The sequence below is a fragment of the Neospora caninum genome, chromosome VI (assembly GCF_000208865.1).
Source record: "Neospora caninum Liverpool complete genome, chromosome VI".
In the NCBI taxonomy this organism is placed as follows: Eukaryota; Apicomplexa; class Conoidasida; order Eucoccidiorida; family Sarcocystidae; genus Neospora; species Neospora caninum.
Genome location: NC_018392.1, coordinates 905,297 through 974,711, shown reverse-complemented (window position 1 = coordinate 974,711; position 69,415 = coordinate 905,297). Strand labels below are relative to the sequence as shown.

General features: G+C 54.8%; 6 protein-coding genes across 6 annotated transcripts; 1 reads left to right on the top strand and 5 right to left on the bottom strand.

Moving 5' to 3' along the window:
• Window positions 1-11,791: 11,791 nt before the first annotated feature.
• NCLIV_016540 (conserved hypothetical protein) lies at window positions 11,792-17,630 on the top strand (the record flags this gene model as incomplete). Its single annotated transcript, XM_003881846.1, has 11 exons — window positions 11,792-11,902; window positions 12,574-12,664; window positions 13,006-13,061; window positions 13,637-13,705; window positions 14,214-14,298; window positions 14,943-15,010; window positions 15,431-15,626; window positions 15,844-15,965; window positions 16,337-16,561; window positions 17,017-17,074; window positions 17,377-17,630. 11 exons carry the CDS (start codon window positions 11,792-11,794, stop codon window positions 17,628-17,630), a joined length of 1,335 nt encoding a protein of 444 aa, XP_003881895.1.
• A 2,591-nt stretch (window positions 17,631-20,221) lies between these two features.
• Window positions 20,222-21,065, bottom strand: NCLIV_016530 (conserved hypothetical protein; the record flags this gene model as incomplete). The annotated part of the gene is made up of 2 exons (XM_003881845.1): window positions 20,222-20,273; window positions 20,851-21,065. The coding sequence occupies 2 exons, from the start codon at window positions 21,063-21,065 to the stop codon at window positions 20,222-20,224; spliced, it is 267 nt and encodes an 88-aa protein (XP_003881894.1).
• Window positions 21,066-28,491: 7,426 nt separating this feature from the next.
• NCLIV_016520 (hypothetical protein) lies at window positions 28,492-32,470 on the bottom strand (the record flags this gene model as incomplete). The annotated part of the gene is made up of 6 exons (XM_003881844.1): window positions 28,492-30,258; window positions 30,553-30,663; window positions 31,167-31,244; window positions 31,570-31,694; window positions 32,028-32,203; window positions 32,388-32,470. The coding sequence occupies 6 exons, from the start codon at window positions 32,468-32,470 to the stop codon at window positions 28,492-28,494; spliced, it is 2,340 nt and encodes a 779-aa protein (XP_003881893.1).
• A 9,377-nt stretch (window positions 32,471-41,847) lies between these two features.
• NCLIV_016510 (putative subtilase family serine protease) lies at window positions 41,848-48,188 on the bottom strand (the record flags this gene model as incomplete). The annotated part of the gene is made up of 7 exons (XM_003881843.1): window positions 41,848-42,158; window positions 42,824-43,140; window positions 43,694-43,857; window positions 45,083-45,219; window positions 45,621-45,689; window positions 46,245-46,749; window positions 47,109-48,188. The coding sequence occupies 7 exons, from the start codon at window positions 48,186-48,188 to the stop codon at window positions 41,848-41,850; spliced, it is 2,583 nt and encodes an 860-aa protein (XP_003881892.1).
• A 3,750-nt stretch (window positions 48,189-51,938) lies between these two features.
• On the bottom strand, window positions 51,939-54,315 carry NCLIV_016500 (conserved hypothetical protein; the record flags this gene model as incomplete). Its single annotated transcript, XM_003881842.1, has 6 exons — window positions 51,939-52,058; window positions 52,317-52,373; window positions 52,768-52,858; window positions 53,000-53,142; window positions 53,810-53,950; window positions 54,262-54,315. 6 exons carry the CDS (start codon window positions 54,313-54,315, stop codon window positions 51,939-51,941), a joined length of 606 nt encoding a protein of 201 aa, XP_003881891.1.
• Window positions 54,316-58,876: 4,561 nt separating this feature from the next.
• On the bottom strand, window positions 58,877-67,277 carry NCLIV_016490 (conserved hypothetical protein; the record flags this gene model as incomplete). The annotated part of the gene is made up of 10 exons (XM_003881841.1): window positions 58,877-60,655; window positions 61,523-61,675; window positions 62,269-62,343; window positions 62,967-63,162; window positions 63,585-63,731; window positions 63,892-63,953; window positions 64,312-64,408; window positions 64,771-64,878; window positions 65,013-65,158; window positions 65,397-67,277. 10 exons carry the CDS (start codon window positions 67,275-67,277, stop codon window positions 58,877-58,879), a joined length of 4,644 nt encoding a protein of 1,547 aa, XP_003881890.1.
• Between the last annotated feature and the right edge of the window lie 2,138 nt (window positions 67,278-69,415).

The window sequence follows — 69,415 nt, the reverse complement described above, 5'->3', positions numbered from 1 at the left end:
GGTTTTCTCCTCAGACTGAAGCTCCCTGACAAGGCTCTGTATGTGTGTACATCTACCACGGCGTAGCCTAATTATAAAATACGCGTTTCTAAACATATCTGCGTACATAGTTGTGTGCAAATGCAGCTGTATGTATGGGCCTGGCAACCGGTGGTTCACACAACTTGCTATGTCACTCTAGATGGATCCATCATCAGAGCAGCCGCCTAGCCGCCCAGCAACTACACGGTGCGGATGCCCAAGCTCGGCGCTCTGCGTTTTTGGTATCGGTGCCCAGCATGACTTTCGATGTTTGATTTTCTTCGCTGCGATCGGAAACTCTGGGGTCTGCTTATCCGGAGAGGGGCCCCTGACCCGCAGCTAGTCAGAGAGAAGGCGCCCTCCAATATCGGAGCGCAAGGCTGTTCTAGGGTCAAACGAGCCGTCACCGAACTCTCCGGCGCCTCGGCAAAGTGCATGCGCAAACGCCTCAGACCTTGCCTCTAGTGTAGGCGCGCAGTGCGAAGTGTCTCGAGGGTAAAGGGATCGGACCAACAATTCAGATCTGCATTCATGGTTTCTCTCTTTTTTTAGCGTCGGGTGAGTCCACACGCCCATTTACCAGGAGTGCATGACTTCGTAGGTTTTTCCCAAAGCCATGGACGGCGGTGCTGTTCTCTCGCGTTCGGGTCTCCGTGAACCAGTCTTCACTCCGATCTGTTGCGTGCTGTTTTCTGTTTCTGCCGTCTCTCATACGACTGATGCAAGTATTTGGAGACGAAGAACTCTTCCATTTTGCAGAGGAGGTGTCTCCGTTAGTCGACGTTCTCGTATGGAAAACCCTCGACGAGGTTCAGAGCGAACTGGGACACGAAGCAGAACTCGAGGCAATGGTAGCGTACCGAACGGCGTGCGTGGAGCGGTGTAGGGCGCGACTCGAGCAGGAAGCGCAGGCAGAGCGCCTTGAACGACTTCGTGCAGAGAATACGCGGATGCTCATCGAATTCAATGAAAGAAAGTGAACAAGCTCCAACATCGGTGGTGGTATCTGTTATAGCTACTCCCTCGCGGGATTTCGTCCATCGCCTACATTATCTGGATCTATATATGCATGAAGATGTGTACCGAAGCATATTTTGTAGGAGAGATGTATAAGGCCTAAATCTGCATTTGCGGATTAATGTGGCTTCCTCGCTCTCCATACATTTAACCATAGATGTACCTGCGCATCGGGCGACCTCTTGCAGATGCTCACACTATACCGTTTCAGCTGCTACAAGAAGACCCTTAGCAACAAATGTATAGCCACTCTCCTACCATCTGGATATCTACATGTACATATATATATATATATATATATATATTCATTTGGGGGTTAAGAGCATTGGCATGCTGGTGCTGATACTTTTTTGCAGGATTGAGCAAGAGGTACTCGTGGTCAGAAAGCTGTTGGCAGTGGAGGCCGCGGAGCTCACGCCTTTCTATCCCCTCGTCGCTTGCTGTCTGGATGGATTGCGAGCAGTGAGAAAAAACACAAGTATCTGCTCCTACCCGAAGAAGCTATGTAGAAAACGAAAGATATTCACCTGAAAGATGCGCATGTGTCTCTGAAACTGCCGATGACCCCGATGACCCATGTGCACATGTCTGAATAGTCGCGGGTATGCATCCTCCTGATCCGCTGGTGTCAATATAAGTAGAAATCTAAGTGTGGACATCTGCATACTCAAACGAGTATACATATATATATATATATATATATATATATATGCATATACAAATGCAGATTAGGTCGACCCTTTGAGTTAACACGTCAGACATGTTTGCGTTCATGTGCCAATACATATTCGTATACGTCGAGATACGTACACGTATAAACATACACCGGAAGAGTTTTTGTCTACCTGAAAACCGTACACACACCGATATTCATCTGCTGCGGTAATTTTTCCGACGCATCCGTTTTGCATTCCACGAAGGGCGAAGACAGTGCCTGCTCGTAGCATCGGAGATACAAGCACACATGCATTTCCCTACTCCGATTTACAAGAGTATAGTCTACGTAGGTATTTTAGGTATGGACGAATACATATATATATATATATATATATATTCAAACCTATAATAGCTTGTATACATACGGCCTCACCACTGGCCATTTTCGAATTGAAGTCGTGTCCTGTCCGGAGATTTTTGGATGCTTTGTAGTTTCTACTCTCTCTCTCTCGCCGGTGTCTCTCGGTGTGTTGGCAGCAAGGCGCCTTCATTGAAGACGCCACTGTCGCCGTCCAAACCCGCACGATGGTGCAACTGCACCAGAACATCGAGACTGCACTCGCGCAGCTCGTGGTGAGACTTCTTGCAGCCGGTACTTCACAGAAAAACAGAGCCGCATATCACCGGGACGGAGAGTGAACGAGAAACTTGGTTAGCACAATCAATAACGGGAGGCAACGGACAACCCGCCTGCCGGAGAGGGAATCGGTGCGGTTCGGTGGACCTTCAGTCGGCTAGAATGTGCGTTGAATCCGTAGCCAGTACGTTTGATCACACGTTTTCTTTCCGCTTGCCGAGGGTCCCATCTCCCTTGCACCGTGACGTAACGTTGTTCACGAAACACACTTAGCCGTCGACTGTCGGTTGAACCACTAGCGGTAGAGACATCGTAAGAGGTTAGGCGGACAATGATAGTCGAACGTGGAGTGCGCTTCATCTTCCCGCAACGTAATGAGACGCAGCCATGAACACCGCCTGAAAAGGGGTAGAACGCGGATTCCAAACTGCAGGTGCCGGCTTCGTAGTGGCGCTTTGGCAAGTTCGCACTCCCCGTGAAAAGCTCTCACACCCATTTGGGCGTCGGAACAAATAAGGTTCCTGTATTTCTGGCTATCCGCATGAAGCACTCGAACGCCCAGGCTAAACTGTCCTCGTCGGTAGCGCACTTGTCTTCTCGTTCCTAGTTCCTCAAAGCACCAGAAGTCGTGTGGCCGCCGTTAGCGCAGTCGGGGATTAAGATGAAGCTGCGAAAAGGAATCTGGCATGACAGCGCTATGGTGAAGGCAAACGACCAATCAACCCTGAGAATCTTAGGTTTCCCGAGAAATCTGAAGCTTCATGGGGCCAGTGTAAATGTGTAATATGTCACGGTCAGTAGCAGTTGCAGTGCAGCGGAGGCGAGCGTTATCCAAACATACCGGAGGCAGACTGCACGCAATCAAGCGAAACAGAAACCGGGTCCACACAACTCCGAGGTGTAGCTTCAGGACTCACCCACGTCAGGAAGGTGACGGTGACTGTTGTGACAGCTGCGTATACAAATGGCGTCTTCTCAAAGGGACTAGGATATGTCTGCACTTGGACCCCGCATGGCCCAAAAGCGATATATGTGTGTATACATGCCAGCAAGTATGTCTATCGTCCAAAGCATGCATATACATGCATATATGGATACACACAAACTGTCTACTCGGTGCTTCGGGGTTTAGCAAGGACGAGCCAACGGGTGAGGAGTAGCTGGGGTTGCGGCGCGTCCAAATCAGAAATGCTCCAGCAAAATTCAGACACGCATGAGCACATTCGTATGTATCTACATATAGATATATGCAGATTTGTATTTCCGTGTGCTTGTATTGGGTATGCGTACTCTGTCTGTCGAATGTAGCTTCTCGAAGATGCAACAAAGGAAATTCTAAGGGCAGAGATTTCCTGCCATGCCTCGTCGTCTGAACGTTTTCAACGTGAATATGATGACCACGAGCGCGTGCGGCGTATCAGAGACCGCAGGGTGATGGACATTCGACGAGGCCGCCTGCATTTCACACTTAGAGTAGAAGGCAAGTGTTCGGGAGGGTTTTCTACAAAAATCGTTTGTTGTGTGTCTACCACGGCCACGTAGAGTTACATGAGAATTCGTGTATACTCGTATATGCACATTCACATGGCAATCAACGAGCTGCCGAGGTGTTTGCCGTATCTTGCACACGACGTGTGGGCTTTACAGAGGCCTCAGCTACAACTGCCGTCTGCCCTGCCGTCCACGTTTGCAGATAGAACGCGGTGAACAGTGCCAGTAACTCACAGATAAATACCTCCTTCGGTTCTCGACAGGAATCGGACGTCTGAGCTGGTCAACCAGTGCCGGGGTGCTCCTCGTGCGTGGGGGCGGCAAGGTCACGGGCTTTAGGCCTCTCTCGTAGCGTCTGAGCAATGGAACTGAACACAGGCACAGTCTCCTGGACCCGTATTGACGCGTAGATAGACGCCCATAGGGCACCCTCTCGTTTCCTCGCTGTTGTACGCGCGAAACGAGACAGTTCTGCACACGCACCGGAGACACGTCGGAGAGGGGGCCGGACACTTGTCGAACTAGGCAGTTGTTTCCGCTTCCATGCGATTCATCTTTGCGTCCTGACAGATATCCCTCCACTTCGTCCACTCTCGCCCGCCGCGGAGAGCTCGTTCGTACGTTCCGAAGAAGGGGAGGAAGGCGAAATAAAGCGAAAGGAGGCAGACGGCCGCAGCGAGGGAGACGAAGGAGATGACTCCTCTCCATCTTCCGCTTCCTCCGCATTCGATAGTGGAGCAGGCGCCCCTAAAGGGAGACAGTTTGTCCCTCATCTGCCCGGTGCAGGCGGAAGGAGAGGGACTCAACCTCGGCAGCATCCTGATCGAACGAGTGGCGCAGAGGAGACAACTTTCCGAGGCGAACCGGAAGAAGCTGCGCCAATGAAGCAAGCAGAAGAAAAGTCCAGACGACCTTCAAACGACTCGGAGAGACACAGGGAGAGTTTCGACGACGCCGGGGCTGTGAAGGCATATCGTGCGTTGTCTACGGTGCCCCACCAGACGAGAAGGAAAGAGCGACAAACCCAAGGAGGGCCGAGCCGAGTGATCGATACATCCGTGTCCAGCGTTTTAGGGTCGGATACCTTGAACGGCACGGACGCCTCTTCAGAAACCGAGACAGAGAGTCACGAGAATGCGTGCAGCCAGAGTCCAGAGGGACAAGGCGACCGGGAAGATGCCGACCTCGTATTCAGCGTAGATATTGTTGTGGGACCTCTGACAGTCGTGAAGTGCAGCGAAACCAGGGAATGCTTCGCTATGGAAGAAGTTAGAGAAGCTATTTCGACGTGGATCAGTGAGCATGTGCCAGACCTGGAGGCGAGGGCCCGCGCTGGCTTTGATGTTGTATGGAAGAACGCAGTTCAAACGGTGAGAATGGTAACTCGAGACAGACCCTCCTAGTCACAGGGAACAAACTCATCGATATGTATAGACATACAGAGATATAGAGGTATACCAAAGTATAGCGGCATACATGTATGCTTCCAGCGATCTCGCTACCTACCTCTTTGCGTCTGTCGGCGCGAACACGCACACCCACGGGTATATGTTTATATGTTCATGCCTACTAGTTAGGGCCGTTCTGGTGGGTCGTAGTAACATTTCATTCTACGTAAGCTCAAAGGCAGAATCACTCCATCTACAGAGGAACAGTCAAGACTATAATCCGCCGTTTTGCGTGAGGTGTTCAACGTTTCCGCGACCGACAGGGGTGGCTTTGTCCCCACTTCGTCGCCTTAGGACATCACATTCGGATGCTTGCTTCGGTTCCTTCGATATCCATGTGTTAGGCGACCTTTGCTAATTCGATTCGTTGAATGCCTGTATTTCAGAGCGTTGAGTCGCTGCTCCAGTCTTTACCCGGAGAACTCTACCTGAAACCGAGACCGGAAAACTCCACTCCACAAAAACGTGAACAAAAACAGGAAGCCGCGGAGTAATGATTTCGGAGTGCACGGCAAGAGGCGAAGGCGAAACGTTTATTCTCGTGATCATTTTTCTCTAGGTGTGCAAATTCATATCATGCCTAAAACAGCGCCCATATCATTATATGTAGTTGGGTTTAGCCACAGCGATTTAGCTACGTTGTGTAAATTTGGGGTGATCGTATCGGTTTACATTGCTCTCTGAGCATAACTCTGCGCCGCTTGTTCCAGAGTCCGTTCTTTGACCTCTGGGTTGTCTTTCCAGATTTCACACTGATGGATTTTGCGTGCTAACGACAGTGGGATTTCCTTCGATGAGCATGAAGAGCACTCAGCACACATGGGTCTAGAAATTTCCCTGGCAGCGGTCTTGCCTTATGACGCCGTGACTACGAAGGCGTCGGTGGCTCAAGAACTTTGCTCCCCTAAAGAAAGGCCAACACGGACCAGGGTGCGTGGGAGGGCTGTGGACTTTGGGGAGTAGGGCTGAGGGGACTGGGTGCAACGGAGATGGACGGTATTCAGCTGGAGCATGTCGCAGCTCGAAGGCTCCTGAAGTAAGACAGTTAGTCGGATCATGTGCTGCGTGGACGCGTGCATGCAAAATGCACACGCTTCTGGGTTCTAGCTACACCAAGAAGCAAGCACGTCCACCGAGTATACGAAAACCACCAGACATCGAAAGCAAGTGGTGATGCACATTCAAAAGCATTCGAGAGCAAACCAGGTCTGCAGAGATAAAGGCACCACTGCGTTAGGTGCGTGTATCCGCTTGACTGTACCATCAACCATTGAATCCTAGAGACTACAATGTTTTCAGGCACATCCATCGACGGAGAGCAACATCCTACAAGCTGTCCGCAGCACTGAAACCGACGACACTCCACATGCATGACAAGCTTTAATGCGTGAAAGAACAGGCTCAACGTGTCGTGCCGAGTGAGACACCCATTTTCAGACTCCATTCGCATTTCCAAAACAGGCTCTTTTCACACTGTGTTGGCAAATGGAACATCGGTGTACACTCCTTGATTTCCAGGCCCCCCTACCGGGATGCCCCGCGTGTCAAAGCAGATGCATTCATACGCCTTCGCTGAAGTACGTGTGAGTATTCCAGGTTTTAGCACCCAAAAAGATCATTCGGCTGTAGAAAAGACGAACAGGAAACAAGGGTTCAAGAGTGCGGGTGCCAGTGCTACACTTGATCACCGGACAAGGATGGTGTCCGCACATTTCGGTTATCAACAATTACGTCTTCTCGCTGTTTTCGGTTCTTCTCTATTGCCGCGACACCTGGTTACCCACGCTTTGCTTAGTAGTTCACGTACAGCGGGGCAGCCTGGGAAGCGACCGATGCAGAACACACAGCTGCTGAGGAACAACGTGGCCCCTCCCTCCCCGCCCTCGTGTTACGCGATCCTTCTCTTTCTGTCTATTCCTTGAGAGGCTCCGTCTCGCCTTCTGACCTGCTGGCACAAGGCATGCCAAGGAGGTGAGGGTCCTCCATCCGCAAGGAGGGAACAATAGAACGACAAAAAACTATGCAGCAGGTGGTGATATAGGCACGCAAACAGAGCAGAAGTGTACCCCGGAAGACGAGCAAACACATGCGTCGGCGCGAACGTATGAGAGGGTATACACAAGAATCGACCAGTATCAAAACAGACAGATGGACAGGCGGGCGTGAACGTATTCTTATTCAGATATATGTAGACATATATATTCACAAAGAGATCCACGTATATCAACCAAATAATAACAATTATGTAGTCCACGAGTACGTGGTCGAATGTAGAACAAGTTGACGGCGTTATACACGGACTCCTAATGGACATACACGAAAAAGGTTTCTGCAGTTTTCCCTCCAGAAAGCCTATCTTGGGACTCAGTTGCCGCTGGGAGCTGAACTCGAGGCCCCATTAGGATCGTCGGAAAGACGCTCGCATCCCTCTCCGACGACCCGTTCTTAGAGCTGAAGTTGTACCGCTCCAACACAAAGTTCAATATCATGAGAATGTTGTTGACCTACTTCGGTCGATTGTTTTCCGTTAGTCGGTGCATATCATTGCGATGCTGCGTCTTGTTCGCGGCGGTTTGTCTAAGGCCCCGGATGCACACCGCACCTGTTGTGCCAGGCGTTTCAGTGCCGGACAAGAGTACTAGATCATTTTGTGTCTTCACGCTCGATTCCTCCGCACCCGGGTTTTCGGCAACAGCAAGCTTCTTTTAGCCTGCGCGCCAACTGACAAGGCCAGGAGGACGGCGATTCCCACCCTGAAAAAGTTGAGGCTGCCGGCCGGCGAAGTCGGGATTCAAGGCCCCTGAATTCGAGCAAGGGGGGGTTTGGGGGCTGTAGCACCGCAGACTGGGTCAACGGATTTTTTGCCCAGCTCCCGAACGAGCGAACGACTCTCTGTGTGAGGCCCGCGTCAGCGGGGAGACGTCTCCAAAGTTTTCCTCTCTGGTTCCTTCCGTTGACATAGCTACGAGTCACACAAACGACTTTCGTTTCTTCCCGCCTGTTCCCGTCTGCCAGCGCAAGGGAGCGCCGTGCTTTCTACGCAGGAAGAGAGTCGTGCGCACTCAACTCCCCTCGTGCCATGTGAGACAAAACCGCCACCCTGCTAGTTCCGTCAGCCACATTCTCCTTTGATGGCTCGGCTGCGCTTGGGGTCCTTCCTCGTCGTTAGGCCCTACAGTCGAAGCGATTCATCCTGCCGCTTTCCATCGCCACAAAGCCGCGGCAGTTCCATGTGTACTTTCTTTCGGGCTTTCCCCCATGCAACTATAGACATGAAAACCCGTATCTGCCTAACTTTACCTGAAAAAACCATCTGGCTTGCACTTCAGAAGCTATGTGTTGGCTTCTTCGCCTGCGTACGCGGCAACCCATGCGAATGGCATAATTGTTCCCAAATAAGCGGCGGAGCTGCGCCCACACCTGTTCTGACTGCACACACATCAGCTGTTTTGGGCTGGTGACTGTCCCTCAATAACTAGATGAACGCTTGTGCGGTAAGTAGATCAATGCACTACCAATGAAGGTGTGTACCATTTCCTTAAGTAGGTAGTCAGGAGAAAACACTCTGCTGCTACCACGTCTGTAGCTCCTAAAAGCCAGGCCTTTCGGCGGCCACGTGCCTTGAGGGCACGGTGGAGCTGAAACGGTCCTGGGTTTTTGCACAGATTCTTCGTAGCTGAAAAGGTCAACAGGTGATCCTTGTTCCATCACGACGTGACCCCGCTTTTCTAGTAGCATGCTGATAGCAAAGAGGGCATCAAACAATCGACTTGGCCGCCTTTTTCTCGACATAGAAGTACGATCGCACAGACACCTCTTGCCGCAACGTAGCAGACTCGTTGTTGACTTGGGGTCCTCTGAGTCGTCGGTGGCACGGGACCCGAACACTCGGTTCCTTCAAACTCGGAGTAACAAAGTGAACTTGCTTTCTAGAAACCAGCAGGAATTAGAGATCTTCTGCCCCAGAAGTGTGCGACATATCGGTCCCAAGCGAGGAAAACGCACACAGATCCGGATAAAACGGCTAACCGACGGTCCTGTACGGTAACGGGATTCCTGCTGTCCATCGGCAATACATGAACGTGAGGTATTTCCTCAAAGCGTTGTATCGACATACCAGGAGACCCATTCGGAATAGAAAACAACGCCGATTGGGGGCTCGAATCTTTCTCCACTCTACCCCGCGTCAGGATCTCACAAACGCGCAGCAGGGGCCCACGCGAGAGGCCGGCCGTTTCGTTGGCAATGGAACGCGGTCTGCAGGCTGCCCAGTGTGCATCAGGGGCGGTATCGGTTGACAGTGGAAAGCCATGGAGTCGAACAGGTCGAGAACGAAACTGTCGTAAAACGCGCCGATATAAAGCGGCCTGCATCCGCGTAAGTTTACCGTGCCCGAAAATCCCTTTTTGGTACCGAGACAAACACAGTGTGGAAAAAGGGGGGGGGGAAGGGGGGGGGGGAGGGGGGCGTCGGCGGCCGAGGCGTCGCCGCAGCGGGTGACAAGCGAGACAGGCTTGGAGTCCCCCTTCTGTTTTGTCTTTTCTTGTTCTCCTCCCCTGCACGTCTTGGGCAAAAGCTTCTGACCCTCTAGCATCCCTTCGTGTTTGCCTCCCGCTTCGAGGTGAGAAGTCCAAAGAACGCCTCTCTGTGTTGACGCATTTCTTCGTTGCAGCCAAAAGCATCGCCTCTACGGCTCAGCGTTCCTTCCGGCAAAAAGGCTGTACTGTGTCGCATGTGTATTCGGTACCTCTTCTGGACAAAACCTCGCAATATACTATTTTTCTTCCTTACGCGTGGAAACCGTCGACTCTCTGTTCATCGATTCGACGTAGCAGGCGCTTCGTCAACTTTGTCTCTACCGCTTGTGTGTCGCTTTCCTGGTTTTCTTCTTTTCACCCCCCCTGTTCTGCGCGGAAAACAAGCTGTTCCTTCATAACGCCGCCCGCCGCACGTGCCAAAACTCGCGTCTGTCCCCAGCGCAAAGAATATTCCAGGAAATCGGGAAAAGAGAGGATTCCTATACCCGGGACACGCGAGTTTTTCCAGAGTCGTCCCGCGACACAACACACAGCTCCGACGCTGGACCAGCGCGCGTTCGCCGAAGTGCCGCAAGACATCGAACGGCTCAAGACCCGTTTTCCTCCGTTTTGATCCACGTTGCACTGTTTTCCTCCTGTCCCCTCCCGCGAGTTGGTTGTCTTCTCCGGTGTGTCCGTGTCGCCGAGGAGCCGCCGCACTAGTCAGCAGTTTACCGCGAGATTCCCTCCGGCTTCTCCCGACCCTTTACTTCAAACCGGCAGCGAGGATTTCCCTCCGTTTTCCCGCGTCTCCTTCCTACAGCGGCCCACAGAGAGACGACCCGCGGTTCCGTGGCTTTCCCCAGAACACCAGATGTCTACAGAGCCCATAGTCCCACCTACGACGCTGTCGCTGCTGTCGAGATCTCTGCCGGAGTCGAAAAGGCTGCTGACCAGGCGTTTCGTTTTTGTCCCAGTACGAACGCCACGGTGCCGCGCTTCAGGTGTCTCCACAGATTTTCAGTCAGTGCCTTGACACTAGTCTCCCGTTTTTTCACCGCTGAGCTTTTCCGTCACCATCCTTTCGGTTTCCGCTTGGAAGTATCTCTCGGCACACTGTCGGAGTCACCTGCATCGTCCATTCTTGTTCTCCGCCCACACAAAGGGTCGCGTTCGCTCTCCTGTCCGCGGAACTGCCTTGCGTCGTGTGGACCCGACAGACGGAGGCTGGCCTTAAGTACACGCCTCCGTTCACGTCTTCTTTTCCGTGCTGTGTCCTCTCCCCGCCCTGCACGCGTGCGTCGATGAGAATTTATCTGTCGATTCGGAGGTGTTTTGACAACGCAGCCGTATTCCCCCTGTAGCCACATCGGATGGAAGCGCGTTTCGGGCGCTCGAGCGAGATCGCCCATCCGGTGCTCCCCTCGTGGTTCGTCTCTTGAACGCTTTTCCCAACGTCTCGCTGAGCCTTCTGTTTCAATCGTCTTACAAGGCCTTCCGCCTGGCCTTTTCCTCTCAAGTTTTCGCTTGCCACCAAACAACACACTGCGCAACAACAGTCTCCAGGCGCTTTCTGTGTCGCCTCGCTCTCCGACTTTCCACTGTCTGGGGTTTCTGTGCATGAACTGGAAATTCTGTCGGTTCTGCATGCACCCTTCGCTGTTGCTCGGAAAGTCGACGTTGCTTTGGGAGCAGGAGCGGGCGCCGACCTCTCCAGCCTCTTCGTCGCTTCGGCTCTTCGTTTTCCTCTTCGGGTCTGTCCCCCGCGTTTCCTCTCAAGCATCTGCCCCTCTCCCTCTTCTCGTGAGGTGTCTCTTTGCTGTGTCTTCCCGGATCTCTTCCCAGCGCGGGTAGGGCCTTGTCCTTGGGTTCGCCTTTTTTCAGCCGAGGTCCCCTCGGGTCTTTCAGACGCGGCTTTGTCTCTCCAGGCGGAGCTCTGACGCGGCAGTTTCGGTCGCCTGTCGCCTCTCTCCTCTCCAGTCGCTTGCTGAAAAACGGCAAAGATGAAGGGGATTCGCGGCACAGCGGCGGGCCTCGCGGCCCCCATCCTCTGTCTCCTCTTAGGCTCCTCTGTTTTCGAAGCGGATGCCTTCAAAGTGCGCGCGCACGAAGCTGTAAGTGAAAAGCCTATCCAATCCTCCCCAGGCTCTGCAAGAAAAGGATGGAGAAAAAGAAAGGAGGCCCAGAAAATAGCCACGTCTCAGGCTACGCTGGAACAACAGAGCTGCCTCTCTGCCTACGCATCATTTATACTTCAAAAAAACATTCATACTTTCTGCAGGGCGCCAGAGACATACCTACATATGCATATATGTAGGTATATATATATATATATATATATATATATATATGTACGCGCATTTAAACGTGTATGCATAACAGTCGATGTACATGTGCTTGGGCCTAGGCACCAGAAGAGTGTCGTTTGTAGCCGATGTGAGCGGACGTCGCATGTGTTCAAGAGTGTATCGCTCCCGCCTGAGCCTGCTAGTTGCGTGAGTTGTAACCAACCGACGCGTTAGTTGTCTCTCTCGGGACGCAGACTTGCATGAGCAGTGCAGCACAGAACGCAGTGGAGAGTGTCCTGTGTTTTGCAACTTCGCGTCCCGCGGCTTACACCTGTTGCGGCACATGAACTGGGGGCTGAGCATCCCAACAAGCTGCGTTCTTGGGTCTTGGTTAGTGCCAGGTGTGAGACGCTGAAAAGCCGAGGACAGGAGAAACTCGCGTCTTCGCATGCTCACTTTTGTGTTCGATCAGAACCTCCCTTTATCGGTTTTCCCAGGTATCCATGACGACGCTTAGTGGTCTCAGCACTCCCGCCAACCAAGCTCTGAAGCGACTGCTGAACGGCAAAGACCTCGCCGACGTCGCAGGTTAGACAGCATGCACTTTGCAGCAGGATTCTGGGGTTCTGTCTCTAGACGTTTGGTGAGCGTCTCGACAGGTGTACCTCTTGCTCCACTTCTGTCTGCGCTATTGTGTCTCGATTTGTCATGCTGTCTTCGGAGGGATATACGCGCCTCCAGGTGAGGTACTCGCGCGCATGTAGGTGTGGACAGTGCGGAACCCCCCGGAAATGGTTCACCTGTTTCCCCGCGTTTTTGCATGTGTGCACACTTCTCTGCGGCTGCAAACGTTTCTGGACAGCGCGGCCACGCTTCTCCACGGGATGTAAAAAAACACATGCGATGTGTGCTGGCTTCTGCGCATCCAGGCTGGGCACACCGCGTGTCAGACAAATACCCTGACACGGCGCGTCTTCATTTTATGGTAAGAAGCGCGGCTCCTATTCCTGTTCCTTCCGTTGCCATCTCCCGTCTCAACCTTTGTCTTTTCCTCTCCACGTACTCCGCTCTCTTTGTCTTCTTTTCCCGTGTTCTGTGTCTCGCTGCTGACTCGCTTGATTTCTCTCATGGACCGACGGAGTCACCGTGAGGAGCGGGTTCCCGCCAGAATATAGACTTTGAGGAAATGCTGACACACCGTATGGAACCTATTGCTCTCGAAACCACACACACGTTTAGTTCTCCTTTTTGTCGAAGCAGGGCGGCGAGGTCAATTCAATACATAGCTGCGTTCATCGAATCCACAGACCGTTAACCCGCTGCGTAGTGCCTGTCGAGTCGGCCAAGGACGAGTCGCTCCCGTTTATGACTTCAGGGATGTTAATGCGGGGGTTCGAGCAAACATGAGAGCCGGCAGGATAGTGAAATCCAACACACGTAGGTGTCTTAAGAAAGCGGGGTAGTAAAAATAGCGGCACGGAAAAGAGGGATATGGTTGGGGTACCTTTACAGTGGATACGACGCCTTCTTTTTCGTCCTCTCTCTGTGCGTTTCTCGCAGCACCAGCCCGCGTGCCCGTCCAAGCCGCTCCGCACTGACGACATCGTCCTCGATAAATCCTTTTGCAGGGTGTGTGCCCAGATGAAATGCACTGGAACGGCCAACTGCCGCTGATATACACATACATACGTATCCGTGCATCTCTGTGTATATAAACAGAGAGATATACATGTATACAGCGAATGACGCGTCTGTAGATGTATCGGTTCTCGTGTTCTTTTTGTATATACTTTTATACCCCCTTTGTCTATTGGTTGCTGTCTCGCTTTGCCCCCCTCGCTTGACAGCTGTGCACACACGGAACAAATGTGGTTCTCAGGGATGTGAGGACACCTCTCCTCGCATCTATTTATCCACCAATTGTTCTGCGCGTGCATGTATATATATATATATATATATATATATATATATATATATAAAGCCATATGAATATAGTTGTATGAACGGAGCTGACAAGGGGCAGAGGGGGGAGAGTCTCACATACAGAGGCATGTTTTGTGCCGGAAATTCCATTTCTTTCCTTTATTCGCTTGCGCCCTTGCCTGGCCCTCAATCTGTTCACTGTGTGTCTCTTCAGATGAAAGGAAACTGCCTGTTGGAGGCTCTCACCTACTTCTTCTTCCACCTGGTGGATCCAGACCAGAACAAAGTGGAGCAAAAAGGTGCGAAACTGCTCACAGGGGAAGGACTCAAAAGGGAGAAAACGGGGTTATCGAATCGTCGTGCACTGCATTCCATCCTTCACAAAGTGAACCCGCAGTTCCGCACACTCACGCAAACGCATTATACACAGTTCATCTCTCTATGCACATGCAGGTAAACGAAGGTAGGCCGCCGACGGTGCGTCACGTTGCGTGGACGAATGCTGCAATGCGGTCTTTCGACAAACGGTATACATGTATATATTCATGTAGATATGCATGTATATATTTGATGGAAAGAGCGGTTTTCTCCAGACCATCGTACACCGTCGCTACACGTATAAATGCATATACGCATCTGAATCGATGGAGCAGTGTATGCGTTGTTCCTTCGGGGACGTTTTTGAGTGCCTATTTGATGTCGCTTTGCAGACGAACAGCAGCTGCCTCTCTGCTTGCCAATGTCCACAGATTCCATCTTCGCAGAGTGATGACTTCGAACGTGGCGTTTCTCCACGTGCAGTGATCTGTATATTTGTGCATACATGTATTTTGTTGAAAGGCCACGCTTGATGCGTGAGGTTGAGTAGGGCCTTGTTGAATCACGCAACCGCGTCTCTGATTCGGTTGCCATCCGAATGCGGTTTTGTTGTCATTCCGCGCAGATCCAGCCGTCATGACGACGACGAACTTTGTGTTTCCTCACGGCATTAAAACGACGGATGCAGACGCGGTGCGGCTCTTTCTCTTGCGGACGGCATATGCGCGTTTTCGACGATCTGGTTCCTGGCCCTTTTTATGCGAGACACCACTCACGCTGCGCTGTTTTCCTTCACAGTTTGTTTCTCGTGCACAGAGAGGCGCACGCCGGCGGTCTCGCGAGTCTCTCGCTTCACCCATTGCCGCTTCGATGCCTGGTCGCAACGACCTGCTGGACATCGCGGGAGTCGGCCCGTTCGCCTCGTGCATGCATCTCCCTCAGCGACCCGTAGATTGGTTTTAGCTCGCCTCCCCCGACACACAGGGATTCTCTCTCGGCGCAGCGGGCGTAATCAAGGGCGGACACGACACACACACACACTCAGCGAAAGCCTCGCGCGTCCGCGATCCCTGATGTGCCCGCCCCCCCCTCGTTTGCATGTGTGCCGTTTAGGTCAAATACATCATCAACCTCATCGGCGACATGCACGAACCTTTACATCTGGGAAGCACGGATGACGACTACGGCAGGAGAGTTGTTGTCCAGTACAACGACGGCGAACAGACGCGCCTGACGTCTCTGTACAACTATCTGGAAGCTGCGCTGATTGACAAAACAGTCAAGCAAAGACAGTACTTTTGGTTTTCAGGTCAGACCCCCTCCCCCCCCCCCCCCCCCGGAGAACCGGAGATCTGGACACGGGAAGGGAGCGGAGCGGGGACGCGCGCGGGTCTGGGAGAGACTTGCTCACGGGGCGGCCCACCAGAGCGAAAATCCTTTTTTAAGAGGCGATGCATGCAGGCCGGTGCCGAGGGGATTAGTGGAGACGCGAACGGTCGTCTTGCTTTTTGCTGTCCCTGTGTTAGGCTGGACACACGTAAACTCGGTCAAGGGAGCGTACGACTCCGAGAAGGCGTTGTTCGCCAAGAACAAAGAGAAGATGTTTTCGGAGTGGGCCAAGGAGAACCGCGCGGTTCTGTGCAACGAGGTGAGAACGCCAGACAGCAAGGGGGTCGGGACACGTAATTCGTCCTCGGACGCCAGCTCCCGGGCGGAGCTGTCCCCCCCCGCGTCTTCCCGTGCTCACCCTCTCTCGCGATATCCGTGTCGACGGATTCTCTCTCAGTCGCCGAGAGACACGTGCGCGCCGAGCCGTCGTCCTCGTCTCACGCTCTCGACTCCCTCGTTTGCATGGTCTCCCGCCATGCGGCCTCGTAATATGCCGCGTAGAGCGCATCTGTTCCACGCACAAGCGCATCTGGACCGTGACTTGCGCCTGCTTAGCTGGGGGCCGCAGGCCTTTGCGTGCAGTCGCAGACGCGACACGGCTCCTGGCGCGTGCCGTGGTGTGCTCTTCAGGTGTACCCTCATGTTAAAAAGGCGAAAAAAGACGCGCGGGCTGCCGCCAGCGCCTTGGGCGAGGCCGCCGTCGACGAGTACGCAAGGGCGGCGCTCGACGCCGCGAAAGATGTGCCGCTCTTCGAGGTCGACTCAGCGGCCGAGTTTGCCTTGTTCCAGGTTCTGAAGAAGCGGATTTTGCTGGCTGGTGCGCGCGTCGCCATCGTCATGAACCACATTTTGCAGGTGAGGACCGAACCCCAACAGGGCGGGAAGAGAAGCAAGAACGGAGAGGCGGCAGAGCCGAGGCGAGAGCCGGGAAGCGCACCGCGCGGGGGACTCAGGGAGAGAGGGGAGAAGGTGCGTTCCAAACCGAAGCGCTCCGAGAGCACACAGCGACTCTCTCGCTTCTCGGTTTTACACCTGGGAATCGTGGCGTGGCCTTCGGGAGTTTCGAGCAGCGAGACGGGGGGGCCCGACCCTCCTGCGGTGGCGTGTGGGAGGCGACCTGCGTGAGTGTCGCGCGCACGCGTTGCGTCTTTTTTCCGGCAGGCGGAGTCAAGATAAAAGCGTTGAAATCGTGGATTCTCACTTTGCTCTCGTGAGAGAGCGAGAGGCAGAAGACAAGACGGCACAAAGCGTGGGTCAGTGCTGAGACTACTCCATCGCGAGATTTCTCTGTGTCGGTGACGGCCCCGCAGGTTCGCGAAAGCAAGGACCTCGGCAAACTCCGACAAGGAAGCGGCGTGGCGGATGTGGGTGAGTCTCGTTTGTGTGACAGAAACCGAGGGCTGCAGCGTCCTCTCGTGTCGAATGCAAGCCGTCCGAAACCGTGTGTCACGTCACTCTAGCCAGATGCGCGGAGGCCGTCGCAACAGCGTCGATGCGCAGCTGCCCAGTGGAGACGGAAACCGGAGTACGGCGTATCGTTTAACGCATGCATGTGCACACACACAGTGTGCCCACAAATAGACGTGTGCTCATCTGTAAGTAGATGTGTGCGTGGGGGAGCGTTGGAGGTGCCTGTCTCCCGGCTTCTCGCGTCTGCATGCGTTCCTCAGTTGACTCGATCGATCCTCCGCTCGCCGTGGAGAACATGTCGATGGTCTACCTGAAGAATTTCCTCACAAACTTTGCAATCTTTCTGGTCATTCTGCTCTTCTTCGTCTACATTTCGCGTTTCTACTCGTCGCCGCCTGCGCACTCGCCCCAGAGAGGAGGCGCAAGTGGAAGCGCGATGACCAAGATGGCCCATGTCGGCGGAACGCCTGCGGGGGGAAAACGCATGGAAATGGAGTGCATGAAGGACAGTTGAATGGGAGAAGAAGAAGAATGCCCCGGCGCCAGTTAGGTACAAAGAGAAGGGGAACCATAGGGATGAATCAGTGCGAGGGGACACCGGCGAAGAGAGTTCCAAAATGCGGTGCCTATCGCCGCCGGGGAGGGACTGAGGAAGCAGGAACGAGGGCGGGGCAGGCAGAACTCGTGGCAGGAAGCCAAGGCGGGGACTGGAGGCGGAATTTGGGAAGGGTGAAGAGAAACTGGCGAGACGTCTTTTTCGCAAAGACAAAAAGTTTTCCTTACACGCGTGCAGTCTCTCGACTTGCGATATTGCACGGATCTACCTATACCTCCCGTTACTTCTGTCTGTGCACATGCATCAATATACTTGCACCCATTTTGTATATTGATGCATATGACTGTTGAGTATGTGGACCCGTAGACGGTGCGGCTGAAAATGCAGGAGTCTATGCAATTGCGTCCAGTCGCAGAAAGCGTCGAAGATGCCGACGCGCGCAAAAACGCAGTGGACCTGAAAATGTTCGTTTGCTTTTCTGGCCGCTCAGGGACGCGGCTGCATGCGCGCCCGAAACCCCCGCGAAGACCCCGAGCGCAACACACGCTCAATCTACAGTTGACTCTCGGGAGCGTTTGTTTTATTTTTATTTACCTGTGTGGCCTGCGCCACTTCTTCGATCTGGGACCGACACGGCGTGTGCTCAAATTAAAAACCTTACCGTAATTTTTAACTCAGGGAACACAGATAGATGCTCACCCAATTTCTCCGGGGCGCTGGGCACCCAGCGCGTTGGTGTGATGCTTAGCGTGTCCTGCGTTGTATTTAGATCCACGAAAGCACAGTATAGGCGAACTTGTAATCAACCTTTTCAGCACACATGTACAAATAAATGTGCTTGTGGTCTCGTTCTCACGCAGTTTGGAGCCCCCAACAGACTCGGCTAAGTTTTCTGGCGTCGCTCGCCAGTTTCGGCTTTTTCGGTGTGCGGCGGTGTGCTTGGGCACGTCGTTTCTGTTTGGAGCCTTTTGTTTCCGCCTTTTCGCTCGTTTTGCGGCAGCCGGCGCCTTCCCTCGAGCGAGGACAAACCGATGAGGCGAGAGAAAACGTGTATCGACACTCAGAGAGGCGTGCGAGGGGTCAGGCGGCGCTTCTTTCTCAGGCGCTGCGCTAAAAAAACCAGTTTCGCGATCGCGTTTGGCTGCTTGACGAGGGGATGCGAACGCGCCGTGCATGCGTACACACAGCCGACGCTTGTCACCCAACCTGTCTAGTTCGGAAAACATGAAGCAAGAAGTCTTTGGATGTAACGTACCCGGTTTCATCGGAAGATGTGTTTCGCTACAGAGTCTGCCTCTCCATCCGCTACCCAGACGGGGCAAGACGCACGAAACTGGAAACAAGTGCCTTGTGTGTGCACCTTCTCCGTGTTGTAAAAAAAACCAGACACGTGCTCGAGGTTTTCAGCCCAATGCTCTCCGAAGGAAAGCCGTTGTTTGCGTCGCTACGCATTTGTCGACTCCCTGTCTTGTTAAAGAGGGGCACTGCGCGGTGTCGGTTGGAATTCAGAATCTGCGTTCGCAACCCCATCGTGTCTCAAAATGAGAGACGCGCTAGGTCAGGTGAAACTCTCCGGGTGGCATTTGAGGTGCAATTGTGTGTCTACATGAAAAAGGCTGCAGAGAAACCGCATCAACCCTGAAAAGACTTCGGTATCTGGAGCTGCAAACGCCTCTGGAACACACAGGTCTGACAAGAGGAGGACACGCAATAGTGTCTGTACACATATACGTATATATGCGCAGGTGCGTACACGTATACGCACATGTAGACGCAGGGCGAGCGGAGCCGAGAAACAGAGACGCACAGAGAGAGACAGATGGATACCTAAGACATATCCGATTCATGCAGAAGGGTAGATCCGCAGAGACCAGGAGCGAGAGGGAGCACGGAAGTTCGGAGGGAGTAACCGAGCGAACGAGAGGAGACAGAGGCACCGGAAAAGACCCGGAAGGACGGAGAAAGAACATGCTTAAAAAACGTCTGTCGTCGAAAATTCAGAAAAAGGTCTCCCCCCACCCCCTTGGCAAGTCAAGAAAAGGAAAAGGGACAAAAGCCATAAATGGTGCGAACGCGCTCCCGAGACACACAGACAAAAACATGCACCCTTATATATATATATATATATGTTAATCTGTATACGCGTACACAGGTGAAGCACACCAATCGTCGATGCACGGTCTCGACTGAGAGTCGTAGATTTTTCCATATTCACGAAAAACATGCGTTTATATACATCTATATACATACAAATTCGTATGTATGTACCGGCGTCTACCTATGTGTGTGTGTACCGGCGTCTACGCCACGCGATGGGCTCCATATCTATTGAAAAAGAAAAATGCAAGTGTATGTCCAAAGCGGCCGATTTGCCTGCGGTTAGATTTGGGCTGACGCATGCGTGATCAATTTAGAGAAGGTTATCCCGCCAGGCTGCATGACTTGGAGAAAACGCCTCCTGTAGGCAAACCGAAATGTGTTTGCGCTGTGAATGGAGGAGAGAATCTTAAATGACGAGGCCGGAGCAGGCGGTCGAAAAGGGAGGCTCTTTACTGCCCTCTCCCGCGGGTCAAGATTGCCGACGCCATTTTGAAAGCAAATCTGCAGGAGCGGAAACGGCGCGGCGAAAACAGAAGAAAACAAAAAGTTCGTCAAGAACGAGTCAGCCAAGACACAGGACACACCGCGCCGCCGCGCAACAAAACCCACACAACCATATTCATGGGTATACATATCTGTCTCTATGTGTGGAGATGTAGATGGACATATATGCATGTATGTACACATACGTTCACTAGACAATTGCGGTTTCCCTCGAAAAGACGCAGAAAGCAAGGCAGATGGTCTTGCTCTTGCACAACGTGTCGAGTCCTAAATCCTGCTGTGAGATGGTCGCCTGCAGATATTTAGGATGAAAGCGCATGTGCGTGCAGCTGACCAAGGATGTCTATAGCTGCTGATATCTACGTACGTATATGCGTATTCTAGGTATACATAAAAGTATATGCACATATATTCAGAAGACTGTAAACATACATGCACAGATACATACACATATATGTATGGATGCAGCGATATAGATATACGTACTCAAATATATGCATTATATACAGAAATATGAATATGCTGAGAACTGCAGCAGAGAAGGGTTTTTGCTTTTGCAGATCGGATGACTGACCTGCCAGGCCAGAAGCCGGGGAATCTGAAAGGCCTTAGAACGGATGGAGACCCGCTGGTTTGGTGTGTTAGCTTCGAGAAGTACGGCGGACTGTAGAAAGATCGGTAAAAGGATTCTCTCCTGCGTTTGAAGACGCCATCGAACTGGTCAAAGAAATAAATCAGCTGGCGCTGCTTGCACTTGTGCTTGCTGCGCTTCCCCTTAGGAACCGCCATATTGTAAAAAAAGGGAAAAGAAATGAGAGAGGACAGAAGGGAGAGGAGGAGAGGGGAAACAGTGTAGAGACGAAGAGCGAGATATGGAGAGGAATGCAAGGAGAGAAGAAGAGGGAGAAGAATGGAGAGAAGAAGAGGGAGAAGAATGGAGAGAAGAAGACGGACAAGAATGGGAAGAACAAGAAAGAGAACGAGAGAGACCAAGAGAGAGAACGAGGGAGACCAAGAGAGAGAACAAGAGAGAGAACGAGGGAGACCAAGCGAGAGAACAAGAGAGAGATCAAGGGAGAGAACGAGAGAGAGAACAAGGGAGAGAACAAGAGAGAGAATAGCAGGGGAGAAAGGAAAAACGGAGAAAGAGAGGAAAACAACAGGAAAAAAGACCACGACTTACAACCGGGAAGAAGATGGAGGGCTAACAAGGAAGGATTGGCCCAGCGAACTCGACGCGTCAGAGAGACGGTGCGGTGGCATTGAGATACCCGAGCAGGCAGGATGAGTAGATGTCGTTGCCTACAGAATATGAAGGGGGGGCGTGCGGATGCATGATAAACAAATGGAAGTTGAAAAAGGGAGGGAGCAACGGCGAATAGAACGGAGAAAAAGTCTCGCTGTCAGCGATTTTCGTGCTGCATTCACGTCTCCGGGGGAACGCAGGGCGAAAGACGTCTTCGAAAAACGGTTGCTCTCCGATTCAATGCCGAAAAGCAACGGCACCTCTAAATCTTTGGCGTTCAAAAGGAAGGGAAACTCGGATATGAGAACGAAGAAACCCCCAGAGGGAAGAAAGTGGCGAGGTGCATGCGCGGCATGCGGAGTGTGTATTTGGGTGTCCCGCTGCTCGCAGCTCGTGTCTCGTTCCCGCCGCCCGCTATTCAGCTGTCGCGCTAAAAACGCTGCGGAGGCATGTTTGCAAAAGCGAACATTTCAAAGAGACTCTCGCGTTCTGAAGTCGGCAGGAGAAGTGTGCTCTTTCGTGACCCCGCTCGACAATCTCGGGCCGATGCGCTGCTCTGCTTGACCGGGAAACAAACCGACAAGTCAGCAGGCGAGAAGAGACACACTGTCTCACAGAGAGAGGAAGAATGAGTGGAAGAAAGAGAGAGGATGAAAGAGCGAAAGAACGAGAGGAAGAGAGAGGCAGGAGGCAAGCGAGCAGAAGAAAGAGAGTAGAGCAAAGAGAGGGGAAGGAAGAGAGTAAAGTGGGTCAAAGAGAGTAGAGGAAATAGAGAGGAAGGAAGAGAGTAGAGGAAATAGAGAGGAAGGAAGAGAGTAGAGGAAATAGAGAGGATGGAAGAGAGTAGAGGAAATAGAGAGGATGGAAGAGAGTAGAGGAAATAGAGAGGATGGAAGAGAGTAGAGGAAATAGAGAGGATGGAAGAGAGTAGAAGAAATAGAGAGGATGGAAGAGAGTAGAAGAAATAGAGAGGATGGAAGAGAGTACAGGAAATAGAGAGGAAGGAAAAGAGTAGAAGAAATAGAGAGGATGGAAGAGAGTAGAAGAAATAGCGAGGAAGGAAGAGAGTACAAGAAATAGAGAGGAAGGAAGAGAGTAGAAGAAATAGAGAGGATGGAAGAGAGTACAGGAAATAGAGAGGAAGGAAGAGGGAGGAAGCGAAGAATCACGACAAAAATAGAGGTTGCGGAGCTGGGGCGTACAGATAAAAGACATAGGAAGCAAGTGAAGAGCAGAGAAAATGATGCTAGGGCTTCGCGGGCGGCGCTCAAAGTGGTCAGATGCTGACTGCGCTCCTCTCCGATTCCAGGGGAACTCAGCGGCACAGTACGCGAGAAACTTTTGCTCCCACCGTGGTGTTTTTCCAGCACTCGAACACCCGCCTGTGTGTATAAAGGAATAGGCAAAAAACTTGGAGAGGCCGGCGTCCCGGGATTCTTGTGAATGTGTGCTTCCAGTGACGACTCCGCGTGACCCCTGAATCTGCTGTGCGTCTGTTCAATCCAGAAGGACCTCTCAAAATGTTAGAAGGAACGTTTTCCGTATTGGCTGCTCTATAGGCGTATCCAGCATGTGGCGTGTGCTTTTCCTTTCGCCACCTCAGAGGGCTTTGCCTTTGTTGTGCTCAGTCCTGCGCCTTCAACCAGCCCGACACGCCAACTGCCCTCGAGTTTTTCGTGAACGGCGCGCCGTTCCCTGCATGCACGTTGACAGGTAGAAGCTTCAAATTGCCGTTTCGCTTTGCCGAGCGCACAAAGGCTAGACGTGTAGGCGCCGATGGAAAGGAGAAAGGAAACGCTGACCTGAAACACGATACGCAATTTTGATCCACATGCTCGGAAACAATGCACGCATATCCAAGCGATACTTCGTGTTTTCTGGAGCTCTATATGTACAATTAGGCATGTGCAGCACGTGTGTTTGCATATTACCCATATATCCACCGACTCATTTATTGTCACCAGGATATGTGTATATCTGCATGGAAATGCACATCTGATGTAGCCTCTGTCCCAAGATACATCTCCTTCCCATACATCTCCTTCCCTTTTCTGTACGGAGGCACCTAGACATCACCGTGATGTATAGCTAGAGGCATCCTTTTATCTCCTTTTGCTCGTTTGGAGGATGCCCAGGTGTGTAGCTGCTGCGCCTGTGGGCCGGACTCCGACGGCAGGTTTGGCCAGCGCTCGTCCTTTGCGGCGGTGCCGAGGCGCAGGTGAGGCTCTTACGAGGCTGTGGAAAGTCCGGCGAAGGAATGTCTCTTTCACCGGCGGCCTGGCCACCGCTACCTGGTTCCGCGGCGACCTTACATGCGCAGGCGCCAGAGAGACACGAGTCCGGAACCACAACTTCGACAACTCAAATCGAATGCGCAGAGACGTTGTATAGGAGGTGGTCGAAGACGATCTGGAGACTGGTTGCTGTCTACACGTATCAGAAACAACTCTGGAGCATGGATCGCCCGCGAGCGAGGGTGGCCCAGGTTTCTCTCGTAGACCTGTATCTACACACACAGCCAAGATGGATAGACGCGAGCTCGCATGTGCATACACATGGTGAATGGATCCCGCTAGTTAGCCTCGAGGCAGAGAAAGGTGACGTTGACGGTGATGGAAGTCGAAGGACGGGTTACGGCCGTAGTTCACGGAGAGAGTCGCTCCACTGGTCCCAATGAGGCCTTTAATCTTTCCTGCGTTTTTCCAAATCGCAGGGCCCTTTTGCGGTTGCGCTCCCTTGTTCTCTTCTGTCTCCATTTTGTTTCCGTTCGTGTTCGATTCAGCCCGCGGCCGTCACGCGGCTCCGTTTTAGGCACGGGCGTTCAAGGCTCTGATGCTCCGTCGGAGGCTGGTTGGCTAGGAGCCTAAGAAGAATCATGTCGCTCACACTGCTTTGGAGTCCCCCCTCTGGTCCAGGAAAGCCACACTTGTCAATTGGCGTAGAGCGTCCAGTCACGTCCAAATGACGAAGCAAAGCACAAGGACGCGCGGAAACACATACACCAGATTTGTGTCCACGTTAATTGGGACAAATGCCCACTACAGAGAGGCAGCCCGCTGCGCCTTGCACCGTGCTAAGCACATCCATATCTCCGATAAACTGTAGGAATGGAAGCCTGCACTCCCTCTCACGTTGCCAAGCGAAGACGCCCAGCACGGTCTGCAGTCGTTCTCCTGCTGCACACGTGGATGTGTAGAGCGAACAGGTCTAGCGTACCTAGTGACTGCGCCCGTCTAGCAGGCGGCGCTTGCATGTCCGCTGGCCACGCAGAGTTTAGAGACTTTTTATCCGCGGTTACTGTTGGCTCGTGTCTTGAACACACAACGAAGGACCATTTTTTCTGACTGTTGAGCGCAGGAGTGCGAAGCTCGCGCCGCGTTGCGGATCGCTCCGTCCAATGTCGCTAACAAAAACGTGGCTTCGGCTTCGCCTTCAGGCATAGTCTGTGACGAAGGCCTCGCGACAGCCAGCACGGGAGACCCCGCGGAAGCGAGGCGCGCGCTCATGGTTTCAGTGTCCAGGACTACCTGGCGCTTAACGGTTTCGTCTTTCAGCTTCCAACTAAACAACGTATTAGAATGAGCGCTTGTAAACTAGTGTTAAACACACCGGTCGTCGCGTGGTCTCTCCGGTCGCACAGCGCAGAAATCGCGCTCGGGCTCAAATACAAGAGGCCCGATGAACCAGAAGACAACCGTGCGAAAAAACGCGATTGACAAAAGGCGAAAAGACAGAAACAGAGACAAACGGGGGTCTGGTTGACTGGGAGATGAGCTTCCACTGCGGGTGTCGGACGAAAGGGCGAACCGGAGTCAGGAGAACAGTTCTGATTGCGTGCGCCACGCTTTTTGAAAAGGAACGCGACTCGTCGATCTACTCTGGCTACCGCACGGCGAACGTTCCCGACAGGAAATCTATCGTATGTCTCCTGCATCTGTTGGAGGAACTCGCACACGTTGTGTGCACCAGTCGCTAGCGAGTCACTGAGCGCAGACAACCCCAAGATATGCACGCGTTCGAGTCTTTGAGAAGCACTCAGCGCAAGCTGCTAAAGAATGGCTGTCTCCGTGCGCGTCTTCCGTCTCCCCCGTCTTGCCCTGTTTCCTTTTTCAGCTGTTCTCTCAGTTTCTCCCGTGCCTCATCGACCGACACACGCGGACCTCGCCTCTCGTCCTCAGCTTCTCTCTCTCTTCTGCGCCTGAGGGCCTCCTCTCGCCTCCAGTCTCTCGACCGCATCTCTGCTTCTTGTTTCCGCAGAGGTCTGTGGAGAGACGAGAAGAGAACCGACTCGTCCGGCGCCTCGCTGGCGACGCAGAAACGCGGCTCGCCCCTCGCCCCCCCCCTCTCGTCTCCTCGCTTGTCGCGGTCGAATTCTGAGTTGCATTCTCTCCGTGCGTCTCCTGTGTCCCCGGGCCAACTGCCTCCCGTCCGCTCGCTTCTTCGGCCCAGGCCGTGACGCCCAGAAGCCACGTCTCTGGCGAAGCTAGCGTGTGGATGTGGAGGCGGCAGGAGCGCCGCCCCGCCACTGTACTTTTCATTCCACTTTCGTATTTCTTCCTCTGTCATTCTGACTTCGCGCTTCGCGGGCAGAAAGACGCGCCTCTCGGAAATCGGTGCATTCTTCTCGGACTCCCAAATCCACAGAAGTCCTCCACCGAGACCAGCGATCCAAACGCCCCATTTGTATGCTGGCGAGCCGCGAAGCAAAACTTCCCGTTGCGCGCGCCCGGAGAAGCTACGCCACCAGCGCATCGCGTTTCAAGCAAGAAAAAGCCGAAGGCCAGCTGACGGGGCGAGGGGGGAAGGAACTGGAAGAAGAGGGAACTGAGAGAAAAGGAACTGAAAGAAAAGGAAGTGAAAGAAAAGGAACTCCAAGAAGAGTGGACCAGAAGAAATCCGCTACGCAGCAGACACTTCCGACGAAGCGGCGGATCGTTGAAGAAACCCGAAAGGCAGAAAAGGGGTACGCGCGAGACAAGACGGGAGACAACGAGGGAAACATGAAATATTCCAGGCTGAGGGAGCAGCGACGGCGATCCCCACGGGGCGAAGGGGGAGATACAGGAGACGCGAACGGGGAACCACAAAGGCAGAAAGACGTCGTCCGAAGAGAGAGACGGTCGCTGGGTAAATCGACTTGGAAAGGACAGAAGCGAAAGTGAGGAAAGGGATCACCCGATGTACCAGTCAGGTGTTTTCTTTTCCCTGTTCCCCGAACCTCTACAGTGTGACGACCTTTGTGTTGAACCGCTTCTACGTTCTTGCTCACTCCGGCGGTTTCGCACTTCCCTTTTCTCGGCCGTCGGAAGGTTCCGCAAAAGCGGTTAGGGCGTGCACTGGAAAACTTGCCGATCCGGAGGAGCGTCTCCGTTCCAAAACGGAAGAGTGGAAGAGCCTGGCAGGAATATGGGGACAAGGCTTCCTTGATCAGTGTCCAGGGGACAGCCACCCACCGTGATCGGTTGCTGGTGAAAAGGTAGACTCAATCTCAAAAAGAGGAAGATAAGAGAAAGTGAAAACCAGTGACTCCGGCTCACCCAACGGCGGGTTGCGCGAAGTGTAGGCGTATGAGCGGAAGGGACCAAACCGATAAAAGTGGGCTCAGCCCTCTTCTATCCCATACATTTCTGTGTGTTTCCTCACATGCTTCTTGACGCGTTTCCTTTTGATTTTCTACAAAGAATCGAGAAGTCGCGGCGGAACAGAGCACGGCGCAGGGTATGCCGGTCTCACGGTGGACGGGCACGCACATAAAAGATCCTCGGGAAAAAACAGACACCTGAAGGGAAACGGAAACGCTGTGAAGACCGCTAGGTTTTGTATTTAAGAAGAGAAAGGAGGGAAAGGATCCTTCGATCGGATCTATCGAATCGGAGTGGAGAAAACTGAAGAAGTTTGCCTCAAGCAAGGACCGCATGCCCGGTCTCGCGTCGACGGGGTCGGAGACGCCCCGCCATTCGAGGACGGTGTGTGTACACTTTCTTCTTCAGGTCTTTTTTTGCCAGATTCCTCTCTCGAAAAAACAGGCCTCTCCGGTTCAGGAAAAGATATCGAAAGCGCCGAACGAAGCCGCCTCCCGTTTCGCTCTCTTTGCTCGCATGCAGCAGACAGTCACCAGGATCAACTCCAGAGCGCTACGCATGCAAAGGGCGACGCATGCAGCGCATGCACTCGCCAGCTCGTTGGCGGGACCGTGCCGCGTGTGAGGTCTGATTTGTCTGGCACCGCCCTCGAGTCTTCTTCTTTTCAACTCGCGATACACGGACGTGCCTCGGCGCCCCAAGAGCCTGACCGCGAAGCGTGATGTGTCGGAAGAAACTTAGCCGCATATAATCTAGGCACCCCAAAGCGCCAATGACCTGTATGACTAGCTCTTTCGAACGCTTCGCAAGATATCAGCGCGGATGCGACACGGTAATAGAGCTACACACTCACACACATAGTGCTGCTGCCGCCTGCACAGTTCGGTCGAGGGAACACCTAACATACGCCTGTGCCCGGAACTGTCCAACTGGGAACTGTGCGCTCGGAGCCGACCGTTTTTCTTGCCCGACTCACCGACTGCCTCTCGTCTAGGTCAACGCTTCGCCGGTTGGGTGCAAATGCTCGACAACACACTCCTGTCAACTCCACATCCTGAGCTTCAAGCGGACTCAGCCCACGACCCGGCATTCACGCGGGCGGGACACCAGCGAAGACCGTTTTCCCGACACAACACAAAACCACGCACCCGACAAAAACGCGAGCGAAAATGGACAGAAAAAAAGGTTCCGCCACATCATGCGGAAAACGAGAGCCCTCGTGGAGCTTTGCCACCGAACCTCCCACAAAAAGTCGCTAGATCTTTCCCCCAGAGCAGGTTCAGGATTACGTACGACCCCACCTCTTCGTGCCTGTTCCGCAGGTCTGATTTTCAACGGCACTCCACGACCGTAAATGCGCACAAGCGAGGTTCCTGAGCGCCTCTCTCTAAGTGTTTCTCCGGCCTTTTGCTTGCTGCTTTCTGTGTCGCTGTTTGCGCGCTCGCCGCGCACCTCCGCGACTGCCGCTGGACCTCGGCGTGACTGAGCTAAGAGGCCGTTTGCTCCGCTCTTCCGTTTCCCCCGACGACGCTCTCGGAGCTGTACAGCCACTGGAGACGTCCGCGCTCTGCAGTGGACAATTCTGGTTCCCCACGAGAGGGCCTTCTGCGAGAGGATTCACAGGAGGCAGTTCAAGCCGAGTCACGCTCCAGTGGGACTCCTCGCCGTCGTTCAACGCCCCACGATTCCCAGGCGCGCCGCTCAGCTCCTCGCCGAGCGATGCGGTCCGGTCCGGTGGCTGCGCTGTAGTTGCAGAAGCCTTGGGCGACTCCTGAGAGTTTTGGCTGTCCCGCCTGGAAGCCTGCTTGGTCTTCCGCTTGCCTTCCGGCGGGCTGCACGCCTTCTTCTTTTCCTCAGCGGACTGCGGCTTCTTGTGCCTTTTCGCCGCCGCCGGCGCACTCTTGTTTCCGCTTTTCGGACTGGCGCCCGCGGCTGTCTCAGCGGGAGATCCCTCAGGCAACGCCTCGGCGCATCTTGGCGACGGCGCGGCTCCAGCTGAAGCAGTCAAAGGGAACGCATTGGGCGATCGAAAACCCGAACCCCGAGTTGATGCAAGCTTCGCTTCCTGTCCAGTGTCTCTGGAACTCGGGGTAGCCGGCTCGAGGGCCGGCTCTTGTCGGCGAGCGTCCGCAACGGGCACGGCAGCCGCAGCCGGGTTCTCGTCCACACCGCCCGAGATGATCTCCACTGTCTTCGCGCTCTCGCTCAGGCTCTCCGCGTCGCGTGCCGCACTGTGAAGCTGCGCGGCGAGCGCCTGGCGCGGACTTCCACCTGCCGATTGCGGTGGCGAAGAGTGACCAGCCCCGCAGCTCTGAGGAACTCCCGAGGGAGAGGGCGACACGGAACTGTAGTCAGTCGCGAGCTTTAGGCGCTCCTCGGCATCGACGCGCTCTTGTAGATGCCGGTCGAAGCAGTCGCTGTTTCGTCTCTTGGTTTCCTTCTTCGTCGGCCGCTCTGGCTGGCCGCGTCGGTCCTTCCGCTCATTCCGTCTTCGCCTTTCACCCCTGCGTTCCTGCTTCTCGACGAGCCGAACGGCAGGGCACTCGTCAGAGAGGTCATCCTCCGAACTGTCCTCGTCCACTGACGCCCGCCGCTTTTGCCGGTTCCCGCCCTCGCGGGCCTCCAGGGCTGACTCTCGCCTCGCCTGCTGGCCACGCGTTGTGCCCGTATCGCCTGCTCGCGAGGCTTCCTCAGCGCGGCGCCCGCGGCGCTCGCGGCGCGTGCTGGACCCACAGGGACTGTCCTCCGGCCCTGTAGGCCTCTTCAGCGGCTGCAGCTCCATGCCTTCCTGCGTGCCCCGGTACGCAAACACCCGCGTTCGGTCGTCTTCGTCGCCAATGCCGTCTTCTTCCTCACGCGTTGCGTCTTCGCCGCCGCCGCAGAGAACCCAGGACCCTCCCCACGGCTTCGGATCCTCGCCCGGATCCTCAGCCGGGACCGAGCCGTCGCCTGCGTTCCCCATTCGCTCCTCTGCACGCGACGCCTCTGCGCGAGGCTCGGGCGGCTCCCCGTGCACCGCGGGGACACAGTCCGGCGCAGCGGTGACGAGGCGAGCTTGCAGTGGCGCGACAGATGCAGGTTCATCTTCGGACGTGGGCGGAGCGAACGCGCTGGCGATCGACACGGGCGCCCGACACTTGACTTTCGCAAGAAGCTGAAGCGAGACGCAAGGCCACAGAGTGAGAAGACGCGGATTCACGACAGGCAGAAATGGGTTTCCTGTGTGAGAGGGGTGAGATGCGGGCGGCAAACAGGGAACGCGCTCCTTCGCGTGAACTTTGCCTCGACTCCCCCGGACCGCACATCGCCCCCCCCCCCCCCCCCGACTCCATGCGCGAAACCTGCGAACGCGGTCGTGCGACGCAGGGGCGTGTATCGCGGATCCCTGGACGCTTCAGAGCCTCGAGGGCAGGCGCCAACTGTGCGCTGTTACGGTGAATAAGCGTACCTGTTCGTAGAAGACGAAATCCTGTCGCTCGAACACGCAAAAAACAATGAAGTCGACGGCCTCGAAGTTCGCCGGGACCTTCAGCCACTTGGTGACGCAGTCCGTCACAACCTACGGTGAAGCCGAGAACCAGGAGACACATGAAGCGAAGGTGAGTCCACAGACTGTCGCCATAGGGCTGGAAACGGTTCAGGCAGGCTGCGTTTCTTGGAGGTATTTTGCGCGGTACAGAGTGCGCAGCTACGGGCGACGGGGGCTCTCAGTCGAAAAAGGGCAGCACGTTTGCCTTTCTGCGCGCATTGGTCGCTGCCTGGCGGCGCCCCCGTGGACCGTGTCTCGCGTCGTGCGCCTTTTGGTTCCAGCTTCAAAAGCGCGTCATCGCCTGCTCTCGCCTTGTACAAATACCTCCACACTCTTGCCCCGCTGATGAGCAAAGGGGAGGCGCCGAGGGACGGCGAAACGGCGAGCAAGCGGGAAACACCCTAGGCGTCGTGCAAAAATCAGTGACACGAGCAGACCAGAACACGGCGGACCCGCTGGCCCATGTGTCTCTCTCTCTTTGAGTTTGCCGGTGAGGGACTGGGACCATGGCGAAGCAGTCTGCATGTCCTCACCTGAGCTGCGTTGAGTTGAGGATAGCCGTAGATTCCCGTCGAGATGCAGGGGAACGCAATGGTGCGGAATTTGGATTTCTGGTCAGACAGCACAGAGCACCGCGCATGCGTGTGAGCATGACGGGGGAACATTCGTCGTCTCCAGTGTCTACGAGACTCTCGTCCCCACACAACCAAGCCCGCGTGTTTCTGCGGAGAGAGAAAGAAATTCGGTCCGGTGACAAAACACTTCCGCCTACTACACACGTTGTGCCCGAGACTGACGGGCTGACGAGGCGAGGCTCGGCAATTCGGGCGTTTCCATCTTTCGGCAGACAGAATTGGTGAATCCTACTGACCGGAGCTCTTACACACGCGGGAAGCCGAAGAGATGACTGGTTTTTGTCCTCGCTAATTCACGCACCTTCAAGAGCTCCAAAGCGTTCTGGTAGCACGCCCGAAGAGCCTGCGGCTGTTCGCCTCTCGGCCCGACTGTGTGGAAAATTTGTTTGCAGCAGAGCTGGAACGCCGGCGACGCCTTCACTTCGCCTGAGGAAAACCCAGGAGTTCACACACTCATAGAGCTGGTGCCTTAAAAACATATTCGATGCGACCAAGCAGACGGAAAATAGAGATGCGCGCATATATTTAGATGTATACATATCCACTGGGACTCAGCGAAGGAAATTGTGGTGCCAGCCACACCGGGACACCTCACCCTAGCTGTAGAATTTAGCGTCTAACGTGTGCCTACATATATATATATATATATATGTTTCAGCACGTAGAAGTACAGTTACTATGAGGATCTGGAGCAGCCACGGCGAATTGTTTGCGGCAGTAGGTTTATCCTGGATCTTGACTCGGAAAAACTTGGCTGACTTGTTTTGCATCCGCCGAGGGTCTGATTGAAAGCGCGTAGCTCCGGGCCAGCCTTTCGATGTATGGCGCCGTCGACGCCGCCGCCGCCAAGAAGAGAGGGATTTGCCGCGTTCACAATCACATCGACGTTCAACTCGGTGATGTCTCCGCGGTACAAAACCACCTTTCGGAGCAGCCTGTAAGACATGCATTCGCCAAAAAGTGAGACAACGGTTACGAACAAAGATGCAGCTGTGAACGTATGAGGAGCTGCATGCATCTCCATACTTAAAGACGTGCGGGGTTGGCTGTTCTCGTTCGTTTACTGGTTTCGTTCCCCCGTCAGTCTCTTGGTCTTCCGATCGCGCGCGTCTCTCTCACGTGTTGGGTTCCTTGGAGAGCCGCGGAAGGTTCGCCGCATCCACATAGCCACGGCCCCGGCCGAGAGAACCAGTGTTTCGCATCTTTGTCGACCGTGATGTGGTCCCCAGGTTCCACGGCAAGGCCACCATGATATCGCGAGTTTCCTTCTCTCTGTCTCGCTGTCCTCTTCCCGAGGAACGGAAAGCAGCTGCGGAGGAAACAGAGCAGACACACGGCCAAATCTGTGAACGGATGACGAGGCATGAACCGCTGGCCGCGGGGCCGCAGCATGTCGGAGAGAGAGTCGGTTAGAAGGCAAGGAACTACAGAATAATTCACCATCAAAATTGCAAACACAGAGGACCAGGATGAGATCGTCCTCGAGGCGGAAGGCACTGTTTTCCACGGTTGCGTAGGACGCTGTTTTTCAGCTTACATTCGCGTGGAAGCCTTGACAAAGGGCGTTCTGGTGCGTAAATCTCCTGCAAGAGCCGTCGGAGAACCTGAGGGGAAAACCACGAGAGCGTTCGTCACTTACACCAACTGCAAGCACTTGCACACCGGGGGAGAGGCGCAGACGTCTGGACGCAACGGAAACTCTTCCCTGTGGACGAGTTCTGTGAACTGGGCCACTCGCGGCGTTTCGCGAGTCAACAACGGGCAATTTCGCGCAGAGCGAAAATGGGTATTGCGAGGGTAGAACGCCTACAAGAATCTCTCCGCGTGCAAAGAAGAGTGTGCTCTGATCTCGGCGAGCAAAAACGCTCCGGCTAAAACTCAAGGAAGTCGTGGTTACGTCGCTACCTCTCTCTCAGGGGACCACACACGCAACGGGATTTGCCGGTCCCCTCGTCTAGAATCCCGTCGAAACTTTTTACGCCGACACAGAATAAACTGCGTACCTGTGAAATGACCCGCACTTGAACAACGGCCAACGCCTGGACTCTGCCTTGCAAGAGAAGAGATGTGTGGACGTGTCTATCGCGTCGTCGACTTCCTTCTCTGGTCCGGAGAATCTGCGTCCGAAGGGAGGAAAAAGAAAGGAAACAGCCAAACCCGCGCAAAAATGCAGCTCTGCGCGGCGAAAACGGCTCGGTGCGCGGATGGCCCACCTCTCTCCGCGTCCTGGCGAGCACACCGCTGGGTAAGGTCTGAGCGGAAAGGCCACGGACACGAAAATGTTTTGAGAAGAACTCCAGATTCAAGAGTAATTCCCAGCAAAATGCACGCGGCAAAAGGAGTTTTCGACGGCAGCAGTGTTTTATGTCGCGGGTGTCGAGCAACAGCCACAGCCACGTAGCTGGAAGGAAAGTGGGGCGGCTTACCGACTCTGTGAGCGGCTAGGAACTCAAGAAAAGACAGCACGAAGAAAGCACTGGCAACAGCAGTGACAGTGAGCGAAAAGGCAGTCAATGGCCCGATCTCGGTTTCGTAAGTTGACACTGTGTGTATCAAGTTGAAGGCGGGGTAGGAGCCGCAGCCACCGAAACGGCGCCGTGCGCAGACAAGCGAAAAAAGACAACCAGATCGGATGCGATGGAGCACACTGTTAGAAATCATCTCCCGCGTTGACTCCACCTAACTGAAGATCAGTTCAACGGATAGAAGGGCACATTCGCAGCACAGACAGCCATACTTTCTCCATCGCTAGTCTCTCTGCAGCTAGCGAGGTGGAAGGAAAGCATCAGCAGATTCCGGTGACACAACAAAGTGTTTGCACTCACTGTTTTGTCTCTCCCCTTCGCAAATTAATGAGGTGTTCATTGGCACTTGCTGCCTAAGCAGATAGATGTGCTGTTTGGATGCCGAAAAAGCAAAAGGCGAATTCCAGAGTCAAACAAACTCTGCGAGGGAAAACACATGCGCCTGGGCTCGAATCCCGAGAATACCCCCCAGTCGTCGTCCGCCTGCGGATGATCTCCCGCGAGTTCTTGCCGCTACGGGACTACAAGCGAAGAACCAACTTCTGAAAAGACGCACAAGGAGAAGATGGGAATACGGAACTGACGCATAAAGAGGTTGCCTTGAGGCGTTTCGGGTCAGGATCGTTGCTCAGTGGACTTTTGCCACGTGATGAAAGATGCGCGAGTGAAACAGAGCTGTTTTGAACGCCTTGAGAGCCACAATAGAACTCATGTTTTGAATGTCCGTTTCTGTCGCTGCATGGCACCACCTTTGCCGCACGAATGTCTGGAATGACTCGACCCAATCGAAGGTACTGACCCTCGAAGGCCAAGTGTCGACCGACGCGCGAAGGCACCCTTTTCCTCGAGAGAGAAACCCGTACTTTCGTCGCTGCTCGCAACGCGTGAGGAAGTTGTTCCTGAATCACCTTGCAGCCCACGAAAACTTCTGATCGCCCACAGCGCGAGGTCGGCCCGTTTGTGCGCGACTAGTGAATCCTGTGGCGTCTCTCGGCGTCTTCGAAGCAAAAGACGCCTCCGGTAAAGAGAGCAGATTCTCGTTCGCGCAAGAGAAACGAAAAGCTTTTGAGGCAAGGAACGGGAAAACTCACGCGTTCAAAGCTTCCCATTTGCAAGTGCGCTGGACAACCGAGTTTTCCTCTGGCGCGTCAAATGGAGACTTGCGCGGGGGTCTCCGCCCTCGCAACGAATTTGTTCATGTTCCTGGCGGAGTTTCGCTTGCGTAACACCTCGGTGATACCGCCTGTCTTGTTAGCGCCGCGCCAAGTCACAGTGTAGAACCATGACGGCGAAGAATCCATCGGATGCGGAGTGAAACCGATGCACACACAGCACGACCTTTTCAAGGGTAGAAGCAAAGGCAGCCATTTGAGGGATTGCTACCAAGGTGTGAGAGCATCTGTGTCAATGGTAATCAATGGCACGGCAAACAAAGGAGGCTAGCCCCCCGCTTTTTTGCCTCGCACACGTGCTTACCATACGGACGGAGGCTCTGCAGTATCGTTATCAATCCCGCTGTCCCTCTTCTCGCTTCTGTGCCTCGGTCCTGGACGCCTGTGTTAGGATATCGCGAGCGGAAGCACCCCAGGGCTTCTCTGGCGCTGAAATGGTGGCTGACTTGATTGCCTTTTAAGCGCCTGCCCAAAGTTTCACGAGATGAAGTGGTCGGGCTGAGTTTCCACGGTCCTGCATCTCTCTGTGTCTTTCTGTTTGTGCACTCCAGAGACACAGCCAAGAGCAGCGCTGAGACAGCAGGAAGCACACGTGCTGGGGCTACGTTGTTTTGAGGCCCGGTGTCTGTCTGAAGTCTTCTGAAGCCTACAAAAGGCCTTCGATCAGTGGATCTCAAGCTCGGGGAGAGGAAGAATGTCTACAGCATGCCAGGAAAAAGAGGTCTGTTGGGGGTGTAACGGCGCTCTCTCTCTGTCGAGGATGTCGTGCGCAAGACTGGCTCATGTGGCGAGTTGCACATACGCACACTGCATGCAGTTCTCAGCAAGTCTGAGATGAGGCGGAGAGAGACAAAGGCAGCGGCGGGCACGGGACTCCTGTTCTTTTCGGTTAAATCCCCGAGTTCTTTTCCGCCTCTTCATTGGCCCAACTTTTCTGTGTAGCCTGCATCGTCGCCTGCTGCGCACTGTCCATCGAGCAGAAACGGCGCTCCCAATCTCGCTTAGGTCCCCGTTGCGAATTCACCTTGGCCTGTCGATTTCTCTTTCTGCGCGTCCAAAATTTCTCCTTTCTTTTCTCGTGCTGGGCGGTGCTCGATCATGGTTAATCACACACACAACGTACTTTGCAGAGGGACGGCCGACTCTTCGTGTGCAGCGAAATCCAGGACGCCGTCTCCCTGGGAAAACTGAGGCGGCATTCCCCAACGGGGTTGCCTATCTCGTCTGTTCTGTCTCCCGTAAATGCAAAAAACACCCTTCCCTTGTTTTGTCCCCTTGTCACTTCGCGGCTTCCTGACCAGAAGAGCACACTCACTCGCCTGCGATTGAGGCCAGAGTGTGCAGGAACCCGGATGTGCCACGGAGTCTCCCATGGTTTAGAAGCTTTTTATCGAACGCTTCTTGGAGGCGTCCACAGTCATTCTCTCACCAGAAGAGATGACCCGTTAAAGAGCTGTCTCTCGAGTCTCGATCATGTTTCTGGCCTTCACAGAAGCTCCGGTTTCTCCGCGATGACGACACCGCATGCAGCCCGATTCCTCTCAGGCTCCGTCCCGTGGCAACATCCTTGCCTCTACCGTCCGCTCCTTCCCCCTCTGCCTTTTCGTCGAGTCTCTTCTCGCTTTCGCTCACCCAACGTTGGCCGCGAAGGCCTTCTTTGCCGCGTGTCCAACACGCTCGCCAGGCCTCCGTCCCGGCCGTTCTCTCTTGAACCCGCGTCCCGGCCGTTCTCTCTTGAACCCGCGTCCCGGCCGTTCTCTCTTGAACCCGCGTCCCGGCCGTTCTCTCTTGAACCCGCGTCCCGGCCGTTCTCTCTTGAACCCGCCGCCTGTGTCCGCCCCTTGCTGTCGTCGTTTGTGAAGTTCCACTGGAGAGGAAGCCTTTTTCCGCGTGGAAACCCGAGAGATGGGGACCACGTCCCCACCTCGGGGCCGTCCAGGCTCAGAGCGGGACTGAGTTCCTGTCCGGAATCAGACATATCTTTTAACCCCCCACACAGCGCCCAGTCTCCGGGCTCGCCGTCTTCTCTTCGCTCGTCTTCTGCCGGCTACGGTCCACCTCTGAGAGGATCCACGCCCGCTCTTGTCCGCTGCACTTCACTGGGATCCCTCAGTCGCCATTCTTCCCTTGTCTTGTCTTGTCCTTCCCCGTCGGTCCGGTTCTCCTCTTCGTGCTTCGCCACATCGCCCTTACCTTCTGCCGCTCCGCCCTCTGCGTCTTCCTACCTCCCCGCGAGTGTACGTCCACCTCAGAACTACCGGCGACTCGACGATCCCCGAGCAGGTCTGTACCTTCACTTCCTTCCTTTCTGGGCTCGTGTCACGAAGCCTCCGGCCGGCGCCCGCTTCTTTCTTCGCCTCCTTCCTCTGGCGCCTCTCTGCCTTTGCGCGGTCGCCACGCACCTTGTCCCTCGTAAGAGAGCCCGAATCGATCTAGAGAGACACCTTTTGGTCCGCACGAAAAACGGATTCTCATGGAAGAGACGACCTGCGAGAGCCTGCCGCTGGCACGATCCTGTGGTGGCGGCTCCGTGGACATACCGACAGTGCACGGACGCCCCTCTCTCATGTGGTTCTGCCTTCTCTCGTCTCTCTCTCGCTCCGGTCTCTTCACGTGTCTGCCTCCTCACCTCGCCTTCGTGTCCCCCCACTCCTGCCTTCGTGTCTCCCCACTTGTTTACCGTCTTCTTTCGCTTTTTGTCGCGTCGCTGCCTCCCGGGCCACTCTTCACCCTCCTCGTTACTCTCGTTCTGTCAGCCCTCCCCTGGTCTCTTAATCTCGTCTGCCGTCCTCTTCTCTCGTCTTCAGTCGTTCTGTGTGCCACGCCTCCAGTGTAGTCTTTCTGACTCCCCAAACATAATGTGAGAGATCCCATGCTGCAGCAGAAGCATGGCGAAACGTGAAGGTCGCCGGGTTCCCCCCTCCTCGTTGAAGCCCGCTGCTGATATGTCCCCCGCCTTTCTGTTCTCTCTGTGCACCTGCAGTCTGGGGCTTCGAGTCTGTTGCACGCGATCTCATCGGCTGGAGCGTCTACTATGCAACGACCCTTCTGGCGTCTTGGGTGAGACGCAGAAAGGCCGAAGCAGAGCCAGCCCCGCAGCGGGCGTCAAACGTGCAGTTCCGCCCGTGCACGGGGCAAGGGTTAGAAAAGCCTGTCGACATCCTCCGTGCCGAGTCCTTCGGCGGTCTCCCTCGGAAGATGCCGACGCATATGTCTTGATATACGTGCGTGGAATGGGGCGAACAGGTGTGCGGTCCCGTTTGTCTCCGGAGCCCCGTTTTGGAAAGGCTCTGAGGTGGTTCTACGCAAGTCTGGTGCGCCGTTCCAGTCCTGCTCTCCGTCTGCGACTCACGCCGTTTCCTTCTTCTCGCAAACGCTTGATTGCTGAATCGCCTCTGTGCGTCCTGTCCGTCGCGCGTCCCCCCAAAGTGGGGCGTGCATGCAGGCATGCAGCTGGCGCACCTCGGCAGTCCTCGAAGTGTAAGAAGCGCCTGAGAGGAACGGACAAAGCCGCGCCTGGACGCACAACACAAACGCTAGAGAACGCAGTTCTTTCGGTAGAATGCCAGCGCTCCAATCCCGGAGAGAGGAGCTGCACGGAAACTGTCCTCGTGTTCGCTTGACCATTCGCCGCTCCGGTGTCCTGGGTATCGACGCAGGCACGCACGAGGATCCCGAAAAAGGGGTGGATTCGTATACACCCGCAAACGCCACCGGAGTGACACACGAATAGGTCGGACCCCCTCCTGCGCTGGTGCACACTCTGAGGGACAATGCCTGTCGATCTACTGTGTGAAGGTGCTTTTCGGGAATCGTCCTTCCGACGCGAATCGAGTGAAAAACGTGTGAAGCGGCTCCGGAGCATCGGCGATCCACAAAGTTTTATTGCAAAGTTCGCGTTTCCCTTTTTTCTCGGCCTGCCACTCTTTCCTGTCTCAGCGAGGCGACCGGGGACCGAGGAATGGCATTCGATTTGGATTTGTCGCGTACGGCGTCGCCTCTCTCATTGCAGCCTCTGGTGCGTGCCCTGCTTCTTTGATCTCTCTGCTTCGTCCTCACCTCGACTGGCTGCGTGTTTCTCTCAGTCCTCCCCCCCCCCCACCCCCCCGCGCGAGAAACCGGATTCTCCGCCGTTGCCTTTTTGCCAGTGCCCAGAGCTTTTCAGGTGTCCGTCTGTGTTCTTCTCTAGGCGCAGGCGATTGCCTGTGTCCTGCTGGCGCTCTGACCTGTGCTTACAAGGGGGGTGCATGCGTCAACGCAGGACACTTTGTTCGCCCTCGGTTTCTTGCCTTTCTTCTCCTCGAACCGGGTTCTCTCCGGACGAGGGCGTCCAGCGCCGGGTCTTGGAGATCGCGCTCCTTCCTTTTGTTTCACTCGCTCTTTGCGCCTGTTCCTGGCCACTGTTCCTAGGCGCGCAGCAGGTGGAAGCTGCGGAGAGTCTCTATCTCCTCGCGATGTCTTGCGGTTTGCTCCTCGCCGGCGACTTTGCATGTCACCACGCGAAAATCGCGCCTCTCTGGTAAGCCGCGCGACCCTCCGGAAGGGAAGAAAAGAAGCGAACCCCGCGGCCTCTTTAAAGAGCCGAAATCGCACAAGACGCGTCCGGCCCAAAAATCCCCCACAGACGCCCTCTGCTTTGGAGACACGAACCCGCACGCACCTGTCTGTCTCCGCATATTCGTCTAGCTTTTTCCAGGCATGCACTTCGGTAGCTTTGAATACGTGCATGCGCATCGCGAATGCGGCGGCAGTGTCTTCCGAGAAGGAGGGCTGGTCTGGTTTGTCGAGTTTATGAGTTGTTTCGTGGATTCCCAAATCAAAGGGGGCTGGTGTGCGAGCGAACAGAATCTGCAGTCCATGGGACCGTCTAGGAGGGATGTGTGCGGAGCCGCGTTTAGACACCTGCGCGAGGGGGTGTTGAGACGTAAGTCTATTCCTCCCGGGGCGCCTTGTTGCATTTTCTCCAGTGTGAAACGGACTGTGGACGGGGAGCGCACATCCGCCTCACCGAGCTTCTGTGAGAATCTCACATTTCTCCTCCATCTGCTCGGAATTCGTGCAGCTTCAGAAGCAACCCACATCGGTGCGCATGCCCACATGCAGTTGAACCTGGATTTCCACCCCCACAGTCTAGCGCTCACAATCGCACATTCATCTGCGCAAGCAACAGACCTCACATCCAAGCCACCTGATGAGGTCGTATACTTTCTACATATATATATATATATATATATATATATATATGTAGCTTTATATGTAGATACGTATCTAGCTACATGTATGTACGTATATGTCTGCCTATTATTTATATATATATATATATATATATATATGTAAATGTGCGGATATGTATGTAAGTGTGTGTGTTTGCGGATAGGTCTGCGACTGCTGTTTCCTCCGGTTTTTTTTGACAGGTTTTGGAAAGAGCGGTTTCTCAGTATTTCGCTGTGTTTGGGAGGTGAGCTCTGGTCCATCTATCGTCGGCTCTGCGAAGACGGCTTTTTTAGACAGTTCGCCAGGTGTCCACTCCGACGCAAGACGTGTGTTCCCCTTTCTTGCCCGCGCGGAGAGCCCACTGGATTTCTTTTTCGCTTGCATGCGGTGTTGGCCGTTTCCCCCCTGAAAGTGTGCTGAGACGCGAGTGCGGGATTGGGAGATTTACGGAGCGGAAAACCGAACCAGCCAGGGTCCGCGGCGGACGCTGAAGATGCGCTCTGCGTGAGGCGATTGTCAGACGCCCAATCCTTTGAGATGAGAGAAAACTCACGCCGTCTCTTGTCTGCTTCTTGACACCAAAGGTTTTCCGTGCATTCCTGTGCGAGAACTGCTGTATCGTGTTTGACGCCCTGTTGCCTTTTCCCTCTCTTTCCTCTGGTACAGCTATAGGTGCACTTCTTCTCAGTGAGCAAGTGGGAACACGAGGAAGACAAACTCGCCTGGAGTTTTAAGAAAGCGGCGAAACGCTTCCGCCCGAAGGGTCGGATCGAGATCCACCGCGCGTGCATGCGTGCTAGGATGTACACACCCATACATTGTTGCATGCATCGTCTGTTTCCAGTTGATTTTGCGAGAGATATCTACGGTCGTCACGAAGCTTGAACATTCTCGGGAAAACCACGGACCGGCTGGATTGTACGGAACAGTCACAGGGACGACAAACGAACGTTTTTTCTGCCTCTCGCGCCTTCCTCGGATCTGTGGGTGTGAAACGATACCAGCGTGTGTACGCCTAGAGCTGCCACTGCGATGTTCATCTGTTGATCTGTTTTTTCTGTTTCGCCAACTCCTTCTTTGAACCTTTTCCTGTTTTCGCTGCCCCCGGCCTGTTCACCAACCTTCACGACTCCATCGCTACGTTTTGATTTTTTTCTTCTGGTCTACCATCCCTGCTCGACAGCCACCGCAAGGAGCCCCCAACAAGGAAGGCGCTTCCTTGTTCGGATCCACTGGTGCCTCGATTTCATCCTTCCTCTCTTCATGCGTGCTTCCTGCTCTCCGGTGCCCAGCCAGAACCTCGCTTTTGGGTTTCTCTTTCCTTCTTCTCGCGCGCTTCCGGCTTTTTCCGTGGGTCAGGCGTGTCAGGCTACCTGCGCGTGGCCTCTCTGCCTTTGTGCTTGTGTCGATTCGCTTTCTTTTCTTCTTCTCAGTCTCCTCCTTGTTCTTCCTTGTTTCTCTTCTCCTCTGTCTGGTTATCGCTCGTCCTCGCGTTCTTCTCTTTCTTGTTCTCCTCATCTTTCTTTTCCTCCATCTTGTCTCTGTTTTGTCGTCCCTCTCCATGCTCTTGTCCGGCTTTCACTTCTGTGTCTCTCCGTCGATCTCTTTGCCTTCGTCCTCGCGACTGCGCTCCCGCGCGTCTCCGCGCCGGAGACACCTGTCCACGTCTCACCCGCCGGCTGAGGCGAGTCTCGCCTTCTCGTCCTCTCCCCTGTCTGTGCCGGGCGCGTCGGGCCTTCTGGCTGCGCCGTCCGCCTCCCGGCCGTCCTTCGCTTTCTTCCGCGCGACGCCCGCGAGTTTCAAAGCCCTCTCAGCGCTGACCAGGCCTCCGCACTGACAACGCGAAGGCAGCGAAGAGTCGCCCGTCACTTTGCACGAGTTCACGAGGAGCGCGCGCACCGCGCGGGGAGGCAGGTCGGGCCGTTCCAGCTGAAGCAAGCCGACGATGGCGGCGACAATCGGAGCAGCGAAGGACGTGCCTGAGACAGAGAGGTATTCTTCAGAGGCGAAAGAAGAGAGAAAAGCGCAAGTCCCAGATGGGGGCAGAAACCGATTAGCCCGTCTCGGGGGTAGAGCGCGCGTAGGGAGACACCCAATTTCGTCTTCGGGGAGGTTTCGGGGAAACCGTGGCTATCGAACACGATCACCAGAAAGAATGCACATCTCGACGAACGGGAAGCTGTGACACGGAAACAGATGGGCGGAGACAGCTCTTGCAGAAGCTGCCACATGAACGGAGAGACAAATGCAAGGGGACACACACACACACACACACACACGGACTCTGAAGGCGGTGGAAGAGTGAAAAGCGTGGCAAGAGAGGGTTGGTATACAGTTACTATACAGGTCCCCTTTCTTTAGTGAGAGCCCGAAGAAAAAGAAGGGAGAAACCATCGACACAGAACAACGAGGCGAGAAAACGCCCTGCGGCCAGTCCAGGCGCACAGCGCAAGAGACGAGCAGAGTCCCCCCGGGACTCGCCAAAGCGGAGACCGCCGAGCTGGGGAACAGCCGCCGAAACAAAGAGAATGCCGGCGAGAGGAGAGGCGGAAGACGCGGGGAGCAACGTGAAACAACAGGCACAGATTTCCGTGTCTCTGTCTCTGCCGTGGGGCGACAGTGACGCGGCGACTCTTTCTCTCACCGTTATTGGCGCCTTTCCGGTCACTACAGGAGGGGAGTTCTCGTCCTGGTGCCACCACTTGGACGCGGGAGTGAGAAGGCGATGAATCAAAGTTGGTGAAGGCCGCGAGCTTCCCGTTTTTGTCTGTCGCGCCGACTGAGATCACGTTCAGAAATGTGTCGCTGTAGGCCGCCGGGTACCCTTTCGGGTTTCCGTCTTCTGTTCGACAGCCGTGCTCTTCAGTTCGTGCCAAGTCGCATCGGTGGTTCCCCGCTGCGACGACAAGAGTTATGTTCCGCTTGTCAGCTTGTTCCACAATGCGCCGCAGAACTGGGGACCTAGAGACACGAAACAGTGCGTCGGCCTTCTCACAAAGTTTACAAAAACCCATATACGTCCGCATGCACGCAGGGCCGTACATCAGCGCAGACCATGCATGCCCAGCAGTTGGAGCAGAGACGAATGATGCCTCTCACTGTCAAGACACGTGTCTCCTGAAAGGAAAACAGAGACTTGCAGTATATCAGTTGTACATTCACGCTACAGAGATGGAGCTAGAGAGAGCATGTTGAGACGTCTCCACACATACATCTATACATCTGTATATATACATATATATATATATACATATACGTTCATATACATATATGTTTATATATATACAGATGGATAAAAATAGATACCTGTATTTCTCTACCGGGATAGAGGTTGATGTGTCTAGGGACAGAGGCAGAGTTGTGCATGTGGAGAGGGAACTCGGGACTTCCCCTCGTTTACGGAAAGATCCGTGCCGGCCGAAGCAGAGCCAAACGCGCAAATACGCCTGGTGTGTTGTTGAGCGCTTTCCTCTCCTTTACTCTTTCCCGCGCCGTACGTTGAGCAGAAACTTACGCTGGGCCTCCCAGGCTGAGATTGATGACTTTCACTCCCTTGTCCGCTGCGTAGTTCACGGCCTCAGCAATCTGTGAGTAAGACCCCTGAAGGCCCAAAAAGAGGCCGATGCCAGGAAGAAGCGTGAAAGAAACCGAGACGGCACGCAAGGCTGCCTCGAGCTCCTGGTGGAAGCAACTCGCAGAAAGGTCTTTTTCGAAACGGGACGGAGGCGTATGGAGAGGCTCCTCTCCACGTGCGCACATCAATCGTGTAGATGCCTACGCAGTTCCTTGTTGCTTTCACGTAGATGCCCGTACACCGCAGTTCCCCTAGCGCTACCGGGATGAACCGCGTACCAAGAGGAACAAGTACAGAGTTGGGAGTTTTCCACGGGTCGAAGCATGCGCGTGTCGCCACCCGGCCTGTCCCACTTTCACGTGTGCTGCCACTGGTCGAGACGCTCTTCCATCACACACAAGGCAGATCCACCACTGCGACGGAGCAAGCGACAAACGGTGTCTTTCCTTTTCGGGGATATCTCACGTCCACGCGGAGAGCCATCGGCCGGAGGTTCCACCCTACTGAAGCGACGCCTCTCGCGTTGTTCGTCCCTGCACAGCAGAGACTTGCCACAGCGGTCCCGTGTTTTCCCAGGAGACTTCCTTGGGTGCCACCAGAGGCTGCAAAGGACTGCGAGAGGCACGCGCAAAGAAAGCACAGAGACTGCCCCAGCTCGGAGAATTTGCATGTCCTCAGAAAACCCCCAAAGCCGGCCGCAGAAACGGGACCAATCGTCAGCAAATCTACACCCGTGCAAGTGGACAAAAACCACAGCTTTTCCTCAATCTGCACACAGACCTATACACAGGGACATCTTTCACGATGCATGGCTCGACGCAGGCCGATAGCCAGTTGGGCAGACGGATATATGCGTATCTCTATGAGTACATCCATGTTCCTTTTTTTCTATACATACACATATACTGATACCTGCCATGTGTATATGTACACACGTGTATGCACCTATATATATATATATATATATATATATATAGCTACATAGATAGATAGACAGACAGGTAGATAGATAGTAGATCGATACAAAGATGGATAGATATACATTGATAGATAGATAGATATAGATTGATTGATAGATAGATGGATAGATAGATGGACAGATAGATGGACAGATAGATAGATGGATAGATATACGTAGATAGATACAAAGATGGATAGATAGATAAAGAGAGAGAGATAGAGAGATAGATAGATAGGGAGAGAGATAGAGAGAGAGAGAGAGATAGGGTATCGAGTGGCGGGGCTGAAGAGGCGTGGCAAAGGAGGAACCTGGTGTGTGCCTCGAGGAACGAGGCGGAGCTCCGCAGACTTTTTGGGGTGTCGACTTACGAATCCAAAACAGTCATCGACGTAGCCGTTCTCGTCGTTGTCGATGCCGTCGGCGCAATTGTGAGGCCACTCCGAGGTTCCCGTCTTGGCTCCGACTTGAGTGTTTCTCCACCATTTGTGCCACAGATCTTCGTGGCCTTCGCGAGAGCAAGGCGGAGACACGGAGGCAGAAATACGGGGGATCAGAGCGGCGCCGAGGTGAGAGGAACGGGGACATCGGAGAGGAACGGGGACATCGGAGAGGAACGGGGACATCGGAGAGGAACGGGGACATCGGAGAGGAACGGGGGAGCACACGAGCGCGGCGCGGGCCTGGGGTGTGACGAAGGGCTGGCGAGGCGCGGAAACGGAGGGACAGACTCGCCACCACAAAGCACGCATACGCAGGAGCACCGGACCAAGGGACGAGCAAAGAGCCGGTTGTTTGTGCGGTGGAACGGTAGGTTCGAAGCACAGGCGTGCATTTGGGTCAAGACATTTCTCGTGCGTGTACACGCACGGGAAGAGAAATAGATGGGCATTTTGCACATCTGCTTACTCAGTTGGAATCCGAAGTCAACGACAGCAATTGTGTTGGCCGGCTGCTCTTCAATCGAACCTGATCCGCCTGAAGCGAAGTCCAGTGGAGACACGAGCTTCCGAATCGACACACGTCTACTGATTCGTAGAAAACCAGTTTCCTGGGTCTGTCGTTTTGTTTTTTCTGGCCTCTCGTCTGTTTTCGTGATTTCCCTGTCCCCTCACAGTCCAGGCATCTCTATCCTCCGAAGGCAAAGCTGCTGCTTCGGTGTCTCTCGTCATTTTGCGGTCTTCATATTTTCTGCGCAGGCAGCCACGCCTGCCTCTCCAACAGGCGATCTCCCCTTCTCCGCATGGGTAGCTGTACCTGAATCTGGCCGTTGGGGCTCCTCGGCTCCTAGGCCTTCTACCTAGCGCCGCTGTGGAAAGAAATCAGTGTGTCTGTGAGTTGGAACCAAGCCGCAAGATACCCACCGACGTCTCTTCACGAGGCACGCGTGATGTGAGAGATGTGTGTCAACTGGTAAGAGTGTCTGTGCAGTTTCGCCGGTGTGAAAAAGCTCTGCAGAACAATCCTTTTACGGAACCAAGTCCTGGCCGTTCTGTACTGCCTGTAGGCGCTCAGGCCGAGTGTTTTGGTTACCCTTGGTCCTCTTCCAGGCGAGATCTGCGTCCACGCCTGTGACGTCATTCAAGAGTTCCCACTGGGGGATCCAGGAGAGGAGAGGATCGTTGGGAAAGCCTTTGAAGCGTTTCATCATCTTTGTCCAGGGGTCTGGAGACTTTGAGCCGCGGTTGCCGTTCCACGGGTATCTTTCTTCTTCGCCGTCTTCCGACTCTTCCGGCTGACTCTCTTCCTCTTTCTTCAAACCGTTTTCGGTTTTGCTTTCCAGCGGCTCTTTCCGGCGTCGCGCTCCGGCCTGCGGCACGAACGCGCCAAACGTCGGTCCCTCGAAGGGCGGGGACGACGAGAGCTCCGAAGGCGAAAAGGCGTTCTGAAAGCGACTTTCTGTGAAGAGCTCGCCGTCGTCTTGGAGCGGACGAAGGGAAGGAAACAGCAAGGGTTTTGTTTCTTCTTCGACGATGCACGGCGCCGCTTGTTGATCAAAGCCGACAGCCTCGACGCAAGGCGATTCCCGCAGATACGCCTGCACAGAAGAGAACCGGGAATGAGCGACAACTCCGTCTCGAAGCTGAACCTGATTTCCACACGGGAGAGCGAGAGCCTAGGGCTGAAGCAGGCAGGGAAGTCTGTGCGACCTGCCTGTCGGCGATACAATCGAGACAGGACCAGAGGTGAAGAAGCAGGAGGCGCTGAAAGAAAGGGCGCCCGGACGTCTGAGAAGAGAATCCAGAAGTGTCTGCTGGGCCTTTTGCCTTCCGTTGCTGCCTGATGAGTCGCTCTGCTTTCGCCTTCCCCAGTTCCCTCCTCACGTCTTTCCCTCCCCGAAGGTTGCATTCTCGTTTTCTGGCGAGCCGCCGTTCTCTAGGTACTGTAACGCCTTACTGCCAGTAGTTGCGGGTCGATGACGGCGTTGCAGTCGTGAAGTCGAATCACCTCGCAGGAGAGGTGATGAAGTGCTGCTCCATCAATGGTGCACACGCTCTCGGCGTTCTTGCGCATTTGGCCCTCGCCCTCTTCTCTTTCTTCCGAGACGGGCGCACCCTCCTCGTCTTCAAGATAGCTGCTAGGTGTAGCCGTGTCGTCCGAACCTCGCCAGCTTTTGCCCCAAAGGACGTAGCGGACCTGAGTGATGGCGGACCCGTGGAAGCTTCTTCCTTGCAGGTCGCCTTTGCTCGGCTTCTGCCTTCTGTGATGGCTGCGCTCGCCAGCCTTCGCGTCTTTTCTTTCCTGCGAGTCGCCGGTGAGTTGTCCGAGGGCCGAGGCGGAAGGCGACGCTGGAGACGTGGAGTCTGACGGGTTAGGAGACGGCTGCAAGGCGCGAGGCGCCTCGCTAGGTTGGAAGGCCGAAGCAGCCGAATCAAGAAGAGAGACGGACCCAGAAGCCGAGTGAGGGTCACCGGACAAGACCGAAGACGGCAAGAGATGGGAGAGCAGAGGAAAGTCGAGGCGCGCGAAAGTCGATGCTTGTCTATACGGGGACAAAAATCCGTCAGGGCTGGACCCCAGAGGCTGCGACTCGCGTTCAACGCCTGATGGGCCTTGTGGCTCATGAGCACTTTCCCCTGTTTGCGTTTTCGTGCTGCGAGTGCCGTTGCCCACAAGAGTTCCTCGACTGACTCCGGACTTCTTGTAGCCCCCTTCGGCAGTTCCAACGCCGGCGCTGGAGGACGTCTCCGCCGCGCTGTCCACGGCTCGCTGACTTTCTGTTTCCGACTCTTTGTCTTCGTCTGCTAGCTTCCGCAGCTCTTCCCCGTGGAAGAGAGAAACGTGAAACACCTGAGAAGCTTTCTGATCAGAAGGCGGAGCCCACCCTCCTTCGACATTTTTCGTCGCGCCCGCCCTGAGTTCCTCTGCGTCCTGCCTGCTCTGACCCTGAAACGTTTTGTCAGGATCCCCGTGCCGGGGGTCCGTGTTTGGGATCTGCGCCTCAGAACGGTAGTGCTGGTTTGCCGCCCGTTCCATTGCATCTCTTGCGGCATCCTCCAGCGCGCGTCTATGCGAACCCAAGCAACACACGGACAATCAGCAGCCCGCTTCGAAAGGGACGGCAGCCACCGGACACAACTGTGTCTTCTCTGAAGAATTCTCTGTTTCTCGGTGCCTTCTCTGCCTCTGCGAGATTGCGAGATCGAGATGGCACGGAAGACCGCGCAAAGAGGCTAAGCTTTGTCGAACGGCAAAAGGTTCTTTTTGTGGCGAATCTGGTTCCCCACTTTCTGCTCATCGAGGCTTCAGACGAGCGATCGTCTCCTTCCCCCAGGTGTGCATTTTCCCTCTTGTCCGTACGCAGGATTCGGACTGGCTGTTCACCCAACTCTCCCGAGAGCTGTTAGCGGCCAGTCTATGCATCCAGTCCCACTCCCCGCGAGACGTGCTGGCAGGCCGACGTCAGGCTCCACGGATAGGAACTCGGCTATCCGTTCCCTCTCTGGTTTACCTTCTACTGCCTTGTTGTGCGTCCACATGCCTCTGATGCAGCCGGCGCAGTGCGTGCAGACCTGCAAACTGCGTCGGGCCATCGAGATACCCCACTTGCTGCCTCCGTTTCGACGTTTTTCGTCGTATAGAGTTTTGAGCGCCACATGAACAATCTAAATCCCGGGCAACTAAACAAAAGGCACATTCGTGTTAGTTGAGAGTGAAGAGGGCCTTTCTCAGCACTTACCTGTCACACGTGCTGCGACCGCAGACGATGAGGACGTTGCGATTTCCGGTGGACGCAGACGTCGCCTGGTCACCCTGTTCCGTAGGGCCGTTCCTCGTCTCTCGCGTTGGCTTATCTCTACTCTCCGTGAAAGGTTGACTCGAAAACGACGCAGTGTCGTCGCGGCTGGAGAGAGGGTTTCCCCCGGCGTGTAGATCGGCTCTGGGCAGTTGTTCTCTGCTGGTGCTCGCTATAGAAGCCGCGATTCCTCGGTCGCTTCGTAGGGGACTCCGAGTCAGTGTGTCATGAAGTTCGAGGGCCGGTTGGCCGTGGGGCGGGACTTGAGCGAAGCATGGCGGCAGGAGTGCAAAGAAAAGAAGAACGAGGGCGACCCGAGACACACTGTGGCGCTGCGTGGGCCGATGGAGGTGGACTTCGCTGGGAGATTTAGGACCGCTTTTGGAATAGCGAGGTAGGGTGATCTTCGCCATGGTTCAAGTGCGGCGGCGAAGTGACGGCTGAGTGTAGGTCCACATTCAGAAAAAAGGGAAAAGTCCTCAAACGCACATCTGTGGAGATCTCCGCTACGGCCTGGTGCACACGATAAAAGAGCTGACAGGCGCAACTCCAGCAAAACACGGATGGTGTCGGCAGTCACAGCGCATGTTCTGTTCCCCAGAAGGCTGGACGAAAAAACGGAAAGTAAATGCCGAGACACAGCTTGCAGATGCATACGGCTAAGAGCCACACAGTTCCGGTGTCTCGGCCGTGACGAAGCAGAGGATTTCCTGTATCGAGTTCTCTGTCTCGAATAGGAAAGGAAAGCAACAAACAGACGAACCACCGCGAGGGTTTTCTGTCAGGATGCGCCGGATGGTCAAATGCTAGTTGCCGCACTGGGCGTCATTTACCTGTAGTTTTGACTCGCCAGCCGTCGCCATACTGCTGTTAGCAGCCACAACTGGCGATGCATACAGAATAACGGATAAAGCTTAAACCTCGAGCAGCCTCCAGGAAAGCGTCGTGGAAGGAGTTTGGGCGCTTTGTGCCAATGGAGACGCAGGCGACCAGGCGCACAATACTGAAGCCTGGTGTGCTTTGTAAAGGATACTGTTCAGTGTAATGGGGTTACCCGTCACGGAGGGTCTTTAGTGGGCGTGGCCGATATCCACGAAAAAGCTGTCCTTTTCTGTAACGCAGGCTGATGGAAATGTTCGAGACTGCCCGAAACGCCACGAATGGCGGGCTCAAAAGGCGGGGCCCGTGAGACAAGGCGCACTGTGGAGAAACCGCGTTTTTGGCGGAAATGGATTGACAGCGAGAAAAGGGGGATGAGCTTCTGGAATGTGGACGGAGCCGTGCCAGAGAATGGGAATCTGGATTAGGAGGACAAGGACACGGGTTTCTTGGTGTCTCTTGAGGCCCGACAAGAGAGTTTCATTTGCCGCGTGCACCTCGACCGATTCCTGGAGCGGGCGTCTGGTTAGACCACCCAACACGGAGAAACGCTTAAGGGTAGGGACTTTTTTTCCGGCAGGCGATTTCGATGTCGTCGTTCCCCAGTTTCGTTTCAGCTGGGGAGACTTTCGAGCTCAGCCCGGAACTTTGCCCGAGTCCTTCGCGTCGAGGTCACTTGGCGTTGCCCGGCGGGTCCGAGCCGGGAGGCTCTCGCGCACAGTCGCTCCGCCAGTCGCGCAACACCGGGAAGCGAAAACACCACGAAACGTTGTTGCACACTGGAGAGACGGTTAATCACGGAAGAGATGCCAAAGAGCGAGGCACCCGAATGCAGGTTACCATTCTTCACTAATATCTGGAGCCGAGTCGTTTCCTCCGCAGAAAGATCTGCGACAGACCAACTCTGGTCTATAATAAGTCCGCACGAAGGCAGCGGTCGCAGCTCACAGATCCCCCGTGCCATGACGCCGACCACCGCCCAAAAAATTGCTAGGAAACGCGTATGTGTGAGTGAGACGAAGGCATGAATGGAGCAGATCTCGGAGCAGGCAGTATGGTAGGAAAACAAATGCGTGGGGCACGTGGACGAAGTGTGGTAGCGACATTTTCAGGGTTAGAATTCAGTTCCTACTGTTTTGAGGGGCACGAACTGGCTCGTGCTCGTCAGGTGAGGGCCGTGTCTCCAACATCACAACTCAGGCAACCCTCGGCGCATTTGTTGCACAGTATTCATAAACGCCCTCGTGCCTGTTCGACACGGGGGATCCGCCGACTGCAAAGACATCTGGCCGGTACTGCGTGCAAAAAGAGCAGTCCTCTGTCACCTGCATACCTACGCCTACCAGCCTTACGGAGAAAATGTTAAATGGAGTGCTATGGGCGGTAAGCTTCAAGTTCGAGAAAAATGTTCTTCTCTAAGTGGCTTGACTGAACCAGGTCCGTTGTGGGTGTTACTGGCAATACCTGCGGAACTGATGGAATTTTCTGCCCTACGAACAATCTGGAGGCGGGGAACCGGACAAGCGGGGGGGTGAGCGCGTCTTTTTTCGACGTGATGACTCGTGAGGGACCGCTGAGATACGGAATCTCTTAGGTACGCATCTTTCCAGGAGCTCCCAATTGTAGTGCAGGCTGTGAGTCATGAGAAGGCACTGTGCCCCCGTGGAAAGTACGTGTTTTCGGTTACTTTACTCACTCTGACAAGATCCTATGATTCGTCCACGAAAAGTTGAGCATATAAGAATGGGCACCGAAAGAAGACTCCTTTGAGCTCTTCCCAATGTAGGAGGGCGTTGAACTACTCACGGCTAGCACAGCAAGATGGGAGGAACACAAGGAAACGAGCATCGAGATGTTTCATGGCTTGAATCTTTCGACACACACGCCAGCGGAATTCCGGACAAAGACGAGTAGGCCATCCCCTTCGCTCTAAGACTTCCTTCGTTGCCTCAAGAGCGCACCGTGGTCATACCGCAAGCTATAAACGTTTCGTAGGGCCCATCGGAAGCGGCAGCCGGTACTCGCAAATATGACTCAAGTTCAAGTTTATTCCTTCTCTGGTTCAGTGCTCCCAATGTATCGAATAAAGGGAAGAAGGTAATGGTGGCCTTTCAGGGTTTGACTGTCTGCCGCTTCACACGGACAGAAGGTATAACGTCCTCGACATTCACTTTCGCATCGGCCTGGAAGGCTTCCTCTGCCGCCAAGGCGTCGTCTAAGCAGTCGGACGTCTGAATCAGCCACATCACACGCCAAATCAGCGCTTCTACATTGTACTCGAAGAGTCCGCGCACCCCACCCCGTGCACAATCACGCCGAAGCCATTCTTCCACGCCGGGGGTGGAAACTGACGGATACGCACGGATTTTCTGAGAGCTACATCAAATGACCTAACGTTAACCCGGGGATTAGTGCATAATCTGATTACGTGCTAATATAACGACTAGAACTCGTCGGACGCATATGCAGCCAGAGGTATGCAGGCTTACAGCCTTCACTGTTGCCCTAGCCCGGGCCAAGATCTCATCGTGAACTGGAATTATCTCCTGATGCAGAAGCAAGTTGCAAGCGCCGGACAGTGTTCACCAAAAAGGTCTGATTCCCGGTGAAGTCGCCGTCGAATCAAGATATCAACACTGCGTCAAGTGTTTTCTTCTGTGGCAATGCCGTGCCAACGGGCTGTGCCAGGAGGAATTTTTCTGTACTGGGGTGCGACATGTGAGAACAGAGTGCAGCCGCTCCTTCGTGAAGACTGACAAGATGCTGAGAGTCTATCTGTACGACTTTTGCAGGAAAGACGGAAAAAGGATGCACTGTGGACCACTGCATGTTACCTGTTTTCCGGGGGGAACTGTCCGTCGTGGAAGGATACGGTCCTGTGGTTTATCGCCTGCCTCCGGACCCGTTGAGGCGTCGATATGTGCCAGCATCTAAGCTCACCTGAATCTTTCTGTGGGCTTCGCATAAGAGGGTGAAGTGAAAGTCAGACTCTTGCTCAATCTCCTTCATTTGCTGCGTGGTATGTGTGTACCTGCGGAAACGAACATGTCGGCGGCTAATGACCGCCTTGCAGTCTCAGTGCATCTACTATCTGTGGTTGAGCTTGAAAGGGTCAGCAAAACGCATGCCCTAAGGAGACTTGCACATCTAGTTTTCCCCGTTCGTTTCTTACTTTTTGAGTTTTCCTTGGAGGGCGAAGATTTTGGAATCTTTTTCAACGAGCCTCGAAAGAATTGTTTTTGCGATCCGGTTATCTTCATCGATGCGCGCCTGGCATTGCAGCAGCTGCGTTGTGAGGCTATGCTTCGTCTCGTTCTGCTCCATAGCCATAATTTGACATTGTTCTGTCAAATCAGCTACTACCTTCTCAAGCGTTGCCACAGCCTGCCGTTCCTGTGACAGTTCTTCATGTAATTTCTCTACAGCAGACAAAACACGGCACCGATCAGTGAAGCAGGGGCACATGCGGGAAAATAGCACGTGCCCTGCAGGCCACTACACCGTAGTGCCGGTCGTTTGGGGTTATGTGGAAAAACAGGACGAGACTGGTGATCCTTGAATGACAAAGATCCGAGTCTTTCCACTCCAGTATTGCAAACTCTCACCTGCTGCCTGTTTGTGAGCTTGCTCAAGTTCGTCCATTTTCTCTATACAAACTTCCTTGTCTTTCCGCGTGGCCTGTATGCATTGGTCGTCAGAACCACCCTCGTTTCTTTTCAAGCAGAGCAGGTCGATTTTGAACCCACCGGCGCCCACAAGCGTGAAAACGCACTGTGTTTGACTCCCCTAGGGCGTACCGGATACGAAATAGAACATCTCGAGTGGATGCCTCCTTCTTAAGCGACTACAAACACTCCTCTCCAGAGGTAGCCTGCCCCTTGCTGTCCAGCCACCACGTTTCGTGACGCCGGTTCCTGCGAGCTCCTAGGTTTCCTCCCGCTTTCGTGAAAAAACCAACCACGGAAAAGGACTTCCAACTTACGTCGAGCTCCTGCCGAACGCCTTCTATGTCGCCTTTCAGGCTCTCGATCAAGACTCCTTGTGTCCTCGTGAGCTGAGCGAGCTCTGTCATGACGTCACGTGCTTTCCGGAAAATATCTTCTGGGCGCATCTTGGCCAGCCCCTGTCATGACACGTTACAAACGATAAACGGCAACATAACAGGACGGTAATTCGGCGACGCGCTATCTGCTGGCGCGGCACGAGTTGGCGCCTCTGGCGCCTTGCCTATCATGTTCCCACAAGCGACCCCAGGCGGCAGCCTCTCCGGTAGTGTCACTAGTAATGCAAACGCCCACACAGGGTCATTGCTGTCCCTGCGTTGCATGTCGTCCCAAGGCTGTTGTGTTCCAGAGGAATGGACAAGAAGACGAGAGAACGACGGCGGTGAGGTTTCGAAAGCGTAACTGTTTCAAACGCACTGGCCCAGCTCACTTCGACGCATTCGTCTCCCCAGCTATCCAGGATGTCTCCGAGAACTTCGAGCATCTCGGATTTCGCGACGAGAGCGTCGCGGCTAAAGACGCTAAACCGCGGGCGGCGCCTGGCGTGCTTTACCGACTCTCGCCAGTGTGGCACACCGCTGGACGGCGAGTGTGTCGTGGCGCTTGCTGGTCGGTGGCGGTCCACGGGACTAGGGTTGCCGTGCGCCGCCATCATGTTCTCGTCCACGTAAAATGCCGACTTGGTTCGCAACTGAGGTCGGCCTGGAGCCGGCGCTGAGTTACTGTCCTGTGAGCAGAGACGTTGCATGCGTTTGTCGACTGGACACTCGCCGCTTGAGTACTAGGTTGATTGTTGTCTCCGCAACCGCCGCCTCAGACACAGCTCAACATATCGACCATGGACTGAACACAAGTTGACAACCCATATATACAGTCGGCAAGACGTAGAGGCGGGGGATAGAAGTCGACGCAATGGCAGATCTACAGACACACACTAACTGCACAGCGAACCCTTCGAACTCACGCGTCAACACTATCGTTGGCAAGATCGACGATGAATCCACACAATCGAAAGTGAACCTGTAGGTTTTCACGGCCAGTAGGGACCCCTGCCTGTAGTCGCAGCGGTTGCGCCGTTTCGTACTGTGCGTTTTGCTCTCGTCTTCACCACGTCACCAACATTAGGGTCTGCGTTCTTTGGAATTCGTCGCAGCCCTCGTACAGTTTGTTGAGAAGACAAAGAATTTGATGTGCGCTGCCGAGCGGTGCCTCGTGAGCCGTCGCCTACTTCACGGAATTTCCAAGGTTAACGCAGGGGCATGCCGGCCGTCTCATGCTTTATAGGAATCGCAGGATGAAGCCGAGGAGCCCGCCGGAAAGGGAAAGGAGAAGCGCGATAATGATAGCGGCCAAGCAGCATCCACACGAGCAACAATGGCAACACGAACAGCAGTGGCAACATCCACAGCATTCATTGCAGTCGCAACAGCAGCAACAACACCCGCAGAATCCGTGATCGCAATGATGGCCACAGCCGTGCCCGCAGTGATGCCCGCAGTGTCCGTGGCTGCTAGTATGAACAAACACAGGCCCCGAACAGCCGTGGTGACAGCACGACATCGCGAACGAGAGAGCGGAGCGGGAAGATCAAGCAGCCCTCCCGACATACTCCAGAGAAAGCGAGAAAGGCAAGACAGGGAGTGAAGTCGGGCACCGTTTTGAAACTTCGCAGTGGAGGCCGTACTCCAGGAAGGCCCCGGCGTTTCGACAGGCCATCGAGGTGGGTCGGGACGCGTGAGGGAGGATAAAGTGTATAGATGTTTGAATCAGTCGAAGGAGGCATTCAGCGTTGACCGTAGACACTCCTGGAAATGTGTGGTACATGTCTGCCTGCCATGTTCTACGAGTAATGACACTGAATTGGGAATTTATTGCGCACGAATACCGAGCCCACGAAGGAAAACTGATCTTTTGTTACAAGGAAGGTGAGTTGAACAGGTGAAGTCAGAGCTCTGGCGTTCATCGCAACGCCTCTCTGCAGAACGTCACTACACAAAATCAATCCAAACGTTACCGCAGCACCGAACCGGCTGTACCGAGCCAGGAGAGATCAAGTCTCGTACACGGGGCATGTCTGTGTAACGGAGACGAATTTGAGTCTACAGAATCAAGTGAGTAGATAGGCAGAAAAACGTGTGACAGAAACGGACACTGTCGCTACATACACACGTGCGTGTTTTTGTCTCCGGGAGAGAGGAAACAAAGAGGGGTTATCGTGGAGGAAAGGCGCTCCCTTTGGGATAACAGTTTGCCTGTATGAGATGCGCAGCACAGTTCGCGGAAGTGGGACAGTCACCAGAAAAACGTGGCAGGACTGATCCGCTCTGCAAACGGGGGCGGCACTGTAAATCGTTATCCATAGGACTATGCCGAACGGAACGATCGTATCCAGTTCTTTGCTCGCTAGATGAGGATCTGCTGAAGAGGTCGAAATGTTTCACTTTGTAATGCGTCTGCCCCTGCGCAGACAGGGCATAGCAGAAGACGAGAATTTTCGTAAGCTTGGTCCACGGATGAGACCGCCGGCCTGGGTGCGGAGGCCAGGGCCTCTGATGGTACTGAGGAGATGCTTCCGTTGAGACGATGCGACACCCGAGAACGAGCTATGATTGGAGTGGTTTAACTTGATAGACAATGCACGCCCGCTTTTTAGAAGCACCACCGTCTTGCGGTCTTATGTTTAAAATCGAACAATAGAAAGCTGGCAACTTTTGAAGAAGCACGGGACGAGACACAGCAAGGCACACCTTGACAAAAGGGTGCGAGGGGCCCCGCAGGACGCAGCCTCTGTATTTGCTTGTTTTCTCGTTAATGACATGCTTTTCTGTAAAGGATTCCAAAACCCGCTCACGCAAATCCGATCGCTACCTGACCAGGGCACTCGAAAACGACATTCTAGCTAGTTACTTCTGCTCTTGGCAATCTACCCCGGGACTCGAAGCAAAGTATATGTCGCCTGGGGCGGGACTGTCGTCATACCGATAGATAAGCGGGTCATACACTGGAAAGTAGCCTTGAGAGACGCGCTGCCTCAAAAAAGACGCTTAGAGCACGCAGGCGTGTTCTATGCGGGCGTGATTAGATATGAGTATATTTCTGCAGGCCAAGAGTAACACCGGAGACTGTACTATACACGTTTTGGTTCCACAGAAGAATTGTTTGCTGAGGAAGGACTAGAACTGCGAGTTCGTTTCGGAAACATGCCGATTTTATATTGCCCAGTGAAATCTGCTGGGAAACGCCTCCAGCTGCCAGAAAAGCAAATTTTTTCAACGGGGGTCTGAGAAAACGATTGACCCCGCAACGCCTATTTGGGAGGTCAGCCTGCGGTCTCACGCCTGCAGTTTTTTCCATCCCACATCGGTAGCCTAGATGAGGCAAAATAACCAGATAGTCCAGAGAAGCCAGGTGCCTCGCTTCAAGTGCGGGGAAACCAATGTAGTTCTGAATCGAGTGTATGGCCGTTCCGGAAGAAATCTCCCACAGCGGCATATATACGGACACTCCAAACACAAGCAGCCGACACAAATGACCCCCGCACCGTCGAGGCGCTCAGTGCTGTACATTCCTCTGGGGACAAAACAGATACCTTTCACCTCCACATCAATTATGACGGACATTTATCTGACACGAACAAGCACTTGCACGCGTTGCTTGGAAAAGACACTGTTGCCCGCGAATGTTTCCCGTCTCACCTCTACTCCACGAAAGAAAAACGTGGAACCGTACGCGCGGTGTCTCACTTCCCAATTCTGCATTGCCTCCATTGACAGCTGTCCACAAGACGGGCAAAAGACGAACCGTCAATGCCCCTCGAACCCGCTACGGCATTCCACATAGGAGTTAGGAACGAAAAAACGTCCCCTAAGCGATGCGGCCGTTTTCAGTCCTAACCTCCAATGACACACAGCGCCTGCCCGCGTCTGTCTTGCCCCCGCTCAAGTGGGCCGAGCTCCACTGCAGTTTCGGTGTTGTCGGAAACCCATCAAACGTCACAGAATCAGGTCCCCTTCAAGAGACATAGAAATTTAGTGGAAGCCGTGTACGTTGCGCTCCGTAGCCGACACAGGAACTCTGATTTGCGATCAGGATGGAAAAATCACCCGACCCATTTGTTTGCGCAGGCACTCGCAGGATCAGCCTGGTGTCTTTCGTCGGAAGTAGACCCATTTCTCGGTAAATCTAAAGAAATTGCACGAACTTCCGGACCAGACTACACTCCGTCAAGCGCCCCGCCATGGGCGCTGCAAATGAAGCTTTCGACAGCGACGCGTATCGAATGCACACAGCCGTGTACCCGACCTCTTGCTGTTTCTGTGGTTTTCTACGTCACGACAAGAAAACTGCGTGCAGAGAGCGCCTCCCTCCGCATCGCAAGCTTGCTGTAGCAGCTGCGACAACTAAAAACGGCTACGGCTTTCTAGCGCCGAACGGAGCGCAAAACCCTTTTTTGTGTGTGCCGACGCGGGACAACCACAGGCCATCTTCCCGTTCCCCTTTGTCACTGCAGCCGTGCCGCCACACTTCCCTGTTCACGGTCCCCTGTACACTCGGAACCATTCAGTCGATTGCCTCCAGGTTCCACGCGACACTCCTTTTCTGTCGATGTCTGATACCTTGTATGCAATCGCCAGAGCGGGTTTCCATGCCGCAGTTGATCGGCTATGTTCCCGACTTCTCGACATCCGCTACCACGCGGGCTCGTTCCCGCAAACCCCTTCTGTTGATACACACCATCTGCTGTCGGGTCTCTCTTTTTCCGTCTTCAGACATCTGCATGTTATCGTCTATCGCCTCTTCTCCGAATCGCGGCATGACGCTTGGCAGCGCTCCCTAGGTTTCCACTCGATCAAAAGTTCTTCGATTCGCATGTGTGATTCGTCCTTTTCTCCCTACGCACGACCCCCTCTAGCCCTTTCTTCGCTACTTGCTAGAACTTGTCCTCGCATCGAGACTCTCCGAACCACGCGGGTTACATCTCCGCTTCCTTGTGCTGTTCTTTTGTCTTCGCAGGCGGCCCCGCGTCCGCCCGTACTGACAGTGCGTTAATCTGTGTGCTGAAAAACAGGCGAATCACCGTTGGAAGATGCACCGTGCGAATCCGTGGAAATCACCCCTGCGTGCTCCGTCAAGCGGTCTCTGTCATTGTCTGTTGTCTCACTGTACTCTCCACAGTTTCGGACCGTCTGCATTGCCTCGGCCGCTCCACTGTCTGCCTGTGCGTCCTCGTTGTCTCGGCCGGTGATGTTGTCGATCTGTCGGCAGCTTTCCTCCGCGCTGCCTGGTCCGGCCTCGCAGTCCGCGTTCGCGGCCCCGCCTCTCGTCTCGTCCTTCTGCGTCTCGCCCTCTGCGCTGTGCGTCGTCTCGGCATCGACATCCTTCTCTTCTCTTTTTCCTCCCCCTCTCGCTTCTCTTCTTTTGAACTGCATGCCGGCAAACAGCGCGCCTCCCGCCGCCGGGGCCACGGCCTCTTTGCTGCCTTTCTGCCCGGGCAAACTCTCGCCGGAGCCGACACGTCGCGTCAACGCCTGCTCATTTTCTTCCGCCGATTCCACTTTCCCCCTATCGGGGGAAGCAGACGAGATAAACGAGAAGGAGCTCTGGTGCGTGCCGCTGTCGGGCAAGACCGCATCTCCACTCTCGTCCGAGGGAGCGGAATGTCGATAGAGCGACGGCGCCTGGTCCTCTTCGCCAGCCTGCACGTGGTGTCTATACACCGCAGACGGGTCCTGGAGGCGCTTGCGCTCCTCGCGCAACTTATCGATTTGGCGGCCGGTCTCGTCCATGGCCGCTCGCACATTGCGGATTTGCTCTCGGAGCGCAGGTTCGAGGGAAGAATCGTCGCATGCGCCGTGCTCTTCCTCCTGCAGAAGTTGCTCCTGAAGGAGACAGAGTAAGTCTTGCTGCCGCATCAGCTGATCGCTTTGTTGACGCTCCTCAATCAGCAGCCGGCGCAGGCGGGACGCATGCGGTTCGCTTTGTTGCGGGACTCCTCCAGAGTCACCACGACAGGTCGAAGCCGGTCTGTCGTTCTCTCCCGTCTCTCTGTCTTCTCCGGAATTGCTCCCAAGCACCGTCCTTTGCTCTTCTCGCGGCTCGGCTGCTTCCGCGTCCACGCGCTTCCCCTCAGCGTCTCCAGTGACTCCCCGTGAAGACCGCGGAGAACCCGTGGCCTCTACGAGCCGCCTCTCGTCTCCTGTTCTCTCTTCTTCGCTCGCGCTGGGGGCCACCGCGGCGCTTCCCGTCCTTTCCTCGCCCCGGCACAGAGGCGGCAGATCACCCTCCTTCAACTCGTTCGCTCCGCCCGCCTCTCTTTGAAGTCCCTCTTGCGTCTCGCTTCCGAGCAGGGCGGGGCAGTCTAGACTGTCGGGAACAGACGCAGGCGCAGACGAAGGAGAGACACTGGACACACTGCTTCGCTCAGGGTCGCGCGGCCCCCGGCGGGGACTGTGTGGCGTCGGGCGACAACCCGCCGGGAAGGAGTCGCGGAGCGGAGCGACAGATGTCTCCTCTTTGTCCCGCTTCTCGGCAGGCGACTGCGATCCTGTGACGCGGTCTTCCGAAGTCGACACGTCTTCATCTGAGAAGAACGCGTCGAAAAAGGACTCGTCTGCGACGTTGTCTCTGTCCTCTTCGCCCAAAGACGCCTCGTGCTGGACGTCACTTTCTCCGTGTCTCTCCGCTTCAGGCAGATTGCCATCTCCTTCCGCGTCGCCTTCCCCGTTCTCCTTCCCGTCCTGGACAGCCGAGCTCGTCTTGTTGTCGAGCATCTCGAGTAGGTGGCGATACACCGCGCTTTCCTCGTCCAGTGTCTCCAGGTACAGCTGGCGTGAGTCAAACAACGAGACAAATCACCGGCAAATGATCCACGGACACCAGCCGCAAATCCTCGGCCTTCAGTTCTCCTCAGAAACAACGTGCGGCTTCTGAAATCATTGTACTGCGAACCCGACGTTCTAGAAAAAGGTCTCCATGCACATGTTTATATGCACATGCGTTTATATGTATGCACATGAAGTTTTCTGTAGGATAACCTGACGTCGAGATTGACTCCAGGTTTGGTCCTAGAACGAAAAAACACTTCCATCGGGTTTTGATCGGTCGCAGATTGGATCCAGCTGAGTCTCCTTTTACTACGTAGAAGCCGGAGAGTTTAATCGACATGAACTGCTCGTTTGGCGAGCATCAACAGTCGATCCCCCGAGCAGTAAGAGTGGTTTCAAAAATACATGAATGTTTGTGAGTGCATGATGTACATGCGGGTCTGGGTACGTGTAGACAGAACACAAGCAGATACGGCACACTCCCTACACATCATGTAACACTACAGATAGACAATATGCACCACGTATATGCCTGCACGCATAAATGCATAAATACAAATGCACTTTCAGATACGTCTCAACCGCTGGAGAGAAAGGGAACCCGACAACGAACTGGGCCTTTGAGCGAACGAGGAAAGCATTGCGCCGCTACGCTGTGACCAGAAGACAGAGGAGACACGAAAGACAAAACGAAGAGAGGAACCTCCCTCCAGACTTGCCGACTAGGAACGAGAAGCTGGCGCGCGACGAGAAGGCCAGTGAGCAACGGAGGAAAACGTCAAACGCGAAAAGACGAAAGAGAAGAGGACGCATCAGCCGATGGAGGAAAAGAAACCGAGCACACGCCCGCAAAAGCGAGAGACGTACTGTATCGCGTTCGGAGGGGCAAAGAACTCGCATCTTCTCCAGAAGCCTCAACTGCTGACGAAGCAGTTTCTTCTGCGCTGCTTGATTGTGTCTGTAGTGCTCGAGTTGTGCACTCCGCAGGAGACGCAGTTCAGGCTCCAAGGCGTCGAGACTCTGATATCAAGGGCGAGAAAAACGCAAAGAATCCGGACAAAGTGAGAAAGGGTCGCCACACTACGAATGAAGAGAGACCCGCGAAAAGACGAATGGGACCCGAGGCACGAACCCCCGACCTGGCAAGACACGAGATGCTCAGTGTGGCCTGTGGCTGTATCCAAGCGGTAGTTAACAACTGTAGCTTCAGCTTATACATTCCTCGAGGCATGTGAACTGAAACAGAGAAGCATACGAAAGTGACAGTTGCAACATGCACCATCCTAAATTCCCATCCTGCTACCATCCTTTGTACAGAACTGACACAATCCACGTATACCGTGATAACAAGGTCTAGCTGTGGTCTCTTCGTTTTCAACGCCGCAATTGTACGGAGGATATAGGGTAACTTCGTTGTACCAATCTATATTCGGGGGTAGCGAAGCGCCGTTGGACCGCACTCGGCAACGGCCGCTTGCTGTTTCGCCCACACAGCAGGCACAAAAGCTCCTTCGAGCTGAGACACCCCGAGACGTCCCTCGGAATCTTTTTTTGAGCGTGGAGTCAGTCCAATTCATGGGTTTTCTGCGGGTTCTTCCAGAATGACTGCTCACCTGCTGGCTCTGCCTGATTTCCGCCGTGCATGCGTCGAGCGACGCGTTCAGCGTCTCTACAGCTTCTTGGCATTGCTGGAAAGAAACGGGATCGAAAGGGACAGAACAGGCACGGACCGTCGCCGGCGCCTCTCCCAGCCTCGACCCCGCGGCCCGTAGAGAGCGCGGCAGGCGCGCCCCTCTTCCCCCGCACGCTCCGGCAAAATGCGGGAACGGAAAGATGCGCGCAAGAGCTGAAGGCTCCGATGCATGCGTGGCGACGCGGCGAAAGGAAAAGAAAAAACCACGCGCAAATCCACAAGGAATCTAGTTCATATATATACATATTTGGAAATACCTACCCCCTACCCAATGCCCCGGTTTGTACACCTGAACACGAGCACAGAGACGAAAAGGGCGTGTGAACTTCTCTCTCCTTATCTGTTCCCGTGTTCATCTGAGTCTGCCTTTCAGATGTACACAAACAGACGCGTGTACATAAGCGTGGACACATGCATGGACACCTGCATGCATTCGAAGGTACTCTTGCACAGAAAATACGGTCGTATCAGACATTTACACACTCCCACGTCTCTACATCAATGCGCACAAATCCATGTGCGCATATACTTGTACACATACATGCAGACATAGATGTGCATTTTGAACCTTGTTTATCTCCTCGCACGAATGGATTAGCATCCGCGCGTGGCGCGTACCTTGATTTCCGCGGAGAACGAAGCGGCTTCCTTGAAGTGTCTTGAGGAGACAGCGAGGGCTTTCTCCTGCTCGAGAATCGGGAGGAGAAGTAGCTGTTGCTGCTGCTCGCCTCTTAGTTTCAGGCGTCTCTCCTCCCACTTCCGCAAATGTTCCTGGAGCTCGTGTCGTTCTTCCCCCAGACGGCGCATGCGATCCCTGCGAAGCACAGCGGAAAGAGACAGCAAGGCGCTAGGTCCCATCTAGAAAGCGTGCGACGGCATGCACGGAGGTCTGCCTTCTTGGCCTGGTTCTGTCTCAGTTCCACGGCCGTCGGGGCCCCGAGAGACACAAGAGCGTCCGCTGTCTGCTTGTCTCCTGAACCCCTCGCAAGGCCTTACCAGATGTATTCTTTCTACGATTTCCCAGCCTTTTCTTTCGTTCTCCGCAGACCAAAGAAAAAACCTCTCCCGTCCCCGTTCTTCTCCCACTTGCCGTTTTAGCTCTTCCTCGTTCCCGACATTCATCCCAGTCTCTCTCTGCCCTCTCAAGCCATCTCTCTTCCCTCTCAATCTCTTTTTCCTTAATTCATGTCGCGCTCCCTTTATTCGGTGGGGTTCCACGGCTCTCCCGCGACTCACTGGGCTTCTTCCAGAGCTGCACTGGACAGCGAGGCTCGCAAGTGGGTTTGAACGAATTCCCGGAACTTTTTCAGCCCTCGGAGGAAGCGAAGTCTCTGCGGAAAGGAGGCGAGAGACGCCGACAGGGCCGAGGTCGCCGCTTGGAACCTGCGACACAGGTGCAAAGGGGGGAAAGAGACACCCAGAAGCGAACGTGAGAGAAACCCACGTCGCTGACAAAGAGCGCCCCTCGAAACACAAAGACCGCGCGCCGCAGGCCTGCTAAGCAGCACGCCCAGCCTCTAAAACGCGGAAAAGGCGACCTTACGCCTGCTCTTCTTCCTCGGCGGCTCTTGCGAGCTCGTCGAGTGCGCCGCGACGTCGATGCAGCTGCGGAAAGAACACGGCCACAGAAAGAGAAAAAGACGAGGGGGAATGATGGAAAGCGACGAGGGGGAATGAGGGAAAGAGACGACGGGGAGTGAAGGAAAAGAAAAGACACGAAAAGCACAGAGGGAAGCGAAAGGCGCGAAGAACGAGAGGGCAACGAGCGCAGGAGTGACGCAGCGCAGGCGAGAACGCGAGTGCGCATCCAAAGATGCATGTGCCTCGCCACTCCGCGAAACGGTTTAGTCCAGCTACGAATTGCTCCTTCTGCTCTTCTGCCGTCCACGGCTCGTCTCGTCGGTATCCCCTTGAGCCCGCGGTCCGTCGGCGCTCTCGCGTTTTCTCGCCCACACAAACGCACCTTGTCTTCTTCTTTTTCCAGGCTTTTCTCGTGTTCATGAAGAAGTGCCTGCGCCGCGAGCAATTCCTCCTCCTCCCTTCGAAAGTCCGCCTGGACCCTGAGCGAGAACACATCCACACAGATATTCACCTGACCTTATCAATATATATATATATATATATATATATAGACATATATATACATATATATATATATACATATATATATATATATATATATATATATACATATGTAGAAAAACTTGTACGGAAATGTGTAGACAAAACCACACTAGGCTGTACAGATGCAAATGTGCATTTGCACTTTAGATGGCGACGGAGAGATATTTGCAAATCACGGACGTGTATGCGCATTCACACCCCCCCCCCTTGAGCAGAGAAGTCTGGAGAGATAGGAAGAGGAAGTCTGTGTTTCGACGCGGTCGTCTTTCGCAGGCCTCTGTTATGTCCGCATTATTACCGGCTCCGTTCTTCGCGAAGCTCCGCGATTTTCGCTGCCCGGCGCTCGCACTCTGCCTCGAGAGCCGCCAGCTGCCTCCGCAGGTCTTCCATCTGCGCCTGCGTGTTCCTGCACATACAGGCACCGTGAGCGAGGCGCGCAGAAAGAGGCAAAACAAGTCGGAAGGCAATATAGAATGCAAGACAAAGAATGATTTCCGTGTTTTTCAGATACGTCGCATCCCCCCAGTCGCCCCAACGTACGCCTGGGTGTCGTCCAGCCGATTCAACTCCGCGTTCGTCGCCTCCTCGATCGCCTTCTCGCGAGCAGCCAAGGCCGTGAGTTCCCGCGCCGCAGTTTGAGCCGCCTCCTCGCAGTCGCGAACCCGCTCCTGGAGGGCCGCTGCCTCCTGGAAACCGCAGCGTCAGGTACGGAGCAAAAGAACAGAGAAGAGGCTAACCGGCAAGAGAGAACATACGCGGAACATGCCCGGAAACGAATAAACGCAGACACAAGAAAGCGGCGGTCGCGCGCCCGTTGAGAAAGATGCGCAGCAGACCTTTCTGTCCCTTGTTTCGCTGCTTGTTTCCACGTCGCTCCCATTCATGAGGGGATCTCCCGCCCTTCTCCCTGAACACTGTCAGCACCTGGTTCAGTTTCCGCTCTTCTTCCTCGCGTTTGTTTCTCGCCTCTTCCCTCGCGCGCGCAGCCTCCTGTCTGCGGTGTCTGTCGAGCTCCTGCAGCTGAGCATGCAGTTTGGAGACGGCGTCCAGGAGTTTTGCGGCGATTTCTGCGTTGCCCGCCACTGCACAGAGTTGCGCGCGGCCCCCAGAGTCGAGCAGTTGGTGGACTTTCTCGTCGCGCGCGTCCTCGAGCTTTTGCAGTTCCACGTCGACCTTGGCGGCCGCTTCAAAGTCTTCTCTGACGACATGCGCCTCCTGCTCTTCCTGCAAGGCTTTCTGCGCCTGTTCGAGGCCTTCCAAGTCGGTCAACGTCGAAATTTGTATCTCAACGGAACGCGCGAGACGGTGAATCTGGTCCCGCTGCTGCTGCAAGCAGTCGGCGCGGCAAACGTAGTACCAGGCAGATGCGTCTTCGTCCGCCGGATTCAGCCTCGCGGAGAGAGGCAACGAAGCACGAGGCGAAGACGCGCCTTCTGCATCCACCGACGCAGGCGCGCCGCAGGAGCCTGCAACCTCCAACTTAGGCGCGCCGCAGGAGCCTGCAACCTCCAACTTAGGCGCGCCGCAGGAGCCTGCAACCTCCAACTTAGGCGCGCCGCAGGAGCCTGCAACCTCCAACTTAGGCGCGCCGCAGGAGCCTGCAACCTCCAACTTAGGCGCGCCGCAGGAGCCTGCAACCTCCAACTTAGGAGCGCCGCAGGAGCCTGCAACCTCCAACTTAGGCGCGCCTTGCACAGAGGTGGACGATCGAGAGCGATCGTCAGAGGAGGAGGCCGAAGGTGAAGGCATGGAAGCGAGACGCTTCTGGGGTGCTTCGTCGGCTCCGTCCTGCGTCCGCACTTGGAGTCTCGGACTCGTCTCTCGGTTTGCGCTGTTTGCTCTTTGACTCTCGGCGGGATCGCGCGACGGAGGGACGCGAGCGAGACCAGAAAGGGAAGAGACAGACTGGCTGTCCGGCGACTTCGCGGGTGTTGCGAGGATCTGTTCAGACGGCTCCGAGGGTGCGCGGAGGGAAGAATGCGAGGAACTGCCCGAGTTTCTTCTCTCCATTCGTTCGCCCTCGCCGCAGGACCGGAGCTCGCTGCTCTGCTGGCGGCACATGTACCCCGGGACGTTGACGCTTCGCGGCTTCTTCTTGACGACTCGTGGCGGAAGATCTGCGGGCGCAGAGGCATCGACGGAAGCCGAGAAGTCGAGGCTCTCGAGGGACTTGGGGGGCGGAGGCCTCGCGAAGTCGAAAGCTGCCGCAGACGCAGCGGGAGACACAAAGGACGAGACAGGAGTCGCCTGGGCGTCGGACAGCGCGGATGGGTTTCTCTCGTGGCTAGCAGATCTGGAACGCGCCGCCAAGCGAGGCCCGACAAGAAAAGGGAATGCAGAAGACTGCGGAGACGGGGAGACAGCAGACGAAGATCGCGACGGAGAGACGGAGGAAGGGAGAGACCCTGACGACGCCGGCGAGGCAAAGGGGGAAGAACGCCGCGCACCGCCGCAGTTTTCACGATGAAGCGAAGGGAAAAAAGCTGACACCGGGTTCTGTCCAGAAGGCGCACGGAGTGTGGCGCTCTGCAAGTCCTCAGACCCGCCACCCTCTCCTTTTTCGCCGTCTCGGTCTTCTGAGGTCCCGAGCCTGGCGCTGACAGGCTCTCGAACGTGCTGGCGGAATCCCAGTGTCTCACTCGACAGCCGTTCCGCGGACAAGGGCACGCCTTGTCCCTCGGAAGAACTCGCGACGGCTGCGCGCGCAGTCGAAGGCCGTGCGGCCGAAGACGGGGCAAGTGATTGCGTCGAGGCCGTGGCAGGAGCCCCCGGCTTCTTGACCATCATCCCGGAGAAGAGCGACATTTTTGCGAGACGCCCGGAAAAAGCGCCGAAATTGTGGAAGAACGGCAGAGGCGGAAAGACGGGAAAAGGAAACTGAGACTAAGACAGACATGCGAATCGAAACCGAAACTCAGAATTGAAGATACTGCTGCTGCGTCTGTACACTTACATGCGCCGAGACCGACCTAGACACCCAGAGCGGTGCGCGCAGATATCCTTATCTATACAGGGAAGCCTCTGTAAAAACAGAAATGAATGCATTGCCCGTATGAACGAGGTGCTCCGTCCTCTTAACTTGAATCCCCTGCGCGCTCCAGGGAAACGGGAACTCAGAAGCAGAAGACGATCGGGTTTGCCGAACGAGGCGTTCGCGAGACTCCTCGCCACACAAGTGCGTGCGCTGTAGTAGCAAGTCTCGGGGCGACAGCAGAGAAGACTGGCTGTCCTCACGCGATGAAAAGCTGACGACACAAAAAGAGAGGGGGACCGGGGCAAGCCGCCGAGCTCCGTTTCCACGCGGTCTTCTGTGCAATTAGAAACCATCCACCGCATGTCGAGTGCGTTTTCCACCGTTCGGGTTTGTCCCGCGATCCAGTCACCGCCCGCACGCACGAAACGGACGCAAAAACACGAAAAGGGGAGAGAAAGTGTGCCTTATGCAAGCAGACTCGACGAGGATAGAGTTCAAGAGACAGCTGGAGGGCAAAAAGAGTGGACTGTCAGTTTTCGAAACCAGCTGGAGCCGCCCGAAAAGTGAGACGCCTGAGAACTTCCGATTCCGTCACACTGGAGTATCGCACACGACGGAAAGAACGCTACGCATTTTCAGGAAGCATGTTCCATTAGGGCATGTCAAGACGAGGACAGGCATGGCGGGTACGGCGCAGCATCCTAGAGAAAAAGGCACACCTAAGTTCTTCGGGAAAGTCGCCAACGCCAGCAGCGCTGGGGAAGCAGGCAGCAGGACGGCCGGCAGTCCCGGTGGAAACTGGCGCGCTCAACTTTTCAGGGGAGTTTGTGTAAGTGGTACGGCAACGTGTCTTGTCGGGTCGGCACTTTTCAACGTTTCTTTCTTTCCGCGTGCAGGCAACCGCCACAACCCCCAGGGGACTCTATACGCGTACGTTCTCGAGGTCGGCATGCAGTGCGAGCGAGGCTGGTAGAAACGAGGCTGCAGGTTGTCTTGGACACTCGAGCTCGGATTCGTTGCTTGACCAGTCACTTCCCTCTTGTGAGGGTGGAAGCGCAGTCCGATTGTAGACGTTCTTCGCTCCTGTCGCAGGGGTAAAACGGCGATCGGCTAGCGGTCTCACTCGCGAAGAAAGAGTGCACGAGTCCTCTCGCAGCCCGGGGAGCTGCGCAGAGGACGGTTTCGTTTTTCTGTTGAGAATGCGCGCATGCGCAAACGGCGGGGTGGGGTGCTCGACTGCGTAGCAGCGGGCTCGCAATTGCGCAGTTCTCTAGGGAATCGAAACAGAATCACATTGTTGCTTCTTTTTTCTGCGCAAGTTTGGTTTCCTGTCTGTCGCTGGCGAACAGGGAGACAGCGGGTCTCGCGCATATCGTGGAGTCGCCAGGCTTCGCCGGCGTCAAATCGTTTCCCGTCTTTTATCCCCGCTGTTTTCCCCCCAATGCGATGGCAGCCCTCAGTCGGTTTCCTCTCTCTCTTTTGGTTCCTCGCTAAAAGATCGGCAGAGGTGGATCGCTCCAGTGTCTTCAGTGCGTAATTTGCCGCCTTTTTCCACGAACTTCCGCTCCATTACCTGCCGTCGCCCGTCGCCAAATTAGCGCTCGTTTCGCGACCCCGAGACTGGCACAAAGGGAGAGAGACTGCGGAGAGGCAGCAAGCAGAAAAGCTCGACGATACGTGGCAGAAATCATTCTTGGCGTCATCCCGCCAACGAGGCACAGCAGGTACAATCGCAATTGCACACGGGCACCCTGGAGACGTGACTGCAAAGCGCCCAGACGCCTAGACCGAAGGAAGGTCGGGCGCGCCGTGGAACGGGATCGATCGAGAAAACACACGACGGCTGTTCGCCGCAGCCTTTGAGATTGGTCCCTCCTCTACAGTGTTCCATCTGGAACGCAGCTCGTTTCTCTAAATCCCGAGGACGCAGTGCGGGTTTTCGCGCCGTCCATTCAATCGTTTTCCGCCG